This window comes from Lolium rigidum, chromosome 2 (genome assembly GCF_022539505.1).
Source record: "Lolium rigidum isolate FL_2022 chromosome 2, APGP_CSIRO_Lrig_0.1, whole genome shotgun sequence".
Classification (NCBI taxonomy): Eukaryota; Viridiplantae; Streptophyta; class Magnoliopsida; order Poales; family Poaceae; genus Lolium; species Lolium rigidum.
The window spans coordinates 147,979,930-148,050,402 of NC_061509.1; the positions used below are offsets into that span (position 1 = coordinate 147,979,930).

The 70,473-nt window shown below is 45.8% G+C and overlaps 1 protein-coding gene and 4 long non-coding RNA genes across 5 annotated transcripts; 4 read left to right on the top strand and 1 right to left on the bottom strand.

Moving 5' to 3' along the window:
- Nucleotides 1-15,395: 15,395 nt before the first annotated feature.
- Nucleotides 15,396-20,125, bottom strand: LOC124690207 (U-box domain-containing protein 33-like). The gene is made up of 9 exons (XM_047223623.1): nt 19,819-20,125; nt 19,042-19,163; nt 18,441-18,562; nt 18,143-18,247; nt 17,577-18,015; nt 17,327-17,470; nt 16,691-17,218; nt 15,835-16,614; nt 15,396-15,748 (listed from the first exon to the last, which is right to left on the bottom strand). The coding sequence occupies exons 1-9, from the start codon at nt 20,123-20,125 to the stop codon at nt 15,536-15,538; spliced, it is 2,760 nt and encodes a 919-aa protein (XP_047079579.1). The 3' UTR covers nt 15,396-15,535.
- A 3,756-nt stretch (nt 20,126-23,881) lies between these two features.
- Nucleotides 23,882-24,652, top strand: LOC124687427. The gene is made up of 3 exons (XR_006998215.1): nt 23,882-24,327; nt 24,417-24,482; nt 24,580-24,652. It is a non-coding gene; the product is annotated as an uncharacterized LOC124687427 (long non-coding RNA).
- A 3,277-nt stretch (nt 24,653-27,929) lies between these two features.
- LOC124687428 lies at nt 27,930-29,012 on the top strand. Its single transcript, XR_006998216.1, has 4 exons — nt 27,930-28,066; nt 28,150-28,653; nt 28,742-28,807; nt 28,905-29,012. It is a non-coding gene; the product is annotated as an uncharacterized LOC124687428 (long non-coding RNA).
- A 3,131-nt stretch (nt 29,013-32,143) lies between these two features.
- Nucleotides 32,144-33,330, top strand: LOC124687429. The gene is made up of 4 exons (XR_006998217.1): nt 32,144-32,383; nt 32,467-32,970; nt 33,060-33,125; nt 33,223-33,330. It is a non-coding gene; the product is annotated as an uncharacterized LOC124687429 (long non-coding RNA).
- A 2,006-nt stretch (nt 33,331-35,336) lies between these two features.
- LOC124687430 lies at nt 35,337-37,248 on the top strand. The gene is made up of 3 exons (XR_006998218.1): nt 35,337-35,422; nt 35,583-35,716; nt 36,029-37,248. It is a non-coding gene; the product is annotated as an uncharacterized LOC124687430 (long non-coding RNA).
- The last annotated feature ends 33,225 nt before the right edge of the window (nt 37,249-70,473 follow it).

The following is a 70,473-nucleotide window of genomic DNA, read 5'->3' on the forward strand; positions in this document are numbered from 1 at the left end:
GAGAAGCATTTTGAAGGTTTTAAAGGTAGCGCATGAGAATTTACTTGGAATGGTTTGAAATGCCATGCATAGGTATTTATGGTGGACACTTTTGGAACAACTTGGTTTTCAGGTGTTTGGAAGCACGAGCAGCGTTCCCGCTCAGTACAAGTGAAGGCTAGCAAAAGACTAGGGAGCGACAAATCAAGAGAGCAGGAATCGTCATAATCATGCTTGCGGCAAAATAAATTAACGGAGGCATAAAAGTGATACAAGAACTCGAAGCAATATAGATCATCGAGGCTTAATTGACTTTTTGTTCAGTCATATGCATGCGTGAGCATGTGCCAAGTCGATATAAATGAATTATTCAGAGGAGGATACCACAATGCCATACTTACTTATGAATAAAACAATGCAAGCAAACATCCATGACATGCTACTCATATTAATAGATTGGAGCTAAACATGAGAGATCATAAACTACTAGACTTTCTCAAATAACATATACCTCACATGAACCAACTAAGCATGCTCACATGGATGAGTATATGTACAAAAATGAAAACAAATAGAGTTCATACCAGCCTCTCACCACAATCGGATTGTCGTAGATCGTCATTATTGCCTTTTCACTTGTGCAGCTTGGATAATATGAAATGAAAACCACGCTCCAGCCACCGAAGACCATTGAACTCATAAAGAACTTTACAAACCAAAGAAGAACAGCAAATATTTTTGGTGTTTTCAAATTGCAAATAAGAACAAGAGGAAACAAACAAACAAAGCAAAATCTTTTTGGGTTTTCTTATAGCAAACTAGCAATAGCAAATAAAGCGAAACAAATGCAAGAAACCAAAGCAAACAAATGGTGAAGAGAAACAACAGAAATATTTTTGGTCTTTTTGTGTTTTGGGAAGGAAACAAAGCAAAAACAAGAAATAACAAACTAAAAGAAACACATAAAAGCGAGATGGCAGAAATCTGCCAAAACTCGACAAGCAGATGCAAATCGATTTTAACAAAAATCTTACGTTGCTCAGATCGAAAAGTGTTCAACTAATGAAAGTTAGATAACAACCTGGGGAACCTGCACAAATATGTGCAGCTCAAAATGACTCTCTGGCTATTTTTGACGATTTTTACAGTAACGTTCCAGAATCTGTTTTCAGGCAGCACTTCCCCAAATATCATCTTCCTCTTATTAGAAAATCACTCAAACGAACAAAACAAGTATGTGCAAGTATCCAGCAACCATAATATGCAAAGAATGAGTGATGCCGGTATACCTTCCCCCAAGCTTAGGCTTTTGGCCTAAGTGGAGTTCAATCCCATCGATCCCATGAGGTAGCGTCTCCGTAATATGAAGATGGGTCGTATTCCGGGTATGTGCTAGAAGAAGCACCCGGATATGTGACGGTGTGGTCGTAGGAGGTCCCGACGTCCTCGGAGTCATGTTGCTGGTGGAAGTCTTTTATCTTCAAATGTTCATCCACCTCCTCCTTAGTGCACGACCATGGCTGCCTGTCAATACTCAACAAACCAGGTTGGGGAAGAGGGATTTCCTTCTCCTCCCCGTCAGAAAACAACATTCTATACATCATACTATCCAAAGTAGAGTCAGTGGTAACAAAATGGTGACTCTTCATAGCAGTAATATCGAGCCTCCTAGGGGCCAATGGCACATCATTAGGATCAATAGGAAGATTAAGAAATGTTAAAACACGCAGTGCAATGGTTCCTCCAAAAATAGGCCCCCTGGTAGTCAGGCGGCGAGCAATAAGGGCACCAAGGTGATAAGATGTATGACCAGTAAGTGCAATATTCAGGAAAGCAAGATGGTAGCTAGAGATATTACTAGTGTTCTCCCTACCAAGAATGCTAGTAGCAATGTAGTATGCAAAATACTTAATGGCGGGAAGTTGAATGTTCCTTATCTTGCCCCGCTGAATGGTGCGACAATCATCGTCGGTGATTCCACGGTAGAGCTCCAGCAAGTCCCGGGGGTTGTCATCAATCCTACTTGCTGTACCTACAGAGGCAATATCCAGGGCACAACAAAAATCCTTCAATGGCATAGTCACAGTATTACCATAAATCCTGAACGCAACTGTTGGCTCATAGTGTTTGTTGTTGAACTGGAAACTCTCGACGAAGATTTTGGTGAGCAAGTAGTATTGCTCCCTTTCATCGCCCATATAAGTGGTTAACCCTGCCCTGTTGACAAGGGTTAAGAAATCCTCCAAGTATCCCTCGCATTCCTTAGAAAATCATAACATGGAAAAGTAGAAGCATTAGGGGGACCGTTGTCCTCTTCAGGCGCGAAACTAGGCGCGAGGATGTCTTCATTGTATGATTGCCTAATTCGGGTGGCGGCCCTAGAAGGCCTCCCGGTGCTGGTTGTCCCCTTCTTGAACAACTCCCCAAAGCTAAACTTCTTCATAGCTTCTCTGAAATTTTCAACAAATGACATAAAAATTTGGTTTGGTGACATATAATTGAGGGAAACTACCATAGGAACTTGCTAGAGTACTAATCATGCATCAAAACTAATTTCTACCACTTAGAACAAGCATGCAAGCTCACTAAACATGTTACCTACAGCAGCAAAATATTCAAGATATACTCAACCAAATGAAATTCTACTTGGATGGGTGGAGGAGTCACATACCGAAGAGCAAATGTGCCAAATTTCAGATAGAAATCTGGGCTGAGCAAAGAGATCGAAAAATCTGGAGCTCTGGAGCAAAAACGCGAGAGAGATGAACTTGGTACGAGTTTTTCGGGAGAGAGACTGTTCGGGCGAAAGAGATGGCAAAGTGGGGCAGAGGGAGCCCACACCACATGGTGGCGCGGCCACCTCCTTGGCCGCGCCGGCCAGTGGTGTGGCGCCCTCTGGTGCCCCACAGGTCATCCTCTGGTACTCCCAGGTGCCTCGTCGAAAAATAGGACCAATGGTATAATTTTCGCGAATTTTTGAAAACTTTGAAAAATGCACATTTTCTGGGTATTAAGTTTATTATTACTGGCCAGGAAAATTTTTGAAATCTTCGAATAACTCAAGAACTTTGCAAATTAAAAGTGCTACAGCAACTAGAGCAAGTGGAGGAAGAAAGAGATGTTGTTTACCCTCTCTATGCATGTAAAAGGTATTTGTTAACAAGGTTGATCAAGTCTTGTCACCAAATAACTTTTTCATAGCATAAGAAGAAATAAACCTCAAATCAATCATGTTACCTTGAATTGTATTGATATGGATCCAATCACAAGAGTTTGATATTCTTCTTTAGGCTCATATATAGGACAATCGATGGTTCCCACTTTGATAGTTCTCACATGAGAGATAGTATTAACTCCGCACGCTTTTTCAATCCTCTTGGGAAAATAAACGGTATGCTCCCTATCATCAACATTGAAAGTAACCTTTCCTTTATTGCAATCAATAACAGCCCCTGCGGTGTTAAGAAAAGGTCTCCCAAGAATAATAGACATATTATCATCTTCGGGCATTTCCAACACAACAAAATCAGTTAATATCAAGCAGTTAGTAGTAACTTGAACAGGAACATTCTCACATATACCAACAGGAATAGCAGTAGATTTATCAGCCATTTGCAAGGATATATCAGTAGGTATCAACTTATCTAAGTAAAGTCTCTTATAAAGAGAAAAAGGCATAACACTAACACCGGCTCCCAAGTCACATAGAGCAGTTTTAACATAATTATTCTTAATAGAACAAGGAATAGTAGGTATACCTGGGTCGCCCAACTTCTTTGGAATTTTGCCATTGAAAGAGTAATTAGCAAGCATAGTGGAAATTTCCTCATTGGGGATTTTCCTTTTGTTAGTAACAATATCTTTCATATACTTTGAATAAGGTGGCAATTTAATAGCATCAGTCAAAGGGATTTGCAAGAATAAAGGTTTCATCCAATCGCAAAATTTATTATAGTGTTCCTCTTCCTTTGATTTTAGTTTCTTAGCAGGAAAAGGCATTTGCTTTTGCACCCAAGGTTCTCTTTCATTACCATGTTTCTCAGCAATAAAATCTTCTTTAGTATACTTTTTATTTTTAGCATGCTTTTCAGGTTCTTCTTCAACCTCTTCTTTATCGGAGTATCATTCTTATCATTATCATTATCATTATCATGTTCATTACCACTTTCGGCTTCAGCATCGAAATAGAAATACTATTAGGATCATTAACAGGTTCAGAGGATTCTACAACATTTTTATGTTTCTTCTTCTTTTTCTTCCTAGAATGAGCACTAGGTTCAATGCATTGAGAATCTTGTTCAATTCTTTTGGGATGCCCTTCAGGATATAGAGGATCCTGGGTAGAGACACCACCTCTAGTTGTTACTTCATAAGCATGTTTCTCTTTAGAATTATTCCCTAACAAGTCATTTTGCACTTTAGTGAGTTGATCAATTTGAGTTTGAATCATTTGAAAATGTTTAACAAGCATCTTAACATCATTGGAGGTTCTCTCCACAATATCATGCAATTCACTAATAGCTCGAGAATTTTCCATTAAATGATTCTCTACTCTCATATTAAAATTTTCTTGCTTAACAATATAATTATCAAACTCATCTAAGCATTGTGCAGGAGGTTTCGAATACGGAATATCTTCCCTAGTAAAGCGTTGAAGGGAGTCTACCTCAATCATGGATGAAGGGGGAATTATCTCACATATATCTTCTATAGGAGGTAGATTCTTCACATCTTCATATTTAATACCTTTCTCCTTGAGAGACTTCTTGGCTTCCCTCATATCTTCATCATTCAATTTAATTAAACCCCTCTTCTTCACTATTGGCGTTGGAGTTGGTTCAGAGCGTATTCCAATCATCATAATTCCGGCCTATTTTAGCCAATAATTCTTCGAACATCGTCTGGAGTTCTTTTCTCGAAAACACAACCAGCACAACTATCCAGGTATGCCCTAGAATCAATGGTTAGTCCACTATAAAATATATCAAGTAATTCATGCTTTTCTAAATCATGGTCAGGCAAAGCTCTAATAAGAGAGCAAAATCTCGCCCAAGCCTCAGGTAATTTCTCTTCATCTCCCTGATCAAAACTATAAACTCTCTACAAAGCAGCATGTTGAGCACTAGCAGGAAAATATTTCCGAAAGAAAACAGCAAGCAATTCTTTTGGACTTTTAATAGAACTAGGTGGCAAATTATTATACCAAGTTTTAGCGTCATCCTTCAATGAGAATGGAAATATTTTAGCAACAAAGTAAGTACGCTTCTTAACATCATCAGAAAACAAGCTACTCAAAGTAGATAACTCAGTCATGTGTTCAACAAGCACTTTCTTTTTCAAGTACCACGTAAAGGTGTTTTCTCAACAATAGCTATATGAGATAGATCAAGAGAAAAATCATAATCTTTATCCCTAATGTTTATAGGAGATGTGGCAAATTTAGGATCGGGAGACAGTTTATATCTAACGAGTATGTTCCGCAAGCAACTTTTTAATTTTTCTTGCATCAGTAGTAGCATTGCATTTTTCAATAAAATCATCATCAAGCTCCACATAATCTTCCTCGGGATCATCACTAAAATAACCAAGTTCGGAGTGAACTAACGAGTGTAGTAGCATTAGGAGTTTCAAGTATTTTCAATTTGTCTAGACCTAGCAATTGTAGCATCTAGAAAAGATCCCAATGAACCACTATCATCAAGCACAGCAGAAACATTATCAATATTATGAGAGTGTTCAGATTCAGCAGAAGTACCCGCATGCGAAGCATGTGGCGGTGAAACAAGTTTATCAATCACAGATGGTGAATCAAGAGCAGCAGAGGTATTCAGAATTGTACCTTTTCTTGTAGTGGATGGTAATATGGCGATCTTAGTATCGCGAGGTTTACCCATGATGGAGAATTTGCAGCGAACAATAATAATCCAAGTGAACTTCCAAATAAAGCTATGCTCCCCGGCAACGGCGCCAGAAAATAGTCTTGATGACCCACAAGTATAGGGGATCGCAACAGTCTTCGAGGGAAGTAAAACCCAATTTATTGATTCGACACAAGGGGAGACAAAGAACACTTGGAAGCCTTAACAACGGAGTTGTCAATTCAGTTGCACCTGGAAACAGACTTGCTCGCAAGAGTTTATCAGTAGTAACAGTTTTATAGCAGTAGCGAGTAGTGAAATAACAACGACAGAGTAACAAAGACAGCAGTAGTGATTTTAGTAAACAGCGAGGATTAAAATACTGTAGGCACGGGGACGGATGATGGGCGTTGCATGGATGAGAGAAACTCATGTAACAATCATAGCAGGGCATTTGCGAGATAATAATAAAACGGTGTCCAAGTACAAAGCAATCAATAGGCATGTGTTCCATATATAGTCGTGCGTGCTCGCAATGAGAAACTTGCACAACATCTTTTGTCCTACCAGCCGGTGGCAGCCGGGCCTCAAGGGAAACTACTGGATATTAAGGTACTCCTTTTAATAGAGTACCGGAGCAAAGCATTAACACTCCGTGAACACATGTGATCCTCACATCGCTACCATTCCCTCCGGTTGTCCCGATTTCGTCACTTCGGGGCCATCGGTTCCGGACAACGACATGTGTATACAACTTATAGGTAAGACCATAAACAATGAATATCTTGATGAAGCAATAACATGTTCAGATCTGAGATCATGGCACTCGGGCCCTAGTGACAAGCATTAAGCATAACAAGTTGCAACAATATCATCAAAGTACCAATTACGGACACTAGGCACTATGCCCTAACAATCTTATGCTATTACATGACCAATCTCATCCAATCCCTACCATCCCCTTCGGCCTACAGCGGGGAATTACTCACACATGGATGGGGGAAACATGGCTGGTTGATGTAGAGGCGTTGGCGGTGATGGCGGTGATGATCTCCTCCAATTCCCCGTCCCGGCGGAGTGCCAGAACGGAGACTTCTGGCTCCCGCGACGGAGTTTCGCGATGTGGCGGCGTTCTGGAGGGTTTCTGGCGACTTCCACTTCTTTCTTGGCGTTTTTAGGTCGAGGCGAATAAATAGTCGGAAGGAGGGCGTCGGAGGCCGGCCGAGGGGGCCACACCACAGGGCCGCGCGGGCCCCCCCTGGGCCGCGCCGCCCCATGGTGTGGGGCCCTCGGGCCTCCACTTCAATTGTCCTTCTGGCTCCGTTAGTTTCCTGGGAAAATAGGGCCTTCTGCATAAATTCCGAGGTTTTTCCCGAAAGTTGGATTTCTGCACAAAAACGAGACACCAGAGCAGTTCTGCTGAAAACAGCGTTAGTCCGTGTTAGTTGCATCCAAAATACACAAATTAGAGGCAAAACAATAGCAAAAGTGTTCGGGAAAGTAGATACGTTTTGGACGTATCAGGGCACCCTTGCCCAGTTCTCGTGTCACGGCGCCCATGCTCAAAATGGTGTCGCCGAGCGTAAGCATCGTCATATTCTTGAGACTACCCGTGCTATGATGATTGCTTCCTCTCTTCCGCCGCATTTCTGGGCTGAGGCTGTCGCTACGTCGACTTACCTCATTAACATTCAGCCTTCTGCTGCCCTTCAAGGTGGCATTCCTCTCGAGCGTCTTTCTGGTTGCTCTCCAGATTACTCGACACTTCGTTTATTTGGTTGCGTTTGCTATGTTCTTCTCCCTCCTCGCGATCGCACCAAGCTGACCGCTCAGTCTGTTGAGTGTGTTTTTCTCGGATACAGTGATGAGCATAAGGGCTATCGTTGTTGGGACCCCGTTGGTCGTCGGATGTGCATCTCTCGTGATATCACGTTTGATGAGACGCGTCTCTTCTATCCTCATCCCACCTCGGGTACTTACCCGGTGGATGATATCTCTTTTCTTCTTTTTCCGGCTGCAGCCCCTGCTATCCCGTCTCCTCCCCCTCCTAGTCCTGATGCGCCCCCTTCGGCGCCATCATCTCCTCCGTCTAGTCCACCTAGTACTCCTCGTTCTCCGGTTTCGGATCCTTCTGATGCTGTCCCTTCTTCCTCTTCTTCTGATGAGTTGTCCTCCGCTGATGACCTTCCCCCTTCACGGCCTATCCATCAGCGTCGTGCTCCAGCTCGTTACTCTCCTAGTCAGTATGGTCTCTCTGTCGTTTCTGAGCCGACTTCTTATCGGGATGCCGAGCGTCATCCTGAATGGCAGCTTGCCATGGCTGAGGAGATCGCTGCGCTTGAGCGCACTGGCACTTGGGATCTTGTTTCTCCCCCTTCGGTGTTCGTCCTATCACGTGTAAGTGGGTCTATAAAATTAAGACTCGCTCCGATGGATCTCTTGAGCGCTATAAAGCGCGTCTTGTGGCTCGTGGCTTTCAGCAGGAGCACGGCCGTGACTATGATGAGACTTTTGCCCCTGTGGCTCATATGACTACTGTGCGTACCCTTCTTGTTGTTGCTTCTGTTCGCCACTGGCCTGTCTCCCAGCTTGATGTTTAGAATGCTTTTCTTAATGGCGAGTTGAGTGAGGAGGTTTACATGCAGCCTCCTCCTGGGTATTCTGTTCCCGATGGGATGGTTTGTTGTCTTCGATGTTCTCTCTATGGTCTCAAACAGGCCCCTCGTGCCTGGTTTGAGCGCTTCGCCTCTGTGGTGACTGCTGCTGGTTTCTCTCCTAGTATTCATGATCCAGCACTTTTCGTTCATACTTCTTCTCGTGGATGTACTCTTCTTCTTCTCTATGTTGATGATATGATCATTACTGGTGATGATCCTGAGTATATTGCCTTCGTCAAGGCTCGTCTTCGTGATCAGTTTCTTATGACTGATCTTGGTCCTCTTCGCTATTTTCTTGGCATTGAGGTTTCCTCCACTTCTGATGGCTTTTCTATCTCTCAGAAAAAGTACATTCAGGATCTTCTTGCTCGTGCTGCTCTTGGGGATGAGCGCACAGTCGATACTCCTATGGAGCTTAATGTTAAGCTTCGTCCTAATGATGGTGATCCTCTTCCTGATCCCACCCGTTATCGCCATCTTGTTGGGAGTCTTGTTTATCTTGATGTCACTCGTCCTGATATTTCTTATCCTGTTCATATACTGAGTCAGTTTGTCTCAGCTCCTACCACTGTTCACTATAGTCATCTCCTCCGTGTTCTTCGTTATCTTCGTGACACGATCACTCGTCGCCTTTTCTTTCCCTATTCCAACTCTCTCCAGCTCCAGTGCTATTCGGATGCTACGTGGGCGAGTGATCCTACGGATCATCGTTCGCTTTCTGCTTACTGTGTGTTTCTTGGTGGTTCGCTTGTTGCTTGGAAGACGAAGAAACAGGTCGCAGTTTCCCGTTCGAGTGTTGAGGCTGAGTTGCGGGCTATGACTTTGTTGATTGCTGAGGTGACTTGGTTACGGTGGTTGCTTGCAGATTTTGGGATCTCTATTACGACACTCACTCCACTTTTGTCTGACATTACATGTGCTATCAGTATTTGCACGTGATCCGGTCAAGCATGAGCTGACCAAGCATATCGGTGTTGATGCTTTTTACACACGTGCACAGGTACAGGATGATGTTGTTGCGGTTCATTATGTGCCTTCAGATTTGCAGTTGGCGGAGTTCTTTACGAAGGCACAGACTCGAGCGCAGCATGATTTCTTACTCTCCAAACTCAGTGTTGTGGATCCACCATGAGTTTGAGGGGGGGTATTAGATGTATATATCTGTATATTGTAGTTTCCCCATATGTTAGGGGCTTTCTGCATATGAGCACCTGTACATGTACTATATATTGTGGCCTTTGGCCCCTGGTAATACAACAAGCATATTGCCCTAACACGGGACCCGTCGCGTCTTCTGTGCCGCGGCCGGGCACGAGTCACCGCTCCTCGGCGTCCGGTTCAGGTCGGGAACCGGGGCCCCGTTGAAGTGCACTGGTGCGGCGCCGGAGGGAACTGCAACGCCGCGTGGACCAGCGAGGGTGCATGCATTCCAGGACGCAGATGGGAACTTACCAAGCTCACCGACGAGGCCAGGGGAGCAACGCCCACGATCATCTCTTGCTTGACGAAGAGCATTGCCTCCGCTATGCCAGGATGGAGGCCTACGTGGGCACCGGCTTTCACCTGCATCTGCCACGCCATTTGGGCAGCGGCCTGCACCTGCTGGGTGGCCGCCGCTGCATTCCTCTCCTTCAGATCCTTGAGCCGGCCGCGACGCTTCGCGGCTTGGACGCCTTTCTCCTCCTTCGACAACAGCTTCTTTGGCGCCTTCGGCTTAGCTTCCCGGCTGGCGGTGGCAGCACGCTTTGAGTCGGTCGAATATGCGGTCTCCATTGGGGCTGTGTTGGTGGCTATGGGGGGAGTCCGGGGTGGTGGCTGCGAGGGTTCCCTCGGAATCCATGGTGGCTGCGGCGACGAGGACGTCCATCGCAGTGGCACGGAGTGTTGGCTTTGGTCAACTTTGATTTTTCGGGCTGGGAATGGCCACTGGCGGGAATGTTAGCAGCGTCCCGGCCACCGACACGCGGGTCCTACATGAGATTCGGCGATCACTCAACGCGTCCGCGGAGACACAAACTCGCCGCATATTTAGGCTAAATTTACGCATCCGCAGACTGCCCGATCATTATGCGTCGGGCCGCTGAGTCTGGTCCCAAGACTCATTTTTCGATCGCGCGGACACAAAGGTCGTTGATCGTCCGTTTGGGTCGTCCCGGAGATGCCCTAATCTGAAGACTAGCCCCGTCCTCGCTCAGTAGTGCAAGTCGAATGTGATGTCCATTTCTCTTGCTTCTTACTACGTACTGTACGTTTTTCGATTCTTCCTTGCCCCTTACATTCTTTTGCTGCACTCATTCTAGATAGGCTGCCTATGCTTTTTCCTCACTTCCAAGGATTCTTTAGCTTTTGTCCGGGATCCAAAGCCACCCACCGTCCTTCCCGGCACCACCACAACACACAGACAACGATGGAGGCATGGAGCGTAGATGACTACGCAATTTACGTACAACAATCATCAATACGTGCACGCAGCAAACTGTCTTTTATACCCCCTTTGGCCGCTTCTAGCTTATAACTCCACTGTTTCCGCATCGATGAACCATCATGCTGCACATGATGGACTTTGTCTAGGCTGTCCTCAAACAGTAAGCACAATAAAGAAGAATTAGTACGTATACTACTTCCTGCAGCTCTCACAGCACGGAGTTGGGATGTAATCAGATCCAATTTTGCCATTACCATATCCTATACAATATGTTTTCTAGATGGATTTGAAGCAGATCGAATAATGACCGAAAACAGATTCGAATGAAACGGAGCGGAAACAAAACTGATTGGATACTTACGTCGCATAAGTGGACCGGCAAACCATACAATAAAAAATAATTGATAATACAAGTTTAACAAAACACACACATAAAATAAATAATGTAACATGATAGAGTAAATAAATATAACATAACAAAATGAACGAAGTAGGTTCATATGGATGCAATAATGTAAACACAAGAGTTAGGATAATACCAATGCATGCTTCAATAGCTCAGTATCCTAATCATTAACTATCGAATACGGAGGCCAAACTGATTAGGATACTGGGCTAGTGAAGCTAATAATTATTTTCGGATACGGATGTCCGGGTGCTGTTTGGCATACCATATCGTATACCTTATCCCGCGTCAAGCTCGGAATCAGATATCCTTATTCGTCCAATTCTTTCAGACCAGATATAATTTCTCTAAAATAGGTTCAGAAACGAATTTGATGCGGAAATTATCCTATATGTTTAAACCCTAGCAGAGAGTTTGATTGTTTTAATCACTGATTCAGCCATCGTGGCCTGCCGGAACTATTAGTATTAGCGTCTAGCACTAAACTTGTGACGCAGCTTTAGTCGCACGGATGATGTAACATGAACCTAACCCCTTTGCTTCTTCATCCGGTAAGCTTTTCCTAGGATCGGCCATCGGCGATAGAAAAATTGCAGTGCAATTCACACAAAAAGAATGACCACTGCCGACTGCCGTGCCGCTTCCTTCAAGTGCTCGAACAGTCGAACTCCACCAAGGTACAAAGGGCCCAGGTGTCGCGCTGCACTAGGCAACTTGTGCCGCGAAAAGAAGATCCGATGAGAGAGTGAAGTTGCCGCCGCAAAGGGATGAGCTGCACTGCACATCGGTTCTTGTTATCGCCGTGTCCTTGTTGTTGGTTTTGTTGTTGTCGTTGCGGAGAAGGCGTTAAGCACCGATTCAGATTACAGACACGGCATTCCCTGACCGAGTACAAAGCGTATAGTTCTTGATTGCGTTCCAATCAAAGGCCGGGGAACTGGAATTTGCGTTACAGCTAGGGCTGGAATCTTTACACCTAAGCAGGGCATGATTTGATTTTGTGGAGTGGAATCCCAGAATGACAGGCCCCGTTTGGTGAGGTTTAGGGCCCGAATTAGCAATGTTTTATCATATTAAACGAGATTGGAATCGTTATAGCTAGTGTAGGTAGGCTTGTAGGGCAGTCTGTGATAAATGATAATCAGCCGAGTTTGCATTTAGTAGTCTTTCCGGTCAGTGAAAGTTCACACGATCTTTCCCGACTAAATCTAAGATTTAGACCATATGTAAAATACAGTGATGTCCAATAAATATGCTCGGTAATCCTACAAAAAAGTACTGATTCAGTTTAGTGAAATCTAACTTACGTGCACACAGATGCAGACAATTGGAGGAGAAGAAGCCTCTCACACAGAGGACTGTTTGCTTGCAGGAACAGAAGGGAAGAGAAAGCCATTGGAAGAAGCACGGTCCCACTTTTCTCGGAACACGACGATTTATTCATCTGTCTGCAACATATTACCTCCGCTTTAAAATAAGTAGTACTACCCAATGTTCAAGAAATCATTAATCGTTACTTATCAGCCGGCCTCAAAATAGGGATTAATCATTTATCGGCTGATTAATCGATTTTTTCGGTCGGCTATTTATCGGCTTATATTTTTGTAAATCCTAATTTTCAGCACCAATTTTTCTATAATATACTCTCTAAAAACAATATTGGAGTATTGAATAGAAGTATTACCTTCATTCCTTGCATTTGAATCAATAAAAAAATGAAATTTTGAACTAATACACAATTCTACAAGACCATAGGACGAAAATATCGACTGGCAGATCGAAGTTCAGCGAAATTTCACTGAAAATCGGCCAAAATATCAGCCATCGGACGGAAAATCGGCTGAAATATCGGTGCCACGATAAATCAACTGATATGCCGAAATCTTATCGGTTGCCACCTGATTCACGATAAATCGGCTGATAAATCGGTGTCTCGACTGATTTTTTGAATAGTGGTACTACCTCTGTCAATAAATAGAAGTCTTAGATTTATCAAATTTTAGTGAATATAGACAGTATTTAGTGTATAGATTCATCTAAATTTAGACAAATATAAGACATCTATTATGAACAGAGGGAGTATTAGAATTTTATCTAGATATATTTTAGTTGTAGGTAAGTTCGCATCTTGCATCACTTATTTTGAAAGGGATGAAGAAGCTTGCATGTGCACGGGCGTCACGTCCTACCGGCCAAGTCTTCGCGACACGCAGCAGCCGTCACGCGTGCGCCGGCTGACGCCAGCTGCTTTCGGTTTTTTTCAGTCCTTTTTTGAAACGAAGGTTTTTTTTTGTCTTTGAGACTTCCAATAGTTTGATGGCAGGATATGATGATGTTTGGAACTTTGGATATGGCTAGTTGAAGCGGGATGATTGCCTCCTTGAGGAACTAACAAATTCGAGATTGTGCTCCGATACAACCCCCCACCCCCACCCCCCCTCCCCCCCCCCCCCAAACTCAGTTTGGACTCAAACACAAGCTGAGATTGCTTGATATCTCTTCATAACTAATGCTACGATGATCTTTTAGAAAACTAAACAAGTATACATAGCCCCATACAAAACCCGTATGACCTAACTTATTTATACAAATATATAGCATACACATAGGTACGATTGACTCTCCTCTTGGCCCTCTCACAAAGGTAGTACCAGTCCACACCCCTACATGAAAGGCAGGAATCATTGTGTTTCTTGAATCCTGTGAGTTTTCTTAAATATGCATTTTTTTGGAGTAGACTAGTTTGGATGCAAAAGAGGAAGTAGTGCTGTGGTACGGAAAAAATATTTAGCTTGTTGGATGCCGATTAGATTGCTTTGACGCTGCCACGATACATCATCAGGTTGAGGAAATTGCAGAAACCATCAACTACTGTTGTCCTAGTTATGCAAACTACTCAATTTACAATTATTTTTTCACAAACCACCAACTATTTATATAATAGCTTGTACTAATTAAGATAGTTAACACGATACGGGATGGCTTGGGCCAACAAGTCATTGATAACGTGTCATTATCTGTCCACATGTCATCAGAGGGCAATGTAGACTAACTGATCAAAGATTTTTTTTTTAGCAGTTTGCATCAACAATTCGAAAGTTTTTGTCACTTTTTATAAGATTTGGCCAAAATTTGGTGAAATTTTTAAAAATCTAAAATCTAAAATAGTAATTAAACAATATGAACTAAGTAGCATGTGAAAGTTTGGAACAATTTTGACCGGCCGTTTGAAAGTTCACCTTATGTGAGATTCGGCCATACTTTTCTGAAAATTTGAACTTCTAAAAAATTATGAGACAACTAGGTGCTGCCTCAAATCCGCTATTAATCAGCTTAATCCGAGATTTAGACCTTTGTGCAACCTATTACATGAACTGTTGCTGGTATGTTCAATTTTTTGTTGTAAAGTGAGTAGTTTATGCAACAACAACAATGGGGACGATACAATAGTTGGTGTTTTGTGGAATTTTCTCTTGTTTGTGATGCGACAATGAGCTTCTGGTGTTGGTGTTGATGCCGATATTTTTTTAATATATAATAACAATTGTTCAGAGTTTACAAAAATATATTTTACAGAACTAATATGCATGTATATGGAAACTCAGGGACGCAACGGTTTGCTTCTGATCTTAAGAAAAAAAAAGAACATTCGCTTCTCTCTCCAAAGGTAATCCAAATGTATAATAGATGCACCCGATGAGGCACTCACAACGATTTGAGATTATAGCCGGTGGATCTCTCTCTAGAGCAAATCCCAGACTCGTTTTTCACTGCGTGTTATAAAAAGGGCACCCACGTGTGGAAAAGCCGCCACAACCCAATCCCCTCGCGCGTGTCTTCTCCAATCATCTCGCTCACTCGTACAACATAATTTACATTGAGATACAGTAATTTGCTAGATCTTCTAGGCTTCCTCATTAGGGCATCAACGCAGCGGCGCACTCCCGTCCTTTACACTGCCGTCTCCCAGCGTTTGAGGCGGATAAGAATCAGATTCCACGCTCAACGTATGGGAAGGATGTCGAATCGCCAATTCTGCTTTCGTATTCAAAACATGCACACCATCTTCGAGAACACCAAAGTAAATTTCCACCTTCTTCAAAGAATTTTGATCCCCAAAAGTATCAATCCAGACTCATCTGTACACGATTTACAATTTTTGAGATTGGACTTTTCCATGTGTATTCAGGAATTGGCCATCTGCCATCTGTCATATCCAGTCTTCATGGTACCGACGCTGATGCAGTTGTTGTTGCCACTCGAGAATGACGGCGCGGAGCCCCCTATTTGGGGTGAGCTCGCGGTGCGCGAGCTTTAGGTTCGTCATCGGCGACGTGTCGTGTCCACTGTCGAGCCACCCTCTAATCGCCTCTGCTTCATATGTGAACCCGTCTGCCGCAATGTGCGGATCACTCATCATCTCCTGTTTTTACCATTAATTTGGTAAGACTTATCTGAATCTGAAGTTTCTAATCTACGTGAAAGATCATGCAATGCCACACCATCTACCTGAAAGATCGGGCAGAGGAAGTAGGACGGAGTGGAAGCTTCGTCGTCTGGCGAAGAAGCTGCTGCGAACGTGGGCCGCCGGGCGGTCAGCGATGCGGCTTTCATCAGGGGCTCGACCACCACCCACACCTCGCGGGCGAGATCCGGCCGGCGCCTCCTGCTCATCTCGGCGCACCGAAGGCCGAGGTGCGCTAGCTGGTTGGCCTGCACGAACGGCCAGCTTCCCGCGGAGGGATCGATGATCGAGTGCAGATCCCCCTTCTCCATCGCGTCCTCCACCACGTCGGCGATCTTCTGGGGCGGCCGGCCCGTGAGGAGCTGCAGGATGATGATGCCGAAGGAGTACACGTCCGAGCGCGGCGTGAGCTCGCCGGTGGACATGAACTCCGGGTCCATGTACGCGAAGGTGCCCCTCGGGGTGGTCGTCCGGTACAACTTGGTGGTGTTGGCGGAGTTGTTAGACTGTATCAGGAGCCGGCAGATGCCAAAGTCCCCCAGCTTGCTCACGAGGTTGGCGTCGAGGAGGATGTTGGCCGGCTTCAGGTCGCCATGTACCACCGGGTGGGGCTTGTTCGAGTGGAGGAACGTCAGGGCCGAGCACATCTCGTAGATGATCCTGGTGCGCACCTGCCATGTTAACGGCGGCGTGTTGTTCATGCAGGCAAGCCGTTCCTCGAGGCTGCCGTTTGGGAGGAACTCGTACACCAGGCCGAACGCCTCCCGGCACGACCCGATCAGAGTGACGAGGTTCGGATGCCGTACTCTGCTGAGGACTGCAACCTGCAGTGGTTTGGCTGCAGGATTAGGAACGATCGACTCTACAACTCATGCCAATTGTGAGCATCTGAAGAATTACCTCTTGGTTGAATTCAGACTGGCCCTGCAAGCTCTCTGGATGCAGCAACTTTATGGCCACCGTTGTGCTGCGAAGTGAGCCTTTGTACACACATCCGAACCCACCCTCGCCGATCTTGAGTGCTTCATCGAAGCTTCGAGTTGCCTGTTCAAGCTCAAAGGGGGAGAACTCGGTGTTCAATGCCTCAGCCGGCATCGAAATCCTCTGCTCGTTCTTCTGACGCAACTCTTCAGCCGCTGTCACCGCAGCATCCCTCTCTTCTTGCAGCTTCTCTTTATCTGCCTGGACTTCTTCTACAAGGTGATTGCTTGTTGCCAGCTTGTCCTGCTGATCTTCTAGAGCAGACTTCATCTCTGTTATGCGCTGCTCCAAGATAGCCTTCTCTTCTTCTGCATCATGTAGATCATCATATATTGTGTCGCGCTGAATTTTCGTTTCTTGGAGCTCCCGCATCTGTGTGAGCAGTGTCTCCTCAATTGTTCTCCGCTGTCTTATCTCGTGATGATACAACCTCTCCAGCTCCTTGGCCTGTAAGACTAGCATATCTTTATTTGGTTCAATTCAGATGCTTTACAATCTGAATTATGCACACTGAGAAAACTGAACTGCGGTTCTCTAGTAAGCAGAACCATTTACCTTTTGAAGAGCTGAAAGCAGATCAAGTTCTGCTTTTCGCCGCTTGGTTGATTCTTCGAACACTTCTTTCTTTGATTCTTGAGTTTCGCGGAGAGCCTCTTCAAGTCTACCGTAAATATCTGCATCAACGCCTAGACTCGCCTCCTGTATGGCACAAACACATACGTTAGCTGTTGCATTTCACATGGTGGAGTTATTTTTTTGCTCATTAATCTTATGAGACTTCAACATAACCGTAGAGGATACTTACCAGCACATGAGAAGGAGGCGAAAAATGGTCATCATCAGACTCTTGCATTGGAGGCTCCATTGCTGGTCCAGGCACACTAATTGCATCATCATTCCTTGATAAACTGTACCAGGAGCCTTGTGATCTCCTCCCATATTCATCCCATGAACCCGTAGAACTCAATGGTGTTCTTGGTGTCCTGCCTTGCATATTGAGTTCCGAAGGTTCAAATAGCTGAGATGGTATGTCATGTACGGTTCCTCGAGAGGGATACTGTGTCATGTCTGTTCTTGAGCTGTTCAGATCATGCGGTGGACTTCCATTTGAGCTTGGTGCTTCACTCTCTGGCAGGTGACTCGTAATTGATCTCCTATGGCTGGAAATGCTGCTTGCTGATAATGTTGATGCAACCGTGCTTATGGGCGACGGTGGTATCATAGGAACGGTTGTGTTTGCTTCCCTGCAGTGTTGAGCCATTTACAGGTGATGTTAACAATTTTTCATATATTGTTCGATGCACAGTACTGGGATTAATATAATGGAGAATTAATCCATCTATCTTTTTAAGGTTGTTGGCTTAAGCTTACCTGGTACATATCAGCTGTCCTTTACATGTAAACCATATCGTACATGATGAGGCCCCTGCTTCCATCAGTCTGAGTGATGTCTTGGACTTTGGTGTTTTCAGTTTCCTACAATAGGAGGACAATGGTATGTTTGAAACCATAAAATGCCTGTTCCTTTTCCCCCTCAGTAGATTGTGCCACAACTTAAATTTATAATGTGTGGGCTAATAATGTGTATCACTCCGTAGTGATGATATTTTGCAGATCAAAACAATAAAATTATGGTATGCTAAGAGACTATGAGGTGTTTGATCCATACTTTGAGTAATGTTTGTCCGATACTGCTCCCATGACAAGCTTGGTGATGCCATGAAGGGTAATAAGCTCCTCAAGTCCTTTAGCAACATCATCGTTCTCTACTATTATTTTATCACAGCTGACCTATGATAGAAAAATGATCAATAATCCATTCAGGAATTCAGGATACATGCTTGTTAGTTTCTCCTATTTGGTGAGGGCATACTTAGTGGCAAGTATTAGACACAACCCATCCCTAGGGTGTTCTTGCAACCTAGTTGGCTGGGGTGTCAACATGAAAAAAATATCTAAAAGTCATTCTGCAAGAACTTCCATATTTACTCTGTTTATGTGCATATAACTTGAAACTAAAATTAAATCATGTGATTTTAGTGACATGATAAATTATTATTTTTGTGTTTCTAACATAATTTGAGTTTGAAGTCAATTTTAGAATTTGTTTTGCCACAACACTCCATAGACTTCACCATAAATAAAAATCCCCAAAAATTTCATGTTTAATCTATCCCTGAACCAAAGATGAGTGAATATGTTGCCTTATTTAGTTGGTTCGCTAATTAGTTTATCCGTGGGAGAGACATAGCTGATGTGGGGAAGAAAACCTTGAGTCTTGTGCATAGCACAACATATTCATCTAGTCTTCCCGATGTTTTTTCTAGCTCCTTCTTTCTGTGGTCCTTGACCTGTTCTGGATGCATCCTGGTATAATGCATTTTCGCTCCCACTGGAATAGCAGAAGGAAAAGGTGTTCATAAGGTGATAAATACAAATCCTGGTAAAGACTACTCTGAACTCTGAAGAAGAATAGTCCTGGTGGGATTCTATGACTGCATAAAGGTATGATGCAATTTTCATTCAAATGGTTTACAAAATTTATGCGTGCTGCTGCCACACCCTGTGTATCTAGACTAAATTTATGGATGATGCTTGTTTTTTTACTGCAGCAATAGTACTAGATTGACACCAAATGGTGGTGCTTATCATAAGAAAGTGAACTGTGTGACTGAACTTAAACCTATCCGTCAGATGCAGGTGGAGTTTGTTTGTCACCTGTGCAAAACAAGATATATATGCTACTGGAGAGTGCAGACTGATCAGGCAGGACTCAAGGTATTCTCCCCAAAACATTATTCTGAGCTTACGTTAAGAGATGTAAAATGACAAAATGAGAGAGCCCTATCGTGTTGACTGTACATGGTCAAAGTCAAGCATTGGCTTGGCTTTCTATTGGCCAAAGCAAAATGCAGACGAAATCACATCCACTTGTTTTAATATAAACAGCTCACTCAACGAGAATCAAAATGGCATGATTTGGCCGGACACCTTCTTCTTGCTCAAAGAAATTCATGACTAAAATCACCCGGATAAGGAAGGCTTACTCATGGGGATCATCTGCGCGGGGCGGTGCACGTGAGCTACCACGACCTGCGCGCCGTCCTTGGCCAGGTTCTGCAGCGCCCACTGCAGTGCGCTCTTCCCGCGCTTGAACTCTTCGTCGACGGCCACGAACACCTTGTCCTCGGCCGCCTGGCTCGCCTCCTCTGCAATATCGCTGCCGGGCTGACTCACCTCCACAATCTCGCCGCCGATGTCGGCCACGCTGCTGACCGATGTCCTGAAGCTGTACTGCGAGCTCCCCGACGTGTCCCAGCGCCTGTACGCGGCACCGCGGGCGTCGCTCCCCATCGTCCCTGGACCAGACGGGACGGCGCTAAGAACGCCGCTCCCGGCGACTATAAACGTTTGGGGTAAACGCGTCGCCGCTCTCGGGAATCTGCCGGAGATGCCGGGGGAAATCCGGAGGAAATGGACGGGGCGTTGCCAACTTGGGGTTTAGAATTCTTCAGGTCAACCGTCTCCGGCACAAGCACAATGAGTTCCTCTCGACTGCAACTCCAGGATTGTCGATGTCGAGATAAGGAGACCTGTATCGGTTAGTCGTTTATAGGGGGCGTACCAAGGGAAAATGCTCGAATGAACCGCCGGGCATATGCTCCTGGCAGAACTAGCTCTCCCATTGGCTAAGAGAGAGATGGGCCCCACAACACTGCTGCCAAGTTTTCTAATTATGGAGCGGAATACATATGAAAATACATAAAGCTTGGACCACGAATTAATTGCTCTGTGCATACACCAGACATGGGACCAGGAATTGAATGCGAAGACAATTCACTAGCCCAAACCATCTCTCTCCATGCTTCTTCTCACGGCTTCTTCTCCAGCTTCTTCTCACGGGCTCATGGCGCACGCCGGCATGACGACGAGCTAGAGCGTCGTCCGCTCATGGACTACGGGATCGAGGCTGCCGACGGCCGTTGCATATTTGACGCCGCGTCTCGTGCAGCGCTCGATGCGGAACCAAGCGAGAACGGCAACTGATGCGGAACCAGGCGAGACCGATTGACTGAGGTGCAACTAGGCGAGGTCGCCAGCGTGGCGCGGCAATATCACTGTTTTGACTCGTCTCAGGCTGGAGCGCTTGAACGGAGGCGCCGCCGTCGACATTGACGATGCCTTCTTCATCCCCAGTCTAATCCCCACACGCGTCGCTGTCGCCACCCAGTTCCAACGCCAGCTGACCTGGCACCGTGCGGCACATGGCGTGTAGAGCTTCGGGCTGTCCCTGGCACTCGCCAAGAATGGTGGTTGAATCGGTGAGCAGCGGGAGTGGAGCACGGCGGTGGATAGGCTAGCTAGTGATCACGCTGATGAGAGACACGGCCTCGTGGTCTTGTGCGGATGAATTTGAGTATATGAGACGAAGTATGCGGGCAGACGCGAGGGAGCAGCAAAACAGCCAGGTGCAGCGGGTGACCTGGAGTCCTGGACACAGCAGCTCCGATGGCTCCCGGGCTCCGTCGGCCAAGTGCGGCCGATTGACAGGGCGGGCGAGGCAGACTGCTCCCACGCAGCAGCTCCGGCGCTCCGACGGCCAGGTGCGGCCGCGGTCGAGGCGGACTGCTCCGACGCGGAAGCTCCGTCGGCCGGGTCATCTCCTTCCACGTCGACCTGTCCAGCATCTTCCTGGAGCAGATGTACGTCAGCTTCTCGGCGTCCACGGGACTCCTGACGAGCTCGCACAGAGCCAAGGGCGGGCGGTGGTTGCGCAGGTACTGGTCAAACGCGTGCCAGTCCCGAGCTCCATGGACGGGCGGCGAGAGAGAGAGGATGAAGGTTACGGGCTCACGGCAGAGAATTAATACCCCATGGGGTCCATGTATTGTATACCTAGCAATTACAACTCAAATTAACTATGAAAATACCCTGCCACCAGATTAGGACCACTCCTTACGTGGACCAATAGAATTTGGAGTTCCCATGGGTTCACATACCGCCGGGTTCTGAAAAGGCACTCTCGCGTACCAAGTTCGGGCTTACAAATGCTTCAGGACTTGAGGTCAACGTCTCCGGGAGATGAGTTACGCGGAACTGTAGCTCAAGGAATGTCGATGTCGAAGCCAAGAGTACTAGAGTAGCCACGATCGATGCGGACGGCTTGCGCAGCCGCTTAAGTGGAAAAAATAAACTCCAGAAATTCTAATTATGAGCTTAATTAGCTCCCCTGTCTACAACGCTAGCGCAACAGCGCTTGATCAGCCGCTAACAGAATTTCAAATTCGTCCCCGCCGTTAGAGTTGTTTAGTCTCTTTTTTTGTACGTCCTCGTTCTATACGGAGTTTTCTGCACTTTTCACACATGTACATGTATTGGCCTTTCACCTAGTGAATGATAATTGCATATTTCAACATGGTATCAAAGACCAGTATCTTGAGTTCGAGTCATGGCTTTCGCAATGTGCCCAGCTCTATGTCGGCCACGTATATAATCATTCATACTTGTGCTATTGTTCTTTCCATGAGTTGATCTTCTACACGAGTGAGAAGGGATGTGATATGTATAAGTGGATTATCTAGCACTTTTCATCAGTTCAGGCTTTTAGTTGTGTTGGTTAGTGCATGAAGCTTGACACCTGCATCATGCACGCGCTCGACGTGTCCATCACTTGTTCTCTAGCACCGCGAAAAAACAACTCCCGACCAAAACCGACCACTCGCTATCTCTCCCTGCTCAATCGTTGCTCTCCAACCCATGATTTTTGAGTTGCCGACTAATCGCTGATTAGTCTCCGACTAATCCCAAGTCGTTCTAACGTGGATGAGCCGCACTAGCGACTTGACTCACGGAGTAAGTCACGCCATGTCACTGGCTCGACGGCGATTTTCTGCGACTATACAGCGACTTGATGCCTCAATATTTCAGCAATTTGATGCCTCGGGATTTGAGAGAGAGAGAGAGAGATGTAAAGGGAGAGAAAGGGCAGAGCAGAGAGGAGAGGCTCGAGCCGCCGCCGCTCCTCGTGGAGGCTGGGAGTGGTTGTTGTGCCTGGCTGACGGTTGCTGGGAGTATGTAAGGGTACATTGTCCCTATGTGTGGTTTTGGTAATTAATGATAATCCCTATGGACTAATGTTTGCATTGATTTTATATGAAGTAATATTTCATAGGTACTATTTGTAGTCCATGAGCTGGATTCGAGTATGGATACCATGAAGATAAAAGATATACCTTGAGTATTGGCATCAAGATCATCGATTTGAAGACATATATGTGATATGATCAAGAAGAAGAAATGAAGATGGAAAGTAAATCTCATAGTAGTCATCATGATATGTATGTGCATTGTTATGCCCTCTCTATTTGTCAATAGCCAAACCGTAATTTGTTCAGCCAACATGCTATTAGTAAACAGTAAAACTCAACCACCTACAGCCCCTCACGGCGCCTTGACGGCCTGAACCGTCCGATCTTCCCATCTAATGATCTATATCAAGTGAACAATCATGAAACGTCGCTGACCATGTCTTTCCGGTTTTACTCGGGTTCCATCGCGTTAGATGGGCCAGTTTTCCTTACCGGGCTGCTACTCCGTAAACCGACTTAGGTCAATCCTGGTAATTTGGGCCTCGTTCACTGGAGCCCATCAAAGTAGACATCAAACGATCGGGAAGCAAAAAAAATGTTCTTCTTTGCCCTCCTCTCATCCTCTCGTCGCTTGCGCTCACCATCTCCGACCGCGGCGCCTCCTCCGGACCTCCGGGCCTCTACATCAAGCAGCCGCGTCCCACCGCAACAAATTCCTCGGACGCTCTCCTACCTCCTGCGGCTTAAGGCAAACCCTAGGTGCCGCCGCCATGCCCAACTGCGCGAGCAACAAATTCGGGCAACCGCCCAGCCCTCTCTGTGACGGCAAGAAACGGCGACCCCTCAGGGAACCAAGCCGGCGACCACTTTTCCTGCCAGGTACCTTCGTACCTCTCCTTCCCCGGTTGCTACACTCGCTATCCGCTATGTGGAGGTGTGACGTCGGATTTTTGTGTTGGTTAGGCCGGTGATGCGCAATTCTGTGCGGAACACACGGTGTTGGGCACTCAAGATCCACTTGGTGGATGAATCGGGAGCGGATCGGGTGGCCGTCATGGTCTTCTTCCCTACCAACAACATTGGCCTGCCTGATTAGTTTCAGGCGCAGTAGCACCTGAAGCTAGGTTTACCAGGACAACCTCCATGTGATTTGTGACTATTTCAAATTCTATGCCTGATGCCTCCCTTATTGTTTGGATTCACTTATCTTCGTTCAGTATAAGAGGATATATGCATGGGAAGTTTATTACAGATTGCACAATATATACTTCTAATGTTGTTCAGATGAAACTGATCCACATATTTAGTTGGACACTTGTACAATGTTCGTATGCATAAGGATGTATGGTTGGTTTTGTACGGGAGCTGCTCTTCCATGTGAATGCAATTCAATCGATCCACCGTGGTATTCTGCCCACCTCTAGGAGAGGCTCTACAGGATTTCTGAATAAGAGCCCACATGACATGGTAAAAGTTAAAAAGATTTTTCCACCATCATTTTTTTGGGATTAGGGAATGTGTTTGTTCATCTATTAATTCAGTCACATCTGAAGCAGTTTAATTCTCATGGGGCAGTAATTTCCATTGTTTAGACATCTGGAGTAGCTTACTTCTATGGAGCGGTAATTTCCATTGTTCTCTTCAACATTCAGAATTTCGCCAACATCTATTTGTGTGATAATTTATATTATATCATAGTCATGCTACTCTGTTGGACAGTTGTAACATGTTGGACATCAATTGGCTCATCAGATGGGGTCTTGTATTCAGTTTTCTTATGATGGTGATATCAAAGAGTCTCTTCGAAGACCAGGTAGTCCAGCACCTATGTTAGAGTACGTCATGGGCCTGGGCCCGTTAGTCTTATGGTTTGCTTAGGGGTCAAGTAAGCCTTGCTTGGGAGTCAAGTAAACCTCTCTATATATGGAGAGGAGATGTATCAATCTAATCAAGCAAGAATTAAGAAGGAAATCCCTTCTCTCTTGCCACCGGCCGTGGGCAAGGCCCCCGGCCGGCCCTCTCGCGCCCTCGCAGCCCTCTCTCTCCCTTCCAAACCCTAGCAGCCACATAACACTTGGTATCGGCTTCCCGGGTTCGATCATGTCCAGACCCTCCACCGAGTTCTTCCCACCCGCCGCCGCCGCACTCCGCCGTCCCCGCCGTTCTCTCGGCGGAGATCACCGCAGCCCTCCACGATCTCACCACTCGCTATCCGGGAGATCCGCCTCTTCCTGGCCGGTCCCTATGGGCCGCCGCCGCCGGCGGCGCCGGCAGCCCGTGGCGGCCGACGCACCGGGCGGCCTCCGCCGCGATCGCCGGGCCGCTGCGGCCAACGCTCGCTGCTGTCGTCGCCGCCACCCGACGCCGGGCTGCCGCATTCCCCACCGCCGCTGTCCACCATCTCCGGGCCGGACCCTACCTCGGCGTCGGGGGTCCCTCTTCTTCGACGGGCGGCCACCTTCTTCCCCACCGGGACGCCGCAACGACGGCGAGCCGCCGCCGCCACCAACGCCGCCGATGCGGTCGTTGTCCTCACCAATGCTGTCCCTGCCGTTCGGTGGGCAGCCGCAACAGCAGCTGCCGTCGCCACCAACACCGCGGCGGCGGCCGCCGCCGCCACCGACGCCGTCCCTGCGCTTTCGGCGGTGTGGGAGCGACCTTGGCCCCGGGCTCTACATCGACACGGCCGGGATGCCCTTCCACCAGGTCCGTTTCCCTCCGTCGCCGTCACCGCTTCCGGCTTGGATCGCTATCCGCCACGTGTCGGCGGCGGTGAGGCTGCAGGTTGCTGCGCGCGGCCTCCTAGTGCGTCGGCGTGTGCGGGAGATGCGTGATCTGCAGCTGCAGCTCCTCCAAGTTGCGGTTCGTTGCGCAACGGACCTCGATCTCGTCCGCTGCGTTGGGGATCTTGGGCGTGCGGTTTCCCCCACGGGCGGCGGACATGCTGATTTTCCCGCGGGCAGCGACCTCAAAGTCTGCGCCATCGACAGTCATCCGGCGGGGAGAAGGCATGGTGTCACCGACAGGAGCGCACCGCGTAGCACCATTGCATTCCGACGCCGGCCGCCGCGCAGGCTCCTTTTGTCCCGCTGGTTTCCATGGGATCCAGGTGGCTGTACAAGTGCACGTCCGACGGGCGGATGGTGTCCACTTTATGTTCAGGGGTCAACAATAAAGCGTCCCAGTCCATTTCAGGTTGAGAGTAATAAAACAAGCCGAGATGTAAAAGGCTTGTTTTTAGGCGTCGAGTCATGGTTTGTTTAGGTTGCAGCTCGAGGACGAGCTGCATGTCCAGGTGGGGTGTAGTGTTAGAGTACGTCATGGGCCTGGGCCCGTTAGTCTTATGGTTTGCTTAGGGGTCAAGTAAGCCTTGCTTGGGAGTCAAGTAAACCTCTCTATATATGGAGAGGAGATGTATCAATCTAATCAAGCAAGAATTAAGAAGGAAATCCCTTCTCTCTTGCCACCGGCCGTGGGCAAGGCCCCCGGCCGGCCCTCTCGCGCCCTCGCAGCCCTCTCTCTCCCTCCCAAACCCTAGCAGCCACATAACAACCTAACTCGGTGATCCATGCATGCAAGTTCAGTTCCGACTCGCTCGAGTTTTCGGTGTACATCGGTCCTGCAGAATAAAGCGGTGAAATAAAGCAAAACCGTCGGTGATCATACCTACATATCGGTGATGAAACCTTCGAGCATCCTGTTTACTCCATTGTCTCCAGGAACCGAAAACAATTGACTGGAGTGAAAAATATACTGTATAATTTTATTAGTTACATTGATGCGTTGGTATTGTTCCTCCAAAATAGTATCTTCAAACTGATTATTATTTGCTTGTCGGGGAAAATTATCAAGTTGTTGACCAGTAGTGACCTTGACTACTTTACACTAGATGAGACCATTCTTTTCACAGCTATCTACTACAAGTAAGTCTTGTTTAGGTCTTGAATCCTCTTTTAAGAAATACATATATGCTCCAAGTTACAACATGGTAAACTGTAGGGTGGGCGCCTTCCTAATTTTCTTTTTCACTGTTATATGTGATAAAAGTTTACCTAAATGACTAACTATAAAACTTTTTTCAGAAATTCAGGGTGGGCCACGGCCCACCCGACCGCCCTGCTGCGTACACCCCTGACATCAACTAATTTGCGAAGCTTTGAGCTCCTGAAATTTCTTGTCACAGGAATCAGCAGTGCAATGCAATGGTACACAAGAAGTATGCTTCTTCTCTCATGCACTAATTGTATCATCGAGTTGCACCGATGATACGATTGGTATGATACTATAACTATGTTGACTTCTCAACTTAATATAGACATGATCAAAGCCAAATAACATCTAAAAGAGCTGGATTCGAGTATAGACATGGACTAATGTTTGCATTGATTTTATATGAAGTAATATTTCATAGGTACTATTTGTAGTCCATGAGCTGGATTCGAGTATGGATACCATGAAGATAAAAGATATACCTTGAGTATTGGCATCAAGATCATCGATTTGAAGACATATATGTGATATGATCAAGAAGAAGAAATGAAGATGGAAAGTAAATCTCATAGTAGTCATCATGATATGTATGTGCATTGTTATGCCCTCTCTATTTGTCAATAGCCAAACTGTAATTTGTTCAGCCAACATGCTATTAGTAAACAGTAAAACTCAACCACCTACAGCCCCTCACAGCGCCTTGACGGCCTGAACCGTCCGATCTTCCCATCTAATGATCTATATCAAGTGAACAATCATGAAACGTCGCTGACCATGTCTTTCCGGTTTTACTGGGTTCCATCGCGTTAGATGGGCCAGTTTTCCTTACCGGGCTGCTACTCCAGAAACCGACTTAGGTCAATCCTGGTAATTTGGGCCTCGTTCACTGGAGCCCATCAAAGTAGACATCAAACGATCAGGAAGCAAAAAAAAATGTTCTTCTTTGCCCTCCTCTCATCCTCTGTCGCTTGCGCTCACCATCTCCGACCGCGGCGCCTCCTCCGGACCTCCGAGGCCTCTACATCAAGCAGCCGCGTCCCACCGCAACAAATTCCTGGACGCTCTCCTACCTCCTGCGGCTTAAGGCAAACCCTAGGTGCCGCCGCCATGCCCAACTGCGCGAGCAACAAATTCGGGCAACCGCCCAGCCCTCTCTGTGACGGCAAGAAACGGCGACCCCTCAGGGAACCAAGCCGGCGACCACTTTTCCTGCCAGGTACCTTCGTACCTCTCCTTCCCCGGTTGCTACACTGCTATCTGCTATGTGGAGGTGTGACGTCGGATTTTTGTGTTGGTTAGGCCGGTGATGCGCAATTCTGTGCAGAACACACGGTGTTGGGCACTCAAGATCCACTTGGTGGATGAATCGGGAGCGGATCGGGTGGCCGTCATGGTCTTCTTCCCTACCAACAACATTGGCCTGCCTGATTAGTTTCAGGCGCAGTAGCACCTGAAGCTAGGTTTACCAGGACAACCTCCATGTGATTTGTGACTATTTCAAATTCTATGCCTGATGCCTCCCTTATTGTTTGGATTCACTTATCTTCGTTCAGTATAAGAGGATATATGCATGGGAAGTTTATTACAGATTGCACAATATATACTTCTAATGTTGTTCAGATGAAACTGATCCACATATTTAGTTGGACACTTGTACAATGTTCGTATGCATAAGGATGTATGGTTGGTTTTGTACGGGAGCTGCTCTTCCATGTGAATGCAATTCAATCGATCCACCGTGGTATTCTGCCCACCTCTAGGAGAGGCTCTACAGGATTTCTGAATAAGAGCCCACATGACATGGTAAAAGTTAAAAGATTTTTCCACCATCATTTTTTTGGGATTAGGGAATGTGTTTGTTCATCTATTAATTCAGTCACATCTGAAGCAGTTTAATTCTCATGGGGCAGTAATTTCCATTGTTTAGACATCTGGAGTAGCTTACTTCTATGGAGCGGTAATTTCCATTGTTCTCTTCAACATTCAGAATTTCGCCAACATCTATTTGTGTGATAATTTATATTATATCATAGTCATGCTACTCTGTTGGACAGTTGTAACATGTTGGACATCAATTGGCTCATCAGATGGGGTCTTGTATTCAGTTTTCTTATGATGGTGATATCAAAGAGTCTCTTCGAAGACCAGTAGTCCAGCACCTATGTTAGAGTACGTCATGGGCCTGGGCCCGTTAGTCTTATGGTTTGCTTAGGGGTCAAGTAAGCCTTGCTTGGGAGTCAAGTAAACCTCTCTATATATGGAGAGGAGATGTATCAATCTAATCAAGCAAGAATTAAGAAGGAAATCCCTTCTCTCTTGCCACCGGCCGTGGGCAAGGCCCCCGGCCGGCCCTCTCGCGCCCTCGCAGCCCTCTCTCTCCCTTCCAAACCCTAGCAGCCACATAACACTTGGTATCAGCTTCCCGGGTTCGATCATGTCCAGCCCTCCACCGAGTTCTTCCCACCCGCCGCCGCCGCACTCCGCCGTCCCCGCCGTTCTCTCGGCGGAGATCACCGCAGCCCTCCACGATCTCACCACTGCTATCCAGGAGATCCGCCTCTTCCTGGCCGGTCCCTATGGGCCGCCGCCGCCGGCGGCGCTGCAGCCGTGGCAGCCGACGCACCAGGCGGCCTCCGCCGCGATCGCCGGGCCGCTGCAGCCAACGCTGCTGCTGTCGTCGCCGCCACCCGACGCCGGGCTGCTGCATTCCCCACTGCCGCTGTCCACCATCTCCGGGCCGGACCCTACCTCGGCGTCGGGGGTCCCTCTTCTTCAGCAGGCGGCCACCTTCTTCCCCACCGGGACGCTGCAACAGCAGCAGCTGCCGCCGCCACCAACGCCGCCGATGCAGCTGTTGTCCTCACCAATGCTGTCCCTGCCGTTCGGTGGGCAGCTGCAACAGCAGCTGCCGTCGCCACCAACACCGCGGCCAGCGGCTGCTGCCGCCACCGACGCCGTCCCTGCCTTTCGGCGGTGTGGGAGCGACCTTGGCCCCGGGCTCTATATCGACACAGCCCGGGATGCCCTTCCACCAGGTCCGTTTCCCTCCGTCGCCGTCACCGCTTCCGGCTTGGATCGCTATCCGCCACGTGTCGGCGGCGGTGAGGCTGCAGGTTGCTGCGCGCGGCCTCCTAGTGCGTCGGCGTGTGCGGGAGATGCGTGATCCGCGGCTGCAGCTCCTCCAAGTTGCGGTTCGTTGCGCAACGGACCTCGATCTCGTCCGCTGCGTTGGGGATCTTGGGCGTGCGGTTTCCCCCACGGGCGGCGGACATGCTGATTTTCCCGCGGGCAGCGACCTCAAAGTCTGCGCCATCGACAGGTCATCCGGCGGGGAGAAGGCATGGTGTCACCGACAGAGGCGCACCGCGTAGCACCATTGCATTCCGACGCCGGCCGCCGCGCAGGCTCCTTTTGTCCCGCTGGTTTCCATGGGATCCAGGTGGCTGTACAAGTGCACGTCCGACAGGCGGATGGTGTCCACTTTATGTTCAGGGGTCAACAATAAAGCGTCCCAGTCCATTTCAGGTTGAGAGTAATAAAACAAGCCGAGATGTAAAAGGCTTGTTTTTAGGCGTCGAGTCATGGTTTGTTTAGGTTGCAGCTCGAGGACGAGCTGCATGTCCAGTGGGGTGTAGTGTTAGAGTACGTCATGGGCCCGGGCCCGTTAGTCTTATGGTTTGCTTAGGGGTCAAGTAAGCCTTGCTTGGGAGTCAAGTAAACCTCTCTATATATGGAGAGGAGATGTATCAATCTAATCAAGCAAGAATTAAGAAGGAAATCCCTTCTCTCTTGCCACCGGCCGTGGGCAAGGCCCCCGGCCGGCCCTCTCGCGCCCTCGCAGCCCTCTCTCTCCCTCCCAAACCCTAGCAGCCACATAACAACCTAACTCGGTGATCCATGCATGCAAGTTCAGTTCCGATCGCTCGAGTTTTCGGTGTACATCAGTCCTGCAGAATAAAGCGGTGAAATAAAGCAAAACCGTCGGTGATCATACCTACATATCGGTGATGAAACCTTCGAGCATCCTGTTTACTCCATTGTCTCCGGGAACTGAAAACAATTGACTGGAGTGAAAAATATACTGTATAATTTTATTAGTTACATTGATGCGTTGGTATTGTTCCTCCAAAATAGTATCTTCAAACTGATTATTATTTGCTTGTCAGGGAAAATTATCAAGTTGTTGACCAGTAGTGACCTTGACTACTTTACACTAGATGAGACCATTCTTTTCACAGCTATCTACTACAAGTAAGTCTTGTTTAGGTCTTGAATCCTCTTTTAAGAAATACATATATGCTCCAAGTTACAACATGGTAAACTGTAGGGTGGGCGCCTTCCTAATTTTCTTTTTCACTGTTATATGTGATAAAAGTTTACCTAAATGACTAACTATAAAACTTTTTTCAGAAATTCAGGGTGGGCCACGGCCCACCCGACCGCCCTGCTGCGTACACCCCTGACATCAACTAATTTGCGAAGCTTTGAGCTCCTGAAATTTCTTGTCACAGGAATCAGCAGTGCAATGCAATGGTACACAAGAAGTATGCTTCTTCTCTCATGCACTAATTGTATCATCGAGTTGCACTGATGATACGATTGGTATGATACTATAACTATGTTGACTTCTCAACTTAATATAGACATGATCAAAGCCAAATAACATCTAAAAGAGCTGGATTCGAGTATAGACATGGACTAATGTTTGCATTGATTTTATATGAAGTAATATTTCATAGGTACTATTTGTAGTCCATGAGCTGGATTCGAGTATGGATACCATGAAGATAAAAGATATACCTTGAGTATTGGCATCAAGATCATCGATTTGAAGACATATATGTGATATGATCAAGAAGAAGAAATGAAGATGGAAAGTAAATCTCATAGTAGTCATCATGATATGTATGTGCATTGTTATGCCCTCTCTATTTGTCAATAGCCAAACCGTAATTTGTTCAGCCAACATGCTATTAGTAAACAGTAAAACTCAACCACCTACAGCCCCTCACAGCGCCTTGACGGCCTGAACCGTCCGATCTTCCCATCTAATGATCTATATCAAGTGAACAATCATGAAACGTCGCTGACCATGTCTTTCCGGTTTTACTGGGTTCCATCGCGTTAGATGGGCCAGTTTTCCTTACCGGGCTGCTACTCCAGAAACCGACTTAGGTCAATCCTGGTAATTTGGGCCTCGTTCACTGGAGCCCATCAAAGTAGACATCAAACGATCAGGAAGCAAAAAAAAATGTTCTTCTTTGCCCTCCTCTCATCCTCTGTCGCTTGCGCTCACCATCTCCGACCGCGGCGCCTCCTCCAGACCTCCAGGCCTCTACATCAAGCAGCCGCGTCCCACTGCAACAAATTCCTGGACGCTCTCCTACCTCCTGCGGCTTAAGGCAAACCCTAGGTGCCGCCGCCATGCCCAACTGCGCGAGCAACAAATTCGGGCAACCGCCCAGCCCTCTCTGTGACGGCAAGAAACGGCGACCCCTCAGGGAACCAAGCCGGCGACCACTTTTCCTGCCAGGTACCTTCGTACCTCTCCTTCCCCGGTTGCTACACTGCTATCTGCTATGTGGAGGTGTGACGTCGGATTTTTGTGTTGGTTAGGCCGGTGATGCGCAATTCTGTGCAGAACACACGGTGTTGGGCACTCAAGATCCACTTGGTGGATGAATCGGGAGCGGATCGGGTGGCCGTCATGGTCTTCTTCCCTACCAACAACATTGGCCTGCCTGATTAGTTTCAGGCGCAGTAGCACCTGAAGCTAGGTTTACCAGGACAACCTCCATGTGATTTGTGACTATTTCAAATTCTATGCCTGATGCCTCCCTTATTGTTTGGATTCACTTATCTTCGTTCAGTATAAGAGGATATATGCATGGGAAGTTTATTACAGATTGCACAATATATACTTCTAATGTTGTTCAGATGAAACTGATCCACATATTTAGTTGGACACTTGTACAATGTTCGTATGCATAAGGATGTATGGTTGGTTTTGTACGGGAGCTGCTCTTCCATGTGAATGCAATTCAATCGATCCACCGTGGTATTCTGCCCACCTCTAGGAGAGGCTCTACAGGATTTCTGAATAAGAGCCCACATGACATGGTAAAAGTTAAAAAGATTTTTCCACCATCATTTTTTTGGGATTAGGGAATGTGTTTGTTCATCTATTAATTCAGTCACATCTGAAGCAGTTTAATTCTCATGGGGCAGTAATTTCCATTGTTTAGACATCTGGAGTAGCTTACTTCTATGGAGCGGTAATTTCCATTGTTCTCTTCAACATTCAGAATTTCGCCAACATCTATTTGTGTGATAATTTATATTATATCATAGTCATGCTACTCTGTTGGACAGTTGTAACATGTTGGACATCAATTGGCTCATCAGATGGGGTCTTGTATTCAGTTTTCTTATGATGGTGATATCAAAGAGTCTCTTCGAAGACCAGTAGTCCAGCACCTATGTTAGAGTACGTCATGGGCCCTGGGCCCGTTAGTCTTATGGTTTGCTTAGGGGTCAAGTAAGCCTTGCTTGGGAGTCAAGTAAACCTCTCTATATATGGAGAGGAGATGTATCAATCTAATCAAGCAAGAATTAAGAAGGAAATCCCTTCTCTCTTGCCACCGGCCGTGGGCAAGGCCCCCGGCCGGCCCTCTCGCGCCCTCGCAGCCCTCTCTCTCCCTTCCAAACCCTAGCAGCCACATAACACTTGGTATCAGCTTCCCGGGTTCGATCATGTCCAGCCCTCCACCGAGTTCTTCCCACCCGCCGCCGCCGCACTCCGCCGTCCCCGCCGTTCTCTCGGCGGAGATCACCGCAGCCCTCCACGATCTCACCACTGCTATCCAGGAGATCCGCCTCTTCCCGGCCGGTCCCTATGGGCCGCCGCCGCCGGCGGCGCTGCGGCCCGTGGCGGCCGACGCACCGAGCGGCCTCCGCCGCGATCGCCGGGCCGCTGCAGCCAACGCTGCTGCTGTCGTCGCCGCCACCCGACGCCGGGCTGCTGCATTCCCCACCGCCGCTGTCCACCATCTCCGGGCCGGACCCTACCTCGGCGTCGGGGTCCCTCTTCTTCGACGGGCGGCCACCTTCTTCCCCACCGGGACGCTGCAACAGCAGCAGCTGCCGCCGCCACCAACGCCGCCGATGCAGCTGTTGTCCTCACCAATGCTGTCCCTGCCGTTCGGTGGGCAGCTGCAACAGCAGCTGCCGTCGCCACCAACACCGCAGCAGCGGCTGCTGCCGCCACCGACGCCGTCCCTGCCTTTCGGCGGTGTGGGAGCGACCTTGGCCCCGGGCTCTACATCGACACAGCCCGGGATGCCCTTCCACCAGGTCCGTTTCCCTCCGTCGCCGTCACCGCTTCCGGCTTGGATCGCTATCCGCCACGTGTCGGCGGCGGTGAGGCTGCGAGTTGCTTGCGCGCGGCCTCCTAGTGCGTCGGCGTGTGCGGGAGATGCGTGATCCGCACGCTGCAGCTCCTCCAAGTTGCGGTTCGTTGCGCAACGGACCTCGATCTCGTCCGCTGCGTTGGGGATCTTGGGCGTGCGGTTTCCCCCACGGGCGGCGGACATGCTGATTTTCCCGCGGGCAGCGACCTCAAAGTACTGCGCCATCGACGGTCATCCGGCGGGGAGAAGGCATGGTGTCACCGACAGGAGCGCACCGCGTAGCACCATTGCATTCCGACGCCGGCCGCCGCGCAGGCTCCTTTTGTCCCGCTGGTTTCCATGGGATCCAGGTGGCTGTACAAGTGCACGTCCGACAGGCGGATGGTGTCCACTTTATGTTCAGGGGTCAACAATAAAGCGTCCCAGTCCATTTCAGGTTGAGAGTAATAAAACAAGCCGAGATGTAAAAGGCTTGTTTTTAGGCGTCGAGTCATGGTTTGTTTAGGTTGCAGCTCGAGGACGAGCTGCATGTCCAGTGGGGTGTAGTGTTAGAGTACGTCATGGGCCCGGGCCCGTTAGTCTTATGGTTTGCTTAGGGGTCAAGTAAGCCTTGCTTGGGAGTCAAGTAAACCTCTCTATATATGGAGAGGAGATGTATCAATCTAATCAAGCAAGAATTAAGAAGGAAATCCCTTCTCTCTTGCCACCGGCCGTGGGCAAGGCCCCCGGCCGGCCCTCTCGCGCCCTCGCAGCCCTCTCTCTCCCTCCCAAACCCTAGCAGCCACATAACAACCTAACTCGGTGATCCATGCATGCAAGTTCAGTTCTGACTGCTCAGAGTTTTCAGTGTACATCAGTCCTGCAGAATAAAGCAGTGAAATAAAGCAAAACCGTCAGTGATCATACCTACATATCGGTGATGAAACCTTCGAGCATCCTGTTTACTCCATTGTCTCCAGGAACTGAAAACAATTGACTGGAGTGAAAAATATACTGTATAATTTTATTAGTTACATTGATGCGTTGGTATTGTTCCTCCAAAATAGTATCTTCAAACTGATTATTATTTGCTTGTCAGGGAAAATTATCAAGTTGTTGACCAGTAGTGACCTTGACTACTTTACACTAGATGAGACCATTCTTTTCACAGCTATCTACTACAAGTAAGTCTTGTTTAGGTCTTGAATCCTCTTTTAAGAAATACATATATGCTCCAAGTTACAACATGGTAAACTGTAGGGTGGGCGCCTTCCCTAATTTTCTTTTTCACTGTTATATGTGATAAAAGTTTACCTAAATGACTAACTATAAAACTTTTTTCAGAAATTCAGGGTGGGCCACGGCCCACCCGACCGCCCTGCTGCGTACACCCCTGACATCAACTAATTTGCGAAGCTTTGAGCTCCTGAAATTTCTTGTCACAGGAATCAGCAGTGCAATGCAATGGTACACAAGAAGTATGCTTCTTCTCTCATGCACTAATTGTATCATCGAGTTGCACTGATGATACGATTGGTATGATACTATAACTATGTTGACTTCTCAACTTAATATAGACATGATCAAAGCCAAATAACATCTATTTTAAAGCTAATACGTGCCAAGATGTTGTCTAATGTATATGATGCACGATTATGTGCTTGCTTGCTCAGAACTGCGGGTTTATCCTTGCCTGAGCTAATTTTCTCTCTGCGTGCCATTTTTTATTTCAAATGTTTTTATCTGAAACAGACAATTAAATTTTCACAATTGTTATGGCAATTTTCTAGAGTTGGTGCCTCGTGTTCTGGACAAATGCGCCATATATCCCTACTCATTGCCATGGTGCTTGAGAAGTGCTGCTGTGAGCTCCTGCGCAACACCTCCCTACTGTCCCTCATCCCTAGAAGGCTGGAATACTAGGTGTCTACTCATCTGCCTTGCACTGATTTATTCATGTAATCTATCTTGCTGATTCCACTTTCATATAATTGTGTCTTGATTTTAATGAAGATATCCCTGATACTAAGGAATGGCTTCAAAAGGGCTTTCCTTATGGATCTGCCATTGAAGGGTTGGCTTAATTTTCCCACTTTACTGACTTAGACTTATAACCGAAAATTTGGTTCTGCTCTTTGTCTTAGGCTGCAAGATAAATTCATCTTGTTAAGTGGATTTTTCTTCCAACACCGAAGTGCTACTGAGATCAATCTAGAGATTTATCATTAGGAAAACCGGTTACTGTATTGACTAATATGGGCATTTAGAAATATGTGGTGATTAATTTCCCATTCAGATGTTATACTGTATACATCATATGCAAGCATATACATGAGCGAGCTTAACATTTTCAATCTGAATTTGGTGCCAAAAGTCAAATAGGTAACCTCTTCGTAAAAATCCTGCTCTCGTGCTTTTCGGATACCCATTGCTATTTCTTCGATAGTAGTATTCAATCTCTGGTGGCCAAGCTGGAATTAAAACAATCATGAAGTTTTTCAAAATATATGTACCTGATGCTTAGTTCGTTGCACATTAATCACGTGTAAATGCATGGATGTTTGGTTGCATTTTCCCTTAATCTATTGACCAAAAAAGTAGAAGTTTCCCTGTTTAGTTTTTCATCCAGTATACCACTGTATCAAGATCCTTTGCAAGATAAAGAATCCGTTGGAAAAATTGTATTCATGTAGATGCCTGCTAGCTGCATATTTCTCATATCCTGTTTTGGCGTTTGGCTCTGACATATGTTGGCTGTTGGACTTTATATTGATATATTCAGATTTAGACATTGATAAATTTGCATCAGTGCTTGTTTTAGGAAGATTCTGTTATGATAATTCTTGAGCCCGCTTCGTTGCAAATAGATTAAAGTCTCCTTTGAATTGGGCAAAAATTGAAGTCCTCTTTAAATTGAATAATATGTAAATTACTATTGATTTATTGTACAGTCTATTGATCAATTTCATAGGCATGCTAAGGTAGCAACTAAACACCAGTTTTGTTCCAATGTAACTACATGGTTCTAGGGGGGGAGGGGGGCTTCTTTTCTCGAACTTATAATCTGGAGTCCCTTGGCTACAAACTATATTGATGCTGCATTTGAATTACAAGTAGTATCTCTTATCTTTTAGTACGCACCTTTTGTTCTTTTACTGCATTTTTCTTTCCTGTTCTGCATATCAAACGACTGCTATATATGCTTGAGTGATCAGATAATCAAGTACGATACATTAGATTCTATCGACATCTTAAATTTATTTTGAAATATATAAGCATTTAAATGTACCTTTTCTCATCATATATATCATCTTTCTCTAAATTATGAGGTCCATTTTCAGGTACGAGTAGTAGAACTACATGAAACATATAAGCTAGGTACTTATTTTTTTTCTCTCTCATGAGTGCCTGCGATACTATTGGGGTACAAACTGGGTATCTCATTTTCATCTTGTGATGCGAAGGCGACCTTGCATCAAACACAATTAAATATAATAATTATGCTTGCCTCAAGATTGCAAAAGTCTGTTTCCTTTGTTTTTCTCTTTGCGACAAATTCTCAGGTATGTATTTAATAACAAAACAATATTTTGATACAAGTTCCTGCATTTAAAGACTCAGATTTATATGTTCTTTGCTCTCTAATTTCTAAACTTTATACGATGTTTGAGCTGGACTTTGTGGCTGATACCTTCGCCTACTCCTTTGTTTTGTAGAGCTTCTAGGAGCTGACATCACTCAACCTGCTCCAAATGGTGGCAAAACCATGAGCCTGACTTCCTCAATTTTGTGGCATATGCACAAGGGCTTCTTTATGGAAGGTGACGTAGGTAAGGCATGTAGTTCGTTGTGACTAATGTTGTTGACATATTACTTGATTATTAATGCAATGTGCAAAGCCTGGGTAATGGACAACACAAAGCTGTTCGATTGGATTACGTGGCATACTTGTATGATCCATGGATACTCACACATTGGGGATGTGGAAAGGGGTGGGTAATTTTCCTACTAGAGAAATGAGGCTGAGGTCTTATAACAGATGGTGTTGTACATACGCAAAAAGTTTGGGGACTGGATGCCATCGGAATATATTTCCTAATTGGCTAATTCCCATATAATCATGTTATGGTCATTAGCTGAACTTTTTTTCTTTCTTTCTACTGATTTATATTCCTGTTTAGCATCTGGACTTGTGATTTCTAGAAGATCTTCTATGATTTCAGGGAGCACTGGATGAGGCATGTGCACGGTTGTTTTTTTGTAGATTTTAGCTACTGCAACAGTTACACAGCATAATACAACTATTTTACAATGGAACTCTCCAACTTCTGTATTTTGCCCCTGTTCATTGGTAGTACACATGCAGATACATGGTCCCAGTACAAGGAAATTTCAAGTTGTCACCGATAACTCATTCACTTCTTCATACATGTTTTTTGTGTGTGTGTGGACTTCATACATGGTCATGTACTTTTTTTTATTAGTATTTGTTGATCAGGAAAAATGCAAGTGGTGAGAGTGACACATCAAGGTTGCAAGAACGCAACAAGATGACTTGATGTCACATGTATGCATATGCAACTGTATTATTGAAGTTAGGGAAGTGAGTGGTCAATTTCATTCCGAGATCTATCGTTTGCTGTTAGAACTTCTGCGCAACAGTCGAACATATGTTCAGTTAGCTGTTGGACCAAATTGTATACTTTTTTTTTTGTGGGATCTGCATTACTCCTTCAAATCATCCTAATATTGTAAAATATATTTATACCATCCAAATAGTTTCAAATATGTGTCTCATCCGAGTTTACTTAAATATCCTTGTTCCTTAATGGGCACCGCTTTTATGTTATGTATTTGTTTCTTGGTACATGTGGTAATTCTTTTAATGAATACTACTCAGCCATATTCATCGTACCACTTCAATATTGTTCTCCTTTGTTTGTTTGCTCTCTTGTGTGTGATCCCTTCTATGTTCCAAATTTCTCAAATATATATACTGTTTATTTTCTTAACATGGACGGGCGCAGCAACGTGCGCTCTTATGGTCTAGTTTATCTTATTGGAGAGACACCACTAGTGAAATGTGAACCCCGGTCCATTCTTCTACATCTGAATACAATCTACTGCAATCATTGTTCTCTACTGTTCTTCGCAAACAAACATCATCTTCCACACTATACATTTAATCCTTTGTTTACAGCAAGCCGGTGAGATTGACAACCTCACTGTTACGTTGGGGCAAAGTATTTTGATTGTGTTGTGCAGGTTCCACGTTGGCGCCGGAATCCCTGGTGTGGCGCCGCACTACACTCCTCCACCAACGACCTTCACGTGGCCCTTGACTCCTACTGGTTCGATAAACCTTGGTTTCTTATTGAGGGAAACTTGTTGCTGTACGCATCACACCTTCCACTTGGGGTTCCCAACGGGCGTGTGCTTTACGCATCATCAGAGTGCTAGCTAGAGAAGAGATTGCTTTGCGACTAGGCATGTGGGTGACCGTCATGTTGCGTCGCCATTGCTCGATGGAGGCTCCACCCAATGGTTCGGTTGGATATTGTTGTTATACAACCGTACCTGTATATAGCCCCATAGCCGGGTGGAAAATCTACAATGGACGACGAGGTGGGAAACTGACTCCATGGTTTGCTTACAAAAAGGATATAAACCACAATTTTTTCATCCCCGATTTTGAAGGCAATTGAAGAACTTTGTTTTCGGAGGTGCCCAAACTATCCAAACAGACTTGTGAAGATCAAGATGGGTTTAAAAAACTTATATTCCCTCTCATTAAAATTAATTGACTCCTATAGATGCATGTCTAGATGCATTCATATCTAGGCAAATTAAGTTGAATCAATTAATTTGGATCGGAGAGGTAAAAATATTCTCCTTAATTAACCAATCAAAATATAAAATATGTTGCCTTGTTTCCTATGAATCTTAGGATTAAATCCAACATAGTTTCTATATGAATCCTATGAGTCAAAGAAGGCCTTAAGCTTTGGGATGGAGGTAGTACTACATATATATTTTTTGGATTCCTTAGATTAAACATAGGCTCAAAATATCTTACAGTATAACTCGAAAGGGAAAAAATAAGGCAGACCTAACTAGTAGTACTACTTTTTTCCTTAGAACTAGTACTAGCTACTTATCTATAATATCTAAATAGGAACAACCCACTAAGTAATTTCTCTCAACATGCAAGCATGCCACATCATTAAGCTTCCACCTCATCAAAAAAATGCTGATGTGTCAAGTTGTAACCACACAATAATTTTTCAGAAGAAAAAACACTATAAATCTTCACGTCTTTATCTTCCATCATGGGGTCCATTTAATTATCTCTCTTGAATTTTAATCTACCCCACTATCTTCTCCATACACTAAATTTCAAAGGAAAACTGATGAAACTTCTATAGTCTGTTCCACGCATGTATATCTCTTCATCTACTCCAGGAAGCAAATGCTACAATAACCGATGGAGGGGTGGCAATAGATGCTGCCCTTTAAAGACATGGTTATGTGTCACTTTGTTTCCGCGGAAGTCAGGACTAACCACTATATCGTCGCCGTGAGTAATCTTCTACCTCTTCCCTAGCATCTCTCCTCTGTGTGAGCTCGCTTTTGTTTTCATGTTGAACTCTCTTCTGGACCCTTTCAACACCATTTATTTGTCCAGGCGCGTGGATCAACTCGGTGAGTCATGGAGGGAGACTCAACTCCATCATCTCCTTGCTCCTTCGATTGTTTCTTTGATCTTATTTGGTATTTTCCATATGAATGAATTTACTATTTTTACCTTGAAATTCTTAAACAGTAGGCCAAAGACCCGGCTATATATAGCCCCAACGGCAGCAACGGTTTGATACAACACACCCACCACAGCTACCTTGAAATTCTCCAGATATTATGTGTCTACACTCTACAGAGAAGATAGTTTAAGATCTCTGGCAGCCAACAAATATTCGTAATGAAGTGTTTTTATGGATGGCATATGCAAGATCCATGCCTCAATTGCATACTCGACCACAGATAGGTGAGTGACGTGAGTCCCTTTCACCCCATCAGCAGAGTTCATCCATGGAGGTTACCCTCTTTCCAGTTGTTCTCAAATCACTAACCTGATTTAGTAAGGTTCAAGTCCTCTATGACCTTTTTCTTTAGTAACAAGGATTTCTTACAGGCGCATGTAGGCGTTCATCCAACAAATAATTCTGAGAAGAAATGGAGCAGTCAACAGCTCCTTTTTTTGCGAAAACTCAACAGATATATTTAATTTTTTTCGAAATGGAACAGATATATTTAATGATGATATTACCCTACTGTGGAAAATAAATTTTTGCTCACAGTGAGCCTGGGATCATGAGTTTTGGCTTTGGTGCGTGTGCAGTTGATAGCTTGATGCTAACAAATGAATTATAACTAGGAATGCAGCTGTTCACGCAAGCATACTACCTATTATTCTTTAAATAATATTTATATATAATTCTGCATATTATCTTAAAATTTATGAATAGTTAGAATATGGATAATTTTACAGATGTAAGGAGATTTTCATATAATCTTTTCTTAAAGTCAAATGAGTTATTAAACAAAAAACAGCATGTGGACATTCGCACATAATACATGCCCTTCCTTTCAAATAAAAATACATGTTGACGTTGCCACAAAACTAATCCCATGTCTTGGTAAAAGGTTCGCATATTTACATGAGACGCCCCCTTTTCTATGGCCTTTCACATGAATTCTTTCCAACAATACAATTAGCTACATATACATGGATATTTCCGCAGCAAAGCACGGGGAATCATCTAGTTCTTCTTAATGGCGGCCGCATCATTCTTCTGTGCTCCATCGTCTTCCTCCCGGACACGCTTCTTGAGGGGGGCTCCATCATCTTATTCCTAAGCAACCTTCTTCAGGGGTGCTGACGAGACTTCCTCTTCGTCGTCGTCGTCGTCGGCCTCGTCGTCCGCCTTGTTCGAGTCCGATGACACCCCATAGTAAGAGAATGGGCTCTGCGGCGATTGGTCCCTCTTCTTCTCCCGCTCGCGCTCATCGGAGCATTCATCCTCCTCCCACACGTCCTCATCTTTTGGCTCGCCCTCAAAGAAGGAATCATCGTTGATGTCATCGTCGGAGTACTCCGGCGGCGTCTTATCGTCGGAGTCGGCCTTGATCGGTTGCGTCGTCTCCTCTGATGGGTACGAATAGAATTCCTCCTCCGGCCATGGAGATGGCCCGTCCACCGAGTACGGGCTTCCCGGTGGAGTTTCAGGGCCATTACCGTTGGACTCGGTCATGTACTCACCAGAGCAGCCGCTCAGTGCCGCCATTAAGCGCTAAGGCGTGTGTTCCTATTTAGTCGTATGTGCTGGTAAGGAGAAACTTGCACGACATTTTTTGTCCTAACAGCCCGTTTACAGCGGGGCCTCAAGGGAATCTACTGGTAATTAAGGTACTCCTTTTAATAGAGCACCGGAGCAAAGCATTAACACTCCATGAACACACATGATCCTCACATCACAGTCATCCCCTCCGGTTATCCCAATTACCGTCACTTTGGAGCCTCGGGTTCCGGACAACGATATGTGTACACAACTTGCAGGTAAGATAAAAAAAATCCTCATGAATCAATAACATATTCATATCTAAGATCATGGCACTCGGGCCCAAAGTGACAAGCATTAAGCACAACAAGCTGCAACAATGTCAAAAGTACTAATAACGGATACTAGGCACCATGCCTCTAACAATCTTATAGCTATTACATGAATGATCTCATCCAATCCCTACCATCTCCTACAACCTACAGTGAGGGAATTACTCACACATAGATGGGAGAATCATGGATGGTTGATGGAGAGGCATCGGTGATGATGATGGCGATGATCTCCTCCAATTCCCCGTCCCGGCAAGGTGCCAGAACGGAGTTTCTGGTCCCCGGATTGGGGTTTTCGGTGGCGGCGGAGCATCGGAACTCTTTCTGGAAAAACGTCGAACCTCCCTCTGTTTTCTAGGTCAGAGGTTTAATATAGCCAGGAGGAGAGGTCGAGGGGGTGCCCGAGGTGGCCACACCACCCCTAGGCATGGCCAGTGGGTGGCCCGCGTCTAGGCATGGTGTGGGCCCCCCGTGGCTCTTCTCCGTCTCGTCTTCTGGCTCTGTGAGTCTTCGGGTAAAATAGGGACTTTGCGATAATTTCCGGGAATTTTTTTGAAAGTTGGCTTTCTACACACAAAAACGAGACACCAGAGCAATTCTGTTGAAAACAGCGTTAGTCCGTGTTAGCTGTATTAAAAACACACAAATTAGAGGGAAAACAACAGAAAAAAGTGTTCGGGAAAGTACATACATTTAGGACGTATCACGCAACAAAGTTTAGAGCCTATGATCACATGCAAGTACCCGACCATAGCCTCGGAGGCTACTCCCATTGGGAGCGCTGGTCGTGTACCTGATAAGAAAAATTGGAAAATTTGTCAAGTAAGATTTTATAGTAGCATGCAGGATGCACTCGAAGAAATATATTTATGGGTGAAAATCAACCCGATGATTTCAGCTAATCCATGAGCCAAACAAGGCAGTCGATATAAAAATTCCCATTTCGCGTCCGTCGTGATAGAAATCTGGATGCCATGTTCCCAAGTAGCATGAAGGTAAGAGTAAGACCCTAGGATCTAACCACTATGCTAGATATTATCGCTATCCACGATATGATGAAAAATCCTGACTCACTAGCAAGTATTGATTGAATACTTGGCCTTAGCAATGGGGCAATAACCCTTCCTACCTTTTTTTTTTGAGAATATAAGCCTTCCTACCTAGCTAGCCAACCAAGCGATAATTTCCAGCCTTTTTGGCCACTGTATTGACACGGACTCTAGTAATCTAGTAATAAAGGCTATATGTTCTTTGGCGACGATTACATTCCCAAATGGGGGATGACATGGGTTCCCCTCCAGAACGATCCAAAGTAAGCCCCCTCCTTTTCTCTTTGAAGATTACTTTCATATGTGGCAATAATTTCTCCGGCTTACAGATCTTGATACACCACATCATCTTCAACAGCTACATCATGCTCTATTTGCGACAAATTTTTGAAGATATTAACCAATTCCATTCTCTCTGAAAACTCATACCAGGAATGGAAATTTGACCCCAAACTTCTGAAAACTTGCTTTATACTTTCTAATGTTTTGCATTATTGCACAAATAAAGTCAACTTCTTTTCCAGTAGCCATAGCAGTTAATAGCATCACTCAATGAAACTACTATAAATCTGTGATAGATTTTCTTCTCTTATGATCAATTATAAGAACTTTCACTTCGACCTAATTACATCTCAGATACAACAACTTGTACCTCATGTGCAAATTAGTACATTAAGCTGCAAACTGGGAAGTCCAAGTACAACAAGTTGTAAGTCCGTATCAGATGAGTCAAAAAAAGGCGAAATGGTGCCACGGTGGACCCTGTCATGATATGAAGTTTTGCAAGTAGGTCCTTGAGGTTGTCTTTTCTCTTTCCAGATCCTTCCCAATCGTTAGTCATGGGATTTTTATGAAAAGAGACCATGCTTTTAAGTTTTATGTATATTGGTCCTTAACTTTTTCGTGGCAAAGAGAGCAACAGAATCATGAATTGAGATTCAGTTGCTATTTCTCCTCGACGAAGCCGGCATCCACGGTTTCGCTCGGGCGCCATCCACAACGAATATTCCGACGAGATGCCACTAGACCTGCACTTCCACGCGTGGAACAAGGAACAGCCACATTATGGTACGTGACCCGGATCCCTCGGCCGTAACAGCTGCTCGATTCCCTGAGGTTTTGGCATCGTTGCAGTCGCCCTGTGATCGACTTCATTGTAGTTGATTTTGAGGTATCAACAAGCGAAAAGATGTTGTATTTTAGCGATTGTAGTAACATGTTAGAGCATGTCTAACAACAGACCCCTCAAAACGCGACCACCCCGTATAATTCCAACGGGATAGGGGGTGAGCGCAGTTTCGGCCGTCTAGCAGGCCCCGTATTCGGGCCGGCCCGTATCGGTGGAATACGGGCTTCGTCAAAACCACACCGCCGCCCCCTACAAATACAGGATGTAGGTGCGAGTGAGGGGTTGATCCTCACTCGCAACCCTAGTACTGGCGGAGAAGACGCATCGACGCTGCGTCACTGCCTGGTGGGTCAGACAAAACGTCCGCCAGACGCAAGCGGACAGTTTCCGCGTCCGCGGAGCGTCCGCGGAGACGCATCCCGGGCGCATATTTGGGCCAGGTTTGCGTCTCCGCGGACGGCCCGATCACTTTGCGTCGCCCCGCTGGAGGTGGTGTCAGACGCATTTCCGGTCACGGCGGACGAAAACGGTCGCTCAGCGACCGTTTGCGGCGCGCCGCTGGAGATGCCCTAATGCAACAAGGACCCCAACGTAGTGTGCAAAATAAGCAGGGGGCTTGGCAAAGATTTCTGAGACCAGAGCAGTTTCCAATCGCGACTCTATCAACACACGTGGCAGAACCCGATAGGCTGGTACTAATCTGATTCGGATTTTCAAGTTGATGTACTCCGGCTTCCCAGAATGCATTGTAATGTACTAATTTGCACATGAGGTGCAAGTTGTTGTACCTGGGATGTAATTAACTCTTTCACTTCCTTCAATTTAGAATGCATGAATGACTGGAAATCTTTCCTTTTGTGTACTGTCAAGAGAGTATCCACAGAAGTCCAGAAAGTAAACTAGGTTGGTCAGGATCGTAATGTGAGAGGGCAGGAAGGGATACTGGCTCAAGCAATCTTTGATGGCGGGAGATCGTACACGTATTTCCTATGTGAAACATACAAGAACCTGATTGCTTCGGTGAGTTCTTGTACTAACTCTGCTTCAGATTGAACGAGTTCATTTCCCTGTTACTTAAACCTAATTATTATTTTCTATCTTGACAGCTTTAAGATGCCTTACCAGGCTTTGTACATATAATTTAGATAAAACATTATCTTTCTGCGTGAAAACGAATTTTCCAGTGAGCTAAAGTGATTGAATCTGTTTACAATCAAATACACCATTTGTTTCTCGATCACTTGTGATGTGGAGTTAACAACTCAACATCACACTTTTTTTCTGAAGGGGGACGTCGCACTTTTTTCAGGTATGTGAATGATGTGAAGGAAATATTCAAGGCCGTACAACTGCAATTCAGGAAAAGATGGTTCGTGATCCCAAGAACATTCACAATATGACCTGAGAACTACTTGATAATCAGCTTAAGTTCAGGCATGCTCAGAGTATCATCTTAAACCTCATTTCCCCTTAGTGTTATGTTTTTCATGTGAGTTTTATAGGAACGTCTGCTTACGGGTGCTTGATGGAACAAAGATTGTCCACAGTTCAAAAATAATAATTGGAGGTACCAGCTGATCATTTGATTGGCATATCTCTACCATTTTACTAACACTATCTATATCAAGTTTACCTTTCTCCTTCTCTCTTTGCTTCTTGCACATGTTTCGCTTGGTGAGAGGTTGGTTGCGTACAACACCCAAAATAGATTGGATGGATTCAGTCAGAATGCACCAGGACACAGAAAGAAAGCAGAGTTCCTTCCTTTTAAGAGCATTATTACACGGTCAATTTCTTTAAATGGCCAAACAGATCACCACATATTCGTCTTCCCATGCACTGGTCTTCTCTACACCGTGTATTCTGCATCTAAAGCTGCCATATTCATATAATAGATATAGTTAAAAGGGGGTAGGAAAAGGAAAAGTGAATATAGAGAGCGACCAAATTACCTTATTTTCACTTTTCTTCTACTCCTAACTCTATATTCCACCTATGTGCTTATGTTTAGATAATCTAGGCACATTTGATTCTACTGCCCATGGCATATACTGTCTTATTTCTATCCTTTTTTCAAATTGTTTATCTATATTGTCTTATCTCCATCGTAGAGTTTAATTTTTTTCAAAACGGTTTTTTTACATGCATATTTGCTATTTATTTGTCTACTGTTTCCTTTTTGGGCAACAGTTGATTTTTTTTGTTCATGCGATTCATCTATGAGAATAGTTTACAGGTTGTGCTCTACCATGTATGCTTTGTCCATTGATTTTGTGCCTGATTTTCCTTTGGCCGGAAACAGATTTTGCGATGCATGTTATTGCTTGCGTTTCTGTTGCAGTTCTTTATCCAGAACAAGTTACTCTTCATCAGTTTTATAAAATCCGGAATATGTAGATCAGGAAAAATAACACTGAAATTCAGTTTTAGAATAATGTGTAATGGATTTCCTTGTGTCTTTTATGTTCCTCGACTATGTCAAGTTACAGTTCATTACACTAGGTTTTACAAGTTTAGAAACATGTAAATGAGGGCAAGCAACATTGTAATTTTTACTTCTCATTCTGTAAAATGGATTTTTACTAACGAGCGTGTTTTTTCACTTTCTTTTTGTTTCTTTTATTAACGCAGAAAATCAAAAGTAAAATAGCCCAAACTCCAACATATTTTGAAAAGGGCAACAACCCTGGCGACAAGGTAGAGTAGCAAATCAGTTCCTAGACATATTGATCGAAAGACCCATTAGGGCACATACAATAGCAATCCCCGTTATCTAGAGAAGACATTGAATATACGGTTTTGCTAGATTTTCTTAAGTCTAAGTCTCTTACAAAAATGTGCTTTGAGTTGCACTTTTCTGTTAAAAAAGTGAAATTGCACTTTTCTGACAGAAATGTGCAACTGAACAAGTTGCACTTTTCTTTAAACTATAGTTGCACTTTTCTGAGACTTGACATAAGCACACCCTTAAATATAGATGGTACAATGCATTATTTTGTAATTGTCATCTCTAGCAATTAATGACAATCAATCAATCTTAGTAGTAATTAGATTGATAAGGTATGACACATGGTACAATGGAAAATAATAGTCTTCTCCTAGTTTGTAAGGGATCATCCCTTAACTAAGAAAAGGCAGTCTCCTCTTTCGTCATTCTTTTCCTCCACCTGAGCAGAAGTCATATGTAGCGACCTTAAGAAAGATCTAACTGTCACCTCATTATACACGCCCTTATATACACTGCTTTCCTAGACGAATGGGCAACAAATCAGTTCATTCTACTTTTCCATTTGGTGCCACGGTGTTTTGCCCAACTGTTCCCTTCACATATGCTTGCCTGCGTATGGCATATATTGTCTTATCTCTATCTTCTACAAAATGCAAGGTGTCGGCTGACAATGGAAAAAACATTGGCTAAATATGCGAAGGAATGGAAGCAGAAGTTCATTCAAAACATACGCGACTGTAACCTCCATGTGCTGAACAGAGGTAATAATGGCCAGCTGCCAACGCCTACATGAAGGTCAGCAAATCCATTTTCATCGCACAAAATTCTATTACGATTAGATAAATCTACAACAGCACAATAGCACCAGCTTACACGATGGCCCAGTCATGCAATTAGAAAAGTACGTTACCAACTAAGGGTTTACATTGAAATGACACTACATGCTGGCAAAAAGAAATGACACTACATTTTGCAGTAGTCAATCAACAGTAGACCATCAACTCTATCCAAAAACAAAGGGTCCATCGTAGCCCTGCAGCCTGCACAGTATCCTATCGCAAGCCTTCTGATTATGTCGCAGAAGATTCAAACCCTGAGCACCACCAAGGAGCGTGGATAGCAGAGCTTGATCAAGCACAACAGGATCCTCGGGAACTGGATCTCCGCCTTGAACATAGTGAACCCTTCCCAGGAAATCAATGCCCGAATCCTGGAGCTTGAACTGTGCGCGAGCTAGTTTTCCCAAGACCTTTTTGGCTGACTTGAGGACAATCAGATCAAGCTCTGGATTGCCAACTAACTGGGAGAGCAGCCGTTCAAGAAGGTATAGGTGCAGGTAGAAGACACATTTTGACAATTTATACCACACCTTTACAACCTTCGGAAGACCAGCAGGTATTAGGCCGGCGCCCGTTGTTGCCCATTGCTGGACTATTGCAAATCGAGGAGCCTCGGCAACAAAGATATAAACTGTGTCGAAGAAGACCTGGCCAGTACTGCTGGTGGCTTGACGGGGTGTTTCTCTGAATGATTCAAAGAACTTGAAAAGGCGATCCCCGAGATGTTGATCATAATAGACACGTTCACTGGAAAATATAATGGAAGAGGTGAATGAGCAAATGCCAAACCCAAAACTAAATCAAAATGCCATATAAAGCAAGTGAATCGACCACGAATACAGTTCTTCCGAGAGAGTACAGCAGTGCCTTGAGTGGCAAAGGAACAAACAGAATAATCAAACTTTGAAATGGGCATGGAGAAAAGGTTCTTACGGGAACTTGTATGCGCATTTGTATCTAATTCTGATAGGAGGGACAATAGTTGAGAATTTCTTGGGGAGGTCTTCATCTCCAGAAACCATCCATGGAACAAGAGCAGCATTTAGATCAGAAGGATACAGCACACGGAACGCCACAACGTACGATGAGTACTCCTCAACTAGGAACTGCAATCTTGCACCATCCGAAGCTCTGAGAAGTTCCACGATGAAATATCTCCTTTCTTTAACCTGAGATGAAGAAGAGAGAGGCAGTCAAGGGAAATTTGCAATCACGGTAACAAAGGATAGCAAGGTAGATGGCAAGGTAGCACAGCAAGCGCAGAGATCAAAACGTCTTAACAGTAACAAAGGATGGCAAGGTAGAACAACAAGAGCAGAGATCAACATGTCTTACACTAGGTTCTTTCTCTGGGGTTGTAGGGATCTCTTCAGTTGAACCATCTTCTCTCATGGCTGGTATGGACATGCCAAATGTGTTAGCGTTGTACTGCCTCCTTTCGTGGTAGTGGGCGCGAAGATCGTCCTGGTTGAGATCAGACGGGATAGTGAACACAGGTATATCCTCAACATTGTCCTGCGTGGGTAGCACATGCCGAGCAGACTTGATCTGCTCCACGGCTGCTTTTACAGTGTCAAAAGCAACCTTGTGGTTTGCTAGTACCACACGAGCAGCAGCGGCAGCAGCATCATCAACATAGAGGATATCTCCACTGTAACTAGCATCCAGCCTGGCAAGGAAAATAGGAAACGCGTGTAAAGGTTAGGAAATGAGCAAAATGGATGAACGAGGGTACAAAATGGGGATTTCTGTTGCGAAGGGAAAGGGAGGGGAAAACCCTATCGTGCGGCAACAGGCAAACTAATGTAGATGAGCATGTGAGGAAGAAGAAGACCAGCAAACTGCTTACTCTTGGATATATTGTGCCTTAGGTACGCGCGGAACCCTGGTTCTGGCACCGCCGCCACTGGATCCCTCTCCTGGGTGGCAGACGGCGTTGGCGGCTGGAGCTGCGGGGCCGCCGGCTGGAGCTCCGGGGCCGCCGGCTGGAGCTCCGTGGCCGCCGGCGGCGGCGGCTGCTGCTGCAGCGGCGGCTGCTGCTGCAGCGGCGGCGGCGGCGGCGGCGGCGGCTCTCCGTCTCGAGTTTCTTCCCATGGCCGCCTCGAGGGTTTAGGGCTGGGAGAAGAGAAACCCTTCTTGTATCAGATGTAGATGAGTTAGCAGTCCGGGGCACTGCCGGCCCGTGGGTGAGCAGGCCGGGGAAGGCCTGGGAAACCATTAGATTATGTGCTCTGCCGGAAAAAAAAAGTTAGGACTCCGACGCGCCGTGACGGTGGATTAAACGTGAAGGCTAAACCGTTGCGCTGGCGACCGTGGACCTTCCGGCGCGGTCTCGGTGCATCCCATCGCCGTTCGTCTCCCGGTGGTGTTCTTGCCTCTAACTCTTTTTGTGTTGTTGGGACGACTCTGGTTAGACGGAATAGAATAGAATAGGAGGGATTCATCGGGGAGGGAACTGCTTAAGTGCTTATATAGAAGAGAAGGGAGGATTAGGTGGAGGGATTTAGATCCTTAATTTACGTGCGGCCCCACAAGCCGCCTCGGGCAGGGAAAGCGCTAGAAGCTGCCACGCATCCGGTGAGATCTCGTCGACATTTTCTTGGACGTACACTTCATCTCCCGTTTTTTTTTTTTCCGCTCCAAAGAGCATTAGCACTGGTTTTGCTACCAACTCAGATTAAAGGGGGTCGTTAGTATCGGTTCGTGCTGTCTAGACGTCCAGGACACGACACAAAACTTAATGAAGAGGACATAATGATCCTCGCAAAGGATGTATTCCCGTAAAGCAACATCCGCTTAAATTTGTGCGCCATTCTCATTTTCTACCTGCACCACCAAGCACTTGAAGCCCGGCGCCCATTTCTTCTCACTGAGGTTATTGTTCACTTTTTTTTTCGAAGGGCCAGAGGCCGAACTTTTTATTAGAAGAAAAGAGAGCAGCGTACAAGGCATACGCATGGTACAAAAGGGTTACAAAAAGAACCCTATCATGAGCTAGGGAAATACACCACCGGCACCACATCTACCACTATATGGTAGGGCACTCACTCCACTGGCTCCACACGAAACAAAGTTGCCACTACAAAGAAACTATACAGCCGACTGCCCTCCAAGCATGGAGCTCTTCAATTATCAACTCAAAAACACGATTCACTGGACTATATTCCTGCTGGAAAATTCTCGCATTATGTTCTTTCCACAGTCTCCAGTGGACAAGAACGGTAAAAGTATCAAAATCGCGGCGAACTTTCTTTGGAGCCAACTTCCTAGCCGTCAGTCACCACTCTTATGTACTCTGGAATCTTATTCCAGGGATAGGGAAATCAGCATTGGCCCAGTTGCGGAGGCGGAGCCAAACCTGGAGGGTGTAGCGGCAATGTACAAAAAGGTGAGTGCAATCTTCATTTGCAGATGAGCAGAGGGAGCAAACTGCAGAGTGAGGCCAGCCTCTCCTTTCGAGATTATCTGCAGTGAGGAACCTTCTGTAGACTGCTACCACATGAAGAATGTGCATTTCATCGATGCTTTTGACTTCCAAATTGGTTTGGCACAAGCAAAGTTATGGCTGGCCATGAAATATAGTTGGTAAGTTGTCTTGACGGAGAACGTGCCGTCAGCAGTACAGCGCAAAACCACTTTGTCCATCTGGTTCACGGATAGCTCAATCTCAGCCACCATGTCCCAAAACTTTAGGTACTCCGCAAGAGCTTGAGTTGAGAGCCCACCTTGCACATCTCTAACCCACCTGTTGTTGTACAGAGCAGTTGCAACTGTGATGCAAGAGTTGCGGACGAAGGAGAATAAGATTGGCGTAACCTCATGCATAGCCCACCCTCCTGGCAGCCACTTGTCGGTCCAGAACTTAGCGCGTTTACCGTCCCCAAGTTTAATGTAGGAACCTGCTTTAAAGAGCTCCAGAGCATCGTGATCATCATTAACAGGTATGAGAGCCCACGGCCGCTCCTCTGTAGCCCACCTCAGCCAAGGCCAACGACAACGAAGGGCAGCACCAAAAAGTCTAAGATTTAGGATGCCGAGACCTCCAGCATGAGTTGGGCGACAAACCCTGGACCATGGGAGAAGGCAGTGGCCGCCGTTTATGTCTTCCTCACCTTTCCAAACAAAACCTCGACACCTTCTATTAATAATATCAAGGGCCCATTGAGGAATAGGCAGAACCGAGAGAAGATGTATGGGCAAAGCCATGAGTACTGAACGAGTGAGGGTCAATCTGCCACCAGTGTAAAGAAATTTTGGTTTCCAGCCTTTAAGTTTCCTAGAATATTTGTCAATCAAGGGCCATATATCTGCTCTGCGAAGACGACCAATGGTAAGGGGAAGGCCCAGGTAAGTGATTGGGAAGTCCTTGCGGATGCAGTTGAAATGATTGGCCACAGTCAAAGCAAGGTCATCCTCACAACGGATGCACGTAACAGAGCTTTTCTGCAGATTGACACTTAAACCCGACGCGCTAGCAAAGAGGTTGAGGACAGCTCCAATGACATCCAAATCAGCAGGCCTTGGACTAAAGAACAAAACCGAGTCATCAGCATAAATGGATGCTCTAGGAATGTCATGGTGTAGGCCCAGATCTGTTAGCATTGCGTGCTCAGAGGCCCACTGCAGAACTGCGTTCAGTGAATCCATAGCCAAAATAAAAAGCGCTGGAGAGAGGGGGTCACCTTGGCGAACACCATGGGCAAGATGGATAGGATGACCTCGTCGCCATTGATTATAATCCTCGTGTGAGCAGAGGCCAGAATCCACATATCCACTTGAACCAACGTTCACTAAAACCTCTTCGTCTTAAAATTTCGATCAGGAACTCCCATGATAAGGTATCAAACGCCTTTGAGATAGCGATTTTCATCAGAACTATCAGCTTCTTTTTTTGGTGGAGGAATTTTGATGCATTGGCAACCAACTTGTAGTTCTCGTGGATACTGCGAGTTTGAACAAAAGCGCTTTGGGCTTTTGATATCAGTGAAGGGAGCAAGGGGCAAGCCGCGATGCGAGGAGCTTGGTGAAAATCTTGAAGAAACCGTGAATGAGACTGATTGGGTGAAACTCCTTTATGTCTAGTGGATTTTCTTTCTTTGCGAGCAAGGTGAGGATCGATCCATTGAGCTTACTGAGTGTGTGAAATCTTCCCTTATGCAACTCGTCCAAGGCAGATAGCATGTCATCCGCGATCACGTCCTAGGAAAGTTTGAAAAACAGGCCGGAGAAGCCGTCTGGGCCTGGGGCACGGTCGGAAGGCATCTCCATAATGATCTTCCTCACTTCTTCACGGGAGAATGGAGCCTCAAGGTCTCTAGCTTTTCGAGCAGAGAGAGAACTGATTGGAATCATGTCAAGGTTCAGAATCTTCTGCCTAGATGGAGCTGTACCGAATACTTTTGAGAAATAACTGTCTGCAAGCTCCATCTTATCTTCCACCGAAGTTGCAGCCCTGTCATCATGCTTGAGGATGGGGATGAGGTGTTTGCGCCGTCTGGCATTCACCTTCATGTGGAAATATTTAGAGTTTGCATCCCCCTCTTGAATGTCACGGACACGAGCTCGCTGGCGTAGCCTGGTTCTTTCCAGAGAGGCCAAAGCCAGACATTTACCCTTATAAGAAAGGCGTGCAACTTTCTCTCGCCTTCCGAAAGAGGTCGAAATTCCTGTGCCTCATCAAAACGCAAGATAACTTCGTTTGCAAACTGGAACAGCAAAGCGAACTGACTTTGTTTCCTTTGCCCCCAACTCCTCAAAGCCTTAGCGGTAGCCGAGAGTTTAGCGTCCACTACTAGAAAGGGATTGCTTGTGCTCACTGGTTTGGACCAAGCCTCCTGAGCCACTTCTATGAAACCCGGGAGTTTAGCCCAGAAATTTTCAAACCGAACCGAAAGGACTCGGGTCCGGTAGCAGAACATGTCACCAGCAAGGGGCAATGGTCCGAGATGTTAGTGCTGAGTGCCGAGAGATCACTGATGGGGTACAAAACCTCCCATTGCGGGTTGAACAAAACTCGGTCAAGCCTTGCAAGGATCGGTTCTTATTGTCCATTACTCCAGGTATACCTCCATCCAGGGAGCGGCATGTCCTGTAAGGCCATGGAATTAATGGTGTGGCGAAATTTATTCATCAACCTCCTAATATATTTGTTCAGTGTTTCTTGCTTTACGTATATTGCAGCAGGGTAAGGATTTTTTTTTTTTTTTGGAGCAACCGGCAGGAGCACTGCCTTTTCATTAAGCAAGAGGGAACAACAAGGTCCAAACTGTACAAGAGAGGGCATTTTTAAATTAAGGTGGTAAAATGCCCCGAACCCACCATGAAGAACGAGCTACCAAAAAGGAAAACTAATCCGGATCGGCCGGGATGGCCGGGCCGAAGCCATTTATAGCACGATCCCTTTGGAGGATATCCTCGTTTGCTATGCTTGCGACCTCAAGGTAGGTAAGACGTTGTCCAGTGAAAATGCGCCGGTTTCGTTCCTTCCATGCATTCCAGAGCACATATAAGAACCGGCCGCTGATCCGTTTCTTTTCTTTCTGTGGCTTTTCCTTTATCATGTCATTCCACCAGTCAGATATGGATTGGAAGTCAAGGCGTCGGTCATCAGAGGAGTCGCCATCCCAAGATTTGACAAGGTTCCAGACAGCCGCCGTGAACGGGCGGTTTCGCAAAGGTGGTCAGCTGTCTCGTGCTCGGCCGAGGCACAATGGGCAACGAGGGTCGTGAGGCCATCCTCGGATGGCAAGCATATCGGCGGTAAGGAGCTTTCCATGAAGGGCTAGCCAGCCAAACAACTTGCATTTGGGCTCCGCGTGTGCCGACCAAATCTTCATGGCATCGAAGCGGGCTTGGGAGCCAATGAATTGTGCCTCGTAGGCGGAGCTAGCGGTGTAGGTTGAATCAGCATTAAGCGTCCAGTTGATGGTGTCCAGCAACTCGGGGGCAAGGTTGATGGAGTGAACGGCCTCCCAAACGTCGATATATTGCGCCAGCTGTTGAGGCGAGTTGAGGGACGCGACAGAGCGGATCCAGTTGTTTTCACTAAGCTCTTTGGCTACCGTACGGTTCTTCCTCGAGGCAATTCTGTAGAGGTCGGGTGCCCATTGGGATAGAGGGCCCCGAGCATACCAGTTGTCATGCCAGAATTTGGCCGTCTCCCCGTTTCCAATGGTGACTTTAGTGGCGGCTCTAAAGAGGGACATGTCAGTGTCATCGCATGGAAGTTTTGAGCCAGACCAAGCGCGGTCCGGATCAGTCCACTGGAGCCAAGGCCAACGTAAACGCAGGGCACGTCCAGATCTCTCAATGTCCGGAATGCCAAGACCCCCAGCTTCTTTGGCCTCGCATATTGTTTTCCAATTCACAAGAGCTTTCCCCTGGGCGGCATGTTCGCCCTCTTCACCGGCCCAGACGAATGTCCTGGCAATTTTGTTGATCCTGTCACGAGCCCATTTTGGCAGAGGAATGGCAGTGGCGTGGTAAACGCTAGTGGCCATGAGCACCGTCTTCGCAAGGATGACCCTTCCAGGTCTAGCAAGGTTCTTGCCGATCCAACCCGGGAGCTTTCCGGCGATCTTGTCGATTAGGGGCTGTAGGTCGACCTTCCGAAGGCGGCGAAAATGCGAGAGGGAGCCCTAAATATTTGCCGGGGAAGCGAGTGCAAGCTTCGCGGGAAAGTCATTGAGAATTTCCCGAAGGTCCACGTCGGCACGGCCGCACCGGGAAAATTTCCGTCTTGGTCATGTTGGTGACAAGTCCACCGGCCTTTCCGAAGCAGTCTAGAATGGAAGAGATGGCGCGAAGGTCCTCCTTGCTGGGGTTTACGAAGATTCCAGCGTCGTCCGCGTAAAGAGAGATGCGGCAGCGGTTGGTTCTAGAGCGTATGGGACTCAGAATGCCCAATTGAGTGGCTGAGGAAAGGATGCGTTGTAGGGGGTCGATGGCAAGGATGAAAAGCATGGGTGATAGAGGGTCCCCCTGTCTGAGACCGCGGGCGTGGCAGAAAGGGGTGCCAGGTTCACCATTTAGCAACACTCTGGACGTGGCCGAGGAAAGGGAAAGACACACCCAGTCCCGCCAAGCTTGGCCAAACCCCAGCGCTGACATGACGTCAAGAAGGTAAGCCCATCCTACGGAATCAAAGGCCTTGGAGATATCAAGCTTGAGGAACGAGGCTCGGGGTCTTGTTAGCATGAAGTTCCCGTATGAGGTTTTGAACATGTAAGAAGTTGTCGTGAATGCTTCTTTTCTTGATGAAGGCGCTTTGGCACTTGGAGACGATATCCGGGAGCATAGGAGCCGAGCGGTCGGCCGAAGCTTGGAGAAAATCTTTGAAAGACTATGGATGAGGCTAATCGGCTCGTAGTCACCCACCGAAGTGGCCTCAGCTTTCTTGGGGATGAGGATGATGTTGGCGGAGTTGACAAGGCTGGCGCAGCCCACCCGAAGATGGGACATGTGCATGATGGTGGCGATAATGTCATTCTTGATGATGTCCCAGCAAGACTTAAAAAAGGCGCCGATGTATCCGTCCGGTCCAGGGGCCTTGACGGCGGGTAGGGAGAAGACGGCTTCTTTAATCTCATCGGCTGTAAAGGTGACGTCCAAATCGGAGAGGTCATGTGGCACATATCCGATGCTCTCCCAAGCGAGGCATTGGTGAAGTTCCCTAATATCTGTTCAGATTGTATGACCATGTGGATCTACCATTTATATATAATGTATTATACTTCACATCAGAGGGACTACCTCCTTACAAGTATGGGAGTACATGTATACGTACTATGTAATCCTGAATCCTATATAATGCAATTGCAAGTTTGGTTGGAGGAGGAGGGAGATATGAAGGTTTTGGATCTCAAATGGAGTATGAGAGAGGGAGAAATATCTTGAGCTTTTGCACTCGTCACCTTACCCCTTCAAGGCCTTATATAGTCCTCCCGAGAAAAGAGTCGTTTGAGATGTCAGGGTCGAGGCACCCGGCATAGGACCCGGCAATACCGAAAATTTCGGTGCCCCACCCGACAGGCCGGGCTCTGTGCCGAGTTACCCGGCAGCAGCACTCGGCATGCCAGGCTGTGTGCCGAGTTTCCTGGAGCTGCATTTCTTCCTCCCTTCTCGGAACAATTATACCTCTCACCATTTTTGTCTGAAGATTATGTGGTAGGATGTGTATATGTGCCTTTGGCAACATCCCCTTTAAGCTCATCGAGACCACCCCTCTTAGCAGAGCGGTGATTCCTATAGACTCAAATATAATCAATAGAGAAAAGAGCCAAAACACCGTCACTTCTTGAGAACATCAATTGGGGGGTCTCTCACCACCTCGCAACCTCGTATGCGGACTAAAAAACCTTTATCACCACCTTGCAACCTCATATGCGGACTAAAACTTGCGTATACACCTATAGAAACCATTAGTCCACACAATAGCTCCGGTGTCATTGTTAACCAAAATAATGGTTACGGGTAAAATACCCTTACAATCTCCCCCTTTTTGGTCAACGATGACAAACCGAGCTAGAGTCATACAAAGATATTATGATGAACTTAAACAAAAGTTTCCATAGAAGATATTAGGCAAGCTCCCCCATAATATATGCACTTGGAGAATTTACGTTTGAATGCAAAGTGCAACAATAGAGTATATGAGAAGCTCCCCCAATATCTTTAGGGAACAAGCATGACATAGACAATATAAAGCTAGGATATCTAAGTCATAGAGATATAGCATAACATAGATAGATATCCAAGATACATATAGCATAGTACATACTTGTCCATCACACAAATTTAAAGTAAATTGTTCCAAATAAAGATAGCAAATGGTAGCACAAGCCAATAAGAACCAAATGAAATAGCAAGGCTCGTGCATACGGAGAACCCCGGAAAACCCAGCAAGGAACCCGTAAACCTAAGACTCTACTCCCTTCCCCCCCTTTGGCATCGGAACACCAAAAAGGGGTACGGAGTGAGATGGGTACTAGCGCATCCCAAGGAAAGAACAGCCGCGTCTGCGACCAAGGCAGTAACTAGGACTCCTTGGAAGTTTCCTCCTCTTCTTCAATGCCACCACCACTATATCCGGCAAACATGGCATCATCAAGAGGTGGCATACAATAGTTGAAGTGAGCAACAGGGGCCATCTCAGGGGGATTCTCGGGAATCTCGAGCCCACGAGCACGGAAGTCCTCTAGAATGAGATCATGGTTGCTTTGATCCAACCGAAGAGCCTTGGAGTTCACATCTTAGGACTGCTTGAACATAGCAAAGAGACTCTTGAAGAACACGACGGCCCCTTCTTGGGCTTCACATAGCTGGAGCTAGAGGCCATCAAGGGGTCATGACGGTGCTTGATGACTGGCTCCGAGGAAGCTGCAGCTGGACGCATAGATGGAACCTCAGGAGTGTCATAGCGAAGAGGCAACTCAATAAGCGCATGCCGCTCACAACGCCCTACCAACGTAGTGATAGGAACGACCGTAGAAAGCAAACGTTGTACATAAGCAGAATAGTTGTGATACATCCTTTTCTCCACTGACCTCTCCAGATCAAGATAGATATAGTCTGGCACATCAATCTTCCATTGGTTATTTGGGTGAGTATAGAACATGAGATTCTTGGCATACCGACCGCAAGCCTGAAAGTCACCAGCCTTTCTGACAATAGTACAACGGTAAATCCTGACCATGGTGTGTAGAAGTAGTACATAGCAGTAATCTGAGGAATCGTAGGAGATGGAGCGGCCGAGGGGTAGCAGAAGGCAATAGAGGCATCATGCATAGACCCTTCACTATGAATGTGAAAGCCGTCGCGCAGATCTCCTGTGTATCCAAGGGCAGTCTGAAACTGGTCATAGTCAATAGTGAATTGATCTCTACCCGACATCCAAGTAATGTGCCTCTGAGTTGTGTTGTGGAAGTAGGCTATGCAGAAAAACTGGCTGACAAGCTCTGGCAGATAATCTTCCTCAATGGTGACAAGTGGCCACAAGTTCATTTTCTTCAAGGCGATGTCAACATACTTGAAATCATCATGCTTATGCATATCGTGAAATGCAACATTAAGGCATCTGGGCTTCACAGAAGATTCCGGCTGAATCAGCTCATAAAATTGTTCCCACATGGCAAATTGAGCTTTTGTCCAAAAGCGTATGTTGTCTGTGAACGGTGGTCATCAGTCACATATGGGGGAACTACTCACGGAGCATGATGGAGGCGGTGGCGTCGATGGAGAAGGCTTCCGGGGGCACTTCCCTGTCCCGGCGGCGTGCCGGGACAGAGATTCTATCCCCCGAATTGGAGTTTCGCGATGGCGGCGGCGCCCCTGGAGTCTTTCTGGAGTTTCGTCAATTGGTATCGGGTTTTTAGGTCTCGAGGGATTATACAGGCGAAGAGGCGGAGTCGGAGGAGCCAGGGGGCTCCCTCCCCATAGGCTGGTGCGCCCCCCTCTAGGCCGCGCCGCCCTGTGGTCTGGGGGCCCTGGGCCTCCTCTCCGGCTCCCCTTCGGTGTTCTGGTCCATCTCGGTGAAATAAGATGTTTGGCTTTTGTTTCGTCGAATTCCTAGAATATTGCCCGAACAGCTTTTCTGGAACCAAAACAGCGAGAAAACGAGAACTGGCACCTCGGCATCTTGTTAATAGGTTAGTTCCGGAAAATGCATAAAATCATTATAAAGTGTGAGCAAAATATGTAGGTATTGTCATAAAACTAGCATGGAACATCAGAAATTATAGATACGTTGGAGACGTATCAGCCAGCCCAAAATGAAAGTGGGTCCCACACTACTGTAAGTGGGCCGGTCCCATCTGTTGTAGGGCCCTGGTTGTTTGACTAGTCAACTTGCATTAAATTTCATGAGCCTAAAAGCTGATATCAATGATACACACAATTACATACACAAATAAAATAACTAGGAAAATTACAAGGCAATTAATGTGCCCAAATAAAAAAATTACATAGAATCATTGAGGACTTCTATTAGCATCATCAATAACACGTTGACATTTCGCAATCGCCTTGATTGAATCTTGTGTACTCTTTGTCAACATATCAGCTACAGATATTAAAGCAGCAATACCATGTCTTTTATAAATTACAACCTTGATATATTTACTGTTTGATGAAAGGAATGGTCTAGGTTGACGGCTATGAGAAGATGCATCAGAAGAAAGATCAGAACTTCTTGTGGGCCTCTCTTCTGATGAAGATTGCTGCATCACAACTGCATTCTGATAATAATGCAAAAAGAGTAAAACGATGAACTATGCAAACATGTATTAAGCATTGTCGATATGAGATAGTCACAAGTACTAAGCACAGACTTACATTATATCGTTGCATAGGCTCACCCCGGAACCTTTTTTGCCCTTTATATTCTACTAAGGACTTCTTCATTACAACTGCATTCTAGTAATATTGCAAACATAGTTACAACAGTGAACTATTCAAACATTTATTATGCAATGTAGATATAAGATAATAACAAGTTGCATAAATAAGACAATGTATGGAACTTGTACTAAGCACAGTCTTACATCATAATGTTGCACAGGGTCGCTTTGGCGACTATCTTCTAATGATGAATGCTTCATTAAAACTGCATTCTGGTAATATTGCAAACATAGTTACAACAATTAACTATTCAAACATGTATTACGCAATGTAGAGATCAGATAACAGCATGTAGCAGAAATAAGAACAAGATAAGATAAGATGCATGTACTAAGCACATACTGGCTCGCTGCAGGTTCTTCTCTTGCGTGCACTAGTCGTGGTCGACATGCCTGTCATTTTAAGTTCAGCCATAAATTGAAATGCTAATCCTCCTGTTCCATTGTCCTTAATCTGTGTTTAGATATCACATTTAAGACCAAGTCAGCTGGTTTCAAATAACAAAAAACTTGAGCTACCAATATTTACCAGATATCAGATTAAAACCAACTAGATGTTGCTTTGTATGAGATACGAATTTCAGACATTCAGATTTAGAGTAGGGTAATGCCAAGGTTTTCCAGATAAAGTAAATTGGCATTAAGAATGACCAAATGTAAGGTTCAAATCACCTTCGCAGTTGCTCCAAGACAAGCATATCAAATAGGCAGAAACATAGTAAAGCATGAATGGCATTGCTATGGCAGGGTTCCAAGTGTTAATCTCTTGCATAAAGAACAATGCATATAGGTTATAGATAATAACGGAAGTAAACTGCCAAAATTACCAACCAAGAACTCAGATTCCAACCTTCCCTAGCATCCCCGCTGTTAATGTTGGATGTTCTAATAAGTGGTTCGCATGATCAATCCCTAGGAAAAATAACATTGACAAGTTAGTCTACGATAATACAAAGACCAGACATGCACGCAGCAATAACTATACAAGCTGTGCGACAGGAACATTCATGGAAACAATAGCTATAAGCTAAAGACGAGGTATAAGAGCAAGCAGATTGGAAATGCACATAGCATGATTATGAAAGCAGTGTGAGAATAGCAGGCATGAGAAAACAGCTAGTGGCTAGCGGTGAGCTAATGACGTGGTATAAGAACAACCAGATTGGAAATGCCCATAGCATGACTATAAAAGGAATAGCATGCAGTACAAAAAACAGTCGGCAACAAATGAATGGGTATAAGGCTATAAATATGTGGATGCACACAGGTGTCAGTAGAATGAACAGGATGGTAGAGACCGGATAATGCTTTTGTACTGTACAATATTTAAACGAACTTCATGCGAAGCAACACATCAAGAAAGTTAATGGCATATGAGATCTGCAAATAACTACACAAAACATGGCTAAAGAAACACCGCGATCTAACGGGCCAGCGTACTAACCAAGCTGCGGCGGGGTGGACGGGGGCGGCAACTTGCATTCCAGCGGCGTCGAACGCGGGAGACGATGAATCGACCCTGTTTCAGTAGAAGCGGGCGTTAGTGAAGCAGATCTGGTTGGTTGGCAAGGGATTCGGTGAAGTTGATACAGCCGCTGCGCCGAGGTAGTCGGTGGAATAGATTGGCTTCTGTGGAGGAGGGGGCACGGTGAAGTAGACCCGGTTCCGTTGGAGAGGATCTGGTGCATCGACAGGAAAGGCGTTGATTGCTACGCTATGGATGAGGTCGGCGGTGAAGCAGATCCGTCGGTGGCGAGGTCGGCGGTGAAGCAGATCCGTCGGTGGCGAGGGCGGCGGGGGAGTGGATCAGGTGGGTGGACAGCCAACACGATCAAGACTACGCTGTGGAGGAGTATGTTGGCGGCGAGCGCATCTAGTATCGTAGAGAGTCGAGCTTTGGCGTATGAGAGTATTTTTGAGCTAATGGGGCGAATGGTTGGTGGGTGGGTGTGGGCCCGTGGGGAGGGTTCGGGATCTAGGCAAGATATTTCATTGTTACCGAATGAGCCCTCCATGGTCGGTGGGTTGTAGCTTCCGGACCAGGGGTAAAAGGGTAAAACGGGTTGATACGCGTACAGCACGCGTCCGTTGGGAACCCCAAGAGGAAGGTGTGATGCGTACAGCGGCAAGTTTTCCCTCGTATGAAACCAAGGTTTATCGAACCGAGTAGGAGCCAAGAAGCACGTTGAAGGTTGATGGCGGCGAGATGTAGTGCGGCGCAACACCGGGGATTCCGGCGCCAACGTGGAACCCGCACAACACAAACCAAGTACTTTGCCCCAACGAAACAAGCGAGGTTGTCAATCTCTCCGGCTTGCTGTAACAAAGGATTAGATGTATAGTGTGGATGATGATTGTTTGCAGAGAACAATGAGAACAAGTATTGCAAGTAGATTGTATTTCGAGTATAGAGAATTGGACCGGGGTCCACAGTTCACTAGAGGTGTCTCTCCCATAAGATAAACAGCATGTTGGATGAACAAATTACAGTTGGGCAATTAACAAATAAAGAGGGCATGACCATGCACATACATATTATGATGAGTATTGTGAGATTTAATTGGGCATTACGACAAAGTACATAGACCGCTATCCAGCATGCATCTATGCCTAAAAAGTCCACCTTCGAGGTTATCATCCGAACCCCTCCAAGTATTAAGTTGCTAACAACGGACAATTGCATTAAGTATTGCGCGTAATGTAATCAGTAACTACATCCTCGAACATAGCACCAATGTTTTATCCCTAGTGGCAACAAGCACATCCATAATCTTAGAGATTCTGTCACTTCCCGCATTCACGGAGACATGAACCCACTATCGAGCATAAATACTCCCTCTTGGAGTTACAAGCATCTACTTGGCCGAGCATCTACTAGTAACGAGAGAGCATGCAAGATCATAAACAACACATAGATATAAATTGATAATCAACATAACATAGTATTCTCTATTCATCGGATCCCAACAAACGCAATATATAGAATTACAGATAGATGATCTTGATCATGTTCGGCAGCTCACAAGACCCGACAATTAAGCATAATGGGGAGAAGACAACCATCTAGCTACTGCTATGGACCCATAGTCCAGGGGTAGACTACTCACACATCACTCCGGAGGCGACCATGGCGGCGTAGAGTCCTCCGGGAGATGATTCCCCTCTCCGGCAGGGTGCCGGAGGCGATCTCCTGAATCCCCCGAGATGGGATTGGGGGCGGCGGCGTCTCCGGAAGGTTTTCCGTATCGTGGCTCTCGCATCGGGGGTTTCGCGACGAAGGCTATTTGTAGGCGGAAGGGCAGGTCGGGGGCCACACGAGGGGCCCACACTACAGGTCGGCGCGGCCAAGACCCGGGCCGCGCCGCCCTAGGGTGTGGCCACCTCGTGGCCCCACTTCGTCTCCTCTTCGGTCTTCCGGAAGCTTCGTGGCAAAATAGGACCCCGGGCGTTGATTTCGTCCAATTCCGAGAATATTTCCTTACTAGGATTTCGAAACCAAAAACAGCGAGAAAACAAAGAATCGGCACTTCAAGCATCTTGTTAATAGGTTAGTTCCAGAAAATGCACGAATATGACATAAAGTGTGCATAAAACATGTAGATATCATCAATAATGTAGCATGGAACATAAGAAATTATCGATACGTCGGAGACGTATCAGCATCCCCAAGCTTAGTTCCTGCTCGTCCCGAGCAGGTAAACGATAAACAAAGATAATTTCTGGAGTGACATGCCATCATAACCTTGATCATACTATTTATAAGGCATATGTAGTGAATGCAGCGATCAAAACAATGTATATGACATGAGTAAACAAGTGAATCATATAGCAAAGACTTTTCATGAATAGTACTTAAAGACAAGCATGAATAAGTCTTGCATAAAAGTTAACTCATAAAGCAATAATTCATAGTATAAGCATTGAAGCAACACAAAGGAAGATGAAGTTTCAGCGGTTGCTTTCAAGTTGTAACATGTATATCTCATGGATATTGTCAACATAGAGTAATATAAAAAATGCAATATGCAAATATGTAGGAATCAATGCACAGTTCACACAAGTGTTTGCTTCTTGAGGTGGAGAGAAATAGGTGAACTGACTCAACAATAAAAGTAAAAAGAATGGTCCTTCAAGGAGGAAAGCATCGATTGCTATATTTGTGCTCGAGCTTTGATTTTGAAAACATAAAGCAATTTTGTCAGCAGTAAAAATAAAGTATTTGAGAGGTGTATGTTGTTGTCAAGCGAATGGTAGCAGGTACTCTAACCCCCGCACCTTGTACTAATTACCTTCAAAGAGCGGTCTCCCAATGTTTATTTTATTTTCACAAGGGTGGCACTCCTTGCCAACCTTTCGTTTCACAAACCATGGTCTCAACCGAATCCTCGGGTGCACATCGACAACAGACAATCTCATACTCTATGCATAGGCATGTGCAACAATTTTTATTTTAGTTTTATTATGATGACACTCCTCCCAACCTTGCTTACACATAGCCATGGCTTTAGTCGAATCCTTCAATGTTCGTCTCTAACAATGCATGCATACCATGGAGGAGTGTCTATTTTTGTTAATTAATTTGGGACGGGACATCCCATTGCAACTCACTGATATTTGACAAAGATTAGTTGGATGAGCGTCCGATGAAGCCACTAGTCCATTGCGTGACAAGTTGCCCAACAAGAGTTGAAAGTGCATAAACACCACATACTATACCTCAATGAGCTATAAAACTATTGTCACACAAATCAGAGGTGATAAATTTTGAATTGTTTAAAGGTAGCACTCAAGCAATTTACTTTGGAATGGCGGAGAAATACCATGTAGTAGGTAGGTATGGTGGACACAAATGGCATAGTGGTTGGCTCAAGTATTTGGATGCATGAGAGGTATTCCCTCTCGATACAAGGTTTAGGCTAGCAAGGCTATTTGAAACAAACACAAGGATGAACCGGTGCAGCAAAACTCACATAAAAGACATATTGAAAACATTATAAGACTCTACACCGTCTTCCTTGTTGTTCAAACTCAATACTAGAAATTATCTAGACCTTAGAGAAACCAAATATGCAAACCAAATTTTAGCATGCTCTATGTATTTCTTCATTAATGGGTGCAAAGCATATGATGCAAGAGCTTAAACATGAGCACAACAATTGCCAAGTATCACATTATCCAAGACATTATAGCAAATTACTACATGTATCATTTTCCAATTCCAACCATATAACAATTTAAGGAAGAAGAAACTTCGCCATGAATATTATGAGTAGAGCCTAAGGACATACTTGTCCATATGCTACAGCGGAGCGTGTCTCTCTCCCACAAAGTGAATGCTAGGATCCATTTTATTCAAACAAAACAAAAACGAAAATAAACCGACGCTCCAAGAAAAGCACATAAGATGTGATGGAATAAAAATATAGTTTCAGGGGAGGAACCTGATAATGTTGTCGATGAAGAAGGGGATGCCTTGGGCATCCCCAAGCTTAGACGCTTGAGTCTTCTTGATATATGCAGGGGTGAACCACCGGGGCATCCCCAAGCTTAGAGCTTTCACTCTCCTTGATCATGTTGTATCATCTCCCTCTCTTGATCCTTGAAAACTTCCTCCACACCAAACTTAGAACAACTCATTAGAGGGTTAGTGCACAATCAAAATATACATGTTCAGAGGTGACATAATCATTCTTAACACTTCTGGACATTGCACAAAGCTACTGAAAGTCAATGGAATCGAAATATCCATCGAACATAACAAAACAGGCAATGCGAAATAAAAGGCAGAATCTGTCAAAACAGAACAGTTCGTATTGACGAATTTTATCGAGGCACCAGACTTGCTCAAATGAAAATGCTCAAATTGAATGAAAGTTGCTTATATATCTGAGGATCACTCACGTAAATTGGCATAATTTTCTGAGTTACCTACAGAGAAAACAGCCCAGATTCGTGACAGCAAAGAAATCTGTTTCTGCGCAGTAATCCAAATCTAGTATGAACTTTACTATCAACGACTTTACTTGGCACAACAAAACACTAAACTAAGATAAGGAGAGGTTGCTACAGTAGTAAAAAACTTCCAAGACACAAAATAAAAACAAAGTACTGTAGTAAAAACCATGGGTTGTCTCCCATAAGCGCTTTTCTTTAACGCCTTTCAGCTAGGCGCAGAAAGTGTATATCAAGTATTATCGAAGGATGGTGCATCTACAGCGGGGTGTGGAGTTTTCTCAACTATGCATTTTATCTTTTCTATGTGAGTTTCAGAGGCTCCCTTTTCATTAGTCTTGGGCTTGCTACTCTCATCAAACAAATCTTCAGGAACAATCCAATCAAAATTCTTTTCTAGTGCCTCACACATTCCCAAGAGCTTGCAAGGTATTGATGTTTTAATATCCCCCTCATAATTAACTTCATTAGTGTACTTTTGTCTATCCTTTTCCATCTTCTCAAGGGTACCGGCAAAGTTGGTATAAGAGCCTAGCATATTATATTTAGTGAAGACTTTTCTAGCTTCTCTCGCTATTCCCCCAAATTCTTTAAGAAGGGTTTCTAATACAAAATCTTTCTTTTCTCCTTCTTCCATATCACTGAGTGTAAGAAACATATGTTGAATCACAGGATTAAGATTGACAAATCTAGCTTCTAACGCGTGTACTAAAGAAGCAACAGCAATTTCATAAGTAGGAGCAAGTTCTACCAAGTGTCTATCTTCAAAATCTTCAACCGTACTAATATGAGTGAAAAAATCTTCTATATTATCTTTCCCAAGGATAGACCCTCGGCCTACCGGTACATCTTTAAGAACAAACTTAGGAGGAAACATGATGAAATAAGTAAAGTAAATACAAGTAACTAATTTTTTTTTGGGGGTTTTGATATAGCAAACAAGATAGCAAATAAAGTAAAACTAGCAACTAATTTTTTTTGTATTTTGATTTAGTGCAGCAAACAAAGTAGTAAATAGACTAAGCAAGACAAAAACAAAGTAAAGAGATTGGGATGTGGAGACTCCCCTTGCAGCGTGTCTTGATCTCCCCGGCAACGGCGCCAGAAAAAGTGCTTGATACGCGTACAGCACGCGTCCGTTGGGAACCCCAAGAGGAAGGTGTGATGCGTACAGCGGCAAGTTTTCCCTCAATATGAAACCAAGGTTTATCGAACCAGTAGGAGCCAAGAAGCACGTTGAAGTTTGATGGCGGCGAGATGTAGTGCGGCGCAACACCAGGGATTCCGGCGCCAACGTGGAACCTGCACAACACAAACCAAGTACTTTGCCCCAACGAAACGAATGAGGTTGTCAATCTCTCCGGCTTGCTGTAACAAAGGATTAGATGTATAGTGTGGATGATGATTGTTTGCAGAGAACAATGAGAACAAGTATTGCAAGTAGATTGTATTTCAAGTATAGAGAATTGGACCGGGGTCCACAGTTCACTAGAGGTGTCTCTCCCATAAGATAAACAGCATGTTGGATGAACAAATTATAGTTGGGCAATTGACAAATAAAGAGGGCATGACCATGCACATACATATTATGATGAGTATTGTGAGATTTAATTGGGCATTACGACAAAGTACATAGATCGCTATCCAGCATGCATCTATGCCTAAAAAGTCCACCTTCAGAGTTATCATCCGAACCCCCTCCGAGTATTAAGTTGCTAACAACGGACAATTGCATTAAGTATTGCGCGTAATGTAATCAGTAACTACATCCTCGAACATAGCACCAATGTTTTATCCCTAGTGGCAACAACACATCCATAATCTTAGAGATTTCTGTCACTTTCCCAGATTCACGGAGACATGAACCCACTATCGAGCATAAATACTCCCTCTTGGAGTTACAAGCATCTACTTGGCCAGAGCATCTACTAGTAACAGAGAGCATCCAAGATCATAAACAACACATAGATATAAATTAATAATCAACATAACATAGTATTCTCTATTCATCGGATCCCAACAAACGCAACATATTGAATTACAGATAGATGATCTTGATCATGTTCGGCAGCTCACAAGACCCGACAATTAAGCACAATGGGGAGAAGACAACCATCTAGCTACCGCTATGGACCCATAGTCCAGGGGTAGACTACTCACACATCACTCCGGAGGCGACCATGGCGGCGTAGAGTCCTCCGGGAGATGATTCCCCTCTCCGGCAGGGTGCCGGAGGCGATCTCCTGAATCCCCCGAGATGGGATTGGCGGCGGCGGCGTCTCTGGAAGGTTTTCTGTATCGTGGCTCTCGGTACTGGGGGTTTCGCAACGAAGGCTGTTTGTAGGCGGAAGGGCAGGTCAGGGGGCCACACGAGGGGCCCACACTACAGGTCGGCGCGGCCAAGACCTGGGCCGCGCCGCCCTAGGGTGTGGCCACCTCGTGGCCCCACTTCGTCTCCTCTTCGGTCTTCTGGAAGCTTTGTGGCAAAATAGGACCCTGGGCATTGATTTCGTCCGATTCCGAGAATATTTCCTTACTAGGATTTCTGAAACCAAAAACAGCAGAAAACAACAACTGGCACTTCGGCATCTTGTTAATAGGTTAGTTCCAGAAAATGCACGAATATGACATAAAGTGTGCATAAAACATGTAGATATCATCAATAATGTAGCATGGAATATAAGAAATTATCGATACGTCGGGGACGTATCACTGGTCACGGGATTTTCGAATGGATGCGGCGGGATGATTTGGCGCGCGGCCGAAATTTTCAGTTTCAAGCTACGAGCAGAATGACAAAAATAATGTTCTTCCCCAGGGAGCTCTCATTTCTTCCTCTTCTCTTTCTCTCTCGAGTCTCTCCCACTTCCCCGGCTCTTCTCCCCCTTCTCTCCGGCGGCCTCGCCGGCCGGAGATGAGGCTGACTTCTCTCTGTATATCGTACACCCTCCGAACTAAATTAATTGATTCAACTTTCCTTTGACGTGTATGTATCTAGAGTAAAAACATGTGTGGATACATCCATTTTTAGATAAGCAAAGTTGAGTCAGCTAATTTGGATCTGAGGGAGTTAGTGTTGTTGTAAGCTTAGATCCAGTGTTTCCCTTGAGCAGAATGGCGCAATGGAGTCAGGGATCTCGTCACCGGCTTCAGATCTGGCCTATGGTGAATCTGGCGGATCAGATCTGGTGGATCTTGCCGGCCAAACCCCGATCTGGTGCCATCAAGGTGATGGCGCTAATGGTGAGGCCTGCTTTGGTCAGTGCTTCAGATTTGGCCAATGGGGAAGTCAAGCTGCTAACGTTCACAAGCTCGGGGCATACGACGGCGTCATCCGTCTTGCCGCATCAGCGCCTGACGGCCTTCTGAGTGTCCTTCACGGTCACCGAGGCCCTTCTCGCCGTCCGCGCGACTGCCCGGCGACACCATGGGTACTGTCACACGAACGCGGTCGTTTAACAACAGCAGCCATGCT

Excerpts from the sequence above, each read along its gene's own strand:
- LOC124690207 (XM_047223623.1), bottom strand. The coding sequence starts at position 20,125 with ATGGGGAGCGACGCCCGCGGTGCCGCGTACAGGCGCTGGGACACGTCG. Across the intron at positions 18,016-18,142 it reads GGACAGCTGATATGTACCAG|GGAAGCAAACACAACCGTTC; the intron begins GTAAGCTTAAGC and ends TCAACACTGCAG. Across the intron at positions 16,615-16,690 it reads AGTCTGAATTCAACCAAGAG|GTTGCAGTCCTCAGCAGAGT; the intron begins GTAATTCTTCAG and ends AAACCACTGCAG.